Source organism: Cyprinodon variegatus, unplaced genomic scaffold, assembly GCF_000732505.1.
Source record: "Cyprinodon variegatus isolate N-32 unplaced genomic scaffold, C_variegatus-1.0 Scaffold469, whole genome shotgun sequence".
Classification (NCBI taxonomy): Eukaryota; Metazoa; Chordata; class Actinopteri; order Cyprinodontiformes; family Cyprinodontidae; genus Cyprinodon; species Cyprinodon variegatus.
In genome coordinates, this window is record NW_015150922.1 from 159,941 (window position 1) to 223,447 (window position 63,507).

Here is a 63,507-nt window from a genome sequence, read left to right on the forward strand (position 1 = left end):
CTCTCCACTGTCGCTACAAGTATGCTTAGTGTGAGGGATTGCCTTCGAGTCAAGAAGTCGATGCAATCAACTTTTTTGCCTTAGAGAGAAAGCTTTGAATCAATTTGACTGTATGATCTGGTGTATTGTGTTTAACATGCATGGAGCAGAGTGTGCAACGACTATGAACTATCAGCAACATCATGACACGTAGTGGTGGAAGCATCATGCTGTGGCCACAATTTGTTCAAAATCTGAGGTTCATAGAAAAATAAGTCCAAAATAAGTCTGTTCCACTGGAACCCTGGTGGAACCCAAAAGCGCTGGCTTTGAAAGAGGGGTTGAAATCTTGCAAGATGTCTTTAATGTATGAAATGATCTTATTACTGGTCAGAAATGAACTACGTAAGCAACTTCTTTGGGTGATCAGAAATCCCTTCAGTCTGTTCCCAGGATGACAACTAAACAAGTGAAGGCTGTGTTTAGTTTCTATCTTTCTCAGTTTCAGAACAAAACGATTGAAAACTTGAGATGTGTGGAAACTGTCAACCCTTCTAAAACAGAACTGAAATCATCAAGAATCGCTGCTGCCGATCCATTGAAATCTAAGTCCTTTCTTCATGCATTTAGTTTCTATTTGCTTAGATATTCTCTTTTCAACGTCTTCTGCGAGTCATGGCTTTTCCCAATGAATGATGCAAGCATGTTTTTTTCTTTACAGAAACCAAATTTAAAGGCATGTTGAAGAAGTAATGGAAATTTAGCACAATACACCAGTAATTATGGTTATAGGATGATGTCCTTTTTTAAACTAATGGACAAGGATATGCTTACCTGTCACACTTTTCTTTATCGGTACACCCATCTTCCACTGCTGCACAGAACAAAAAGATGAATCAGTAGGGATGACACCAACAATGACCAACGTTGGTCACAAATCAACGAAAGGGAGTTATAAGGGGGTTTTTCCTCTCCACTGTCGCTACAAGCGCGCTTGGTCTGAGGGATTGCCTTCGAGTCAACGAGTATATACAATCAGCTGGTTTCATTAGATGGAAAATATGCGCCTGCATCTAAGATCTCTGATATAAGCAGGCAGATAGAAATTCTTCGCTTCGGTTTAAAGTTTTTATAACTGCTTCACAAGCAGTGGGTCAGTTGTTCTCATACATACTGTAATTGACTGTTCCTCTGTTTGAGTAATATCATTAGATCAAGACTTTTCTAACGTTCCACACTACAAAATCAATAATAAAAGTATGTATGATTCATATTGATATCAAATTGGATATAAAAAAGCTGTATCAGGACTCCCCATGATTTAGACCCATTTGTTTGAAAGATCATTACACCGGAGTTTTGTTCGTGGTATAAATGTGCTCAAATAATTCTAAAATGGTAGAGATTAACTGATACATTTTATTTTTTAAGGGCGAGGCCAAATGCTGATCAGTCTAACTGATCCCCGATATCTGCTGCAGATTTTTAGGGGCGGCTGTCTCTTCAAAGAGATGTCGTTTTTTTCTTCCCTCGTTTACAATTTAAAAATGAAACTGTGATAAAAAGTCTTTAGGCTGAAACAATCTCATTAATCCAGATAAATCCATTATTGAAATGATCGTCAACTAATTAAATAATCCATTAATCGTTAAATGGAGTATAAAGAATGTAAAACATGCCTTTAGCTAATAGAGTGACCCAGTTAGAGAATTATATCAAAATATGTACATATTTTGCATTTAAGATTTAATAAAAACTTTTTCGACTGTCAATATGGTCTTTTAAGATCTACTCAAGTGAAAAGTTTTAGTTACACCTAGTTTAATTTCATAACAAAAACTTCTTTGAGGAACCTTTTGCTATCCGATTAATAATCAATTGATCAAAAAAAATAATCGACAGATTAATCAATTTGCAAAATAATCCTTAGTTTCAGCCCCACAATTTTACACAAGTCTGAATTTAAGATAAAAAGAAACCACACATTAGATCTTACAAAACAGGTTACTCACCGGCTGGAGCCTCCATTTCAGGTTCGGTCTTACACACAGCCTTTGTGGCACTGCGGGCAGCCCTGCCAGCTGGAGACCTGGCATTATTCTGGGCTGGGGGTTGCTTGGGGAGGGGCGCTGGGGGGAAATTCAAAAGCCATGAAATATTGGTGCAGAACTGTGGCATAGACACAAAGACATCCATTCTGCTGGAAACCCATGGTACATGCATAGAGTGGCGTTAATTCAACAGCTTGTTGCCTTTAAAAAAAGCATTTATGCTGCTATAGGCTTAGACTGTTGGAGGACATAGGGACTTGTTTTCAAGCTTTTTATCTATATTCTCCCATTCTGCGGTATTTGTTAGTTCAATCTCTAACGTTATGTTCTGGTTTTTCCTCATCACAGAAGCTTCATTCGGTCTGTTCCTGTTTGGCAGTGACACCATCCTGGTGAGAAATATCAACAGTGCTTCTGCCATCAACACCTTTGTTTATAGATGTTGGAGCTTTGCCTGTTTTACAGTGTAGTTTTGTTTCTCTGACTGTGACTAACTGTATGTGATCTCTTTCATACTCTGACATTGGAGCGGGCTTGGAAGCTGTCTAGTTGCTGGCAGTGTGTTTCCTGGAGGGGAAGCCTGTGGAGCTGGTTGACAGTTGTCTTTTGCATCTCTGCTTCTTTTTCTATATCTGCGTCTTTCTCTTTGAACCCCAGTTGGCCCAATGTGAACCAGGTTCACACTAAGCCTGGTTGTGCAGGGGGTTTCCTCCTGTTAAAAGGGAGTTTTTCCTCTCCACTGTCACTACAAGCACGCTTGGTGTGAGGGATTACCTTCAAGTCAATGAGTATATACAATCAGCTGGTTTTCATTAGATAGAAAACTTTGAACCAATCAGACGATATGATCTGGTTGAATCTACTCTGTAAAGTGCCTTGAGATGACATGTGTGGCGAAGCAGTGCTTTAAAAATAAATTTAATTTAATTGAACTTCTAAAGCATCTTTGCTTTTTGTCACATTAAAAACTAAGATCTTAATATGAACCAAGATATGCGACAGGAAATAAAAGTAGTATACAACGGAAAAGAGATTTTTGAAAATAAATTTCCCCACAGCATCATGCTGCCACCACCTTCCGCATTTTTTTTTTTTACACAACTTTTTTGCTACAAATACATTTTTATTCTATTTGTTCATTTCTATTCATCCCACTTTCCTCTGAATCACCCTAAATTTTTATATACCTTTATCATACTCATCATGTTGCAGAGATTTATGGGCTAAAAATTCAGTCTTGAAGTGTGATTGAGTGGCTATAATATTGTGATTTTTATTTTCTTCTCTAATAAACTTGTAAATATGAAGAATGGTCTTAAGGTCAGAAATGTGCCACCTTTTGGAAAACACTAAATGGGTTTGGAGGAGTTATTACCTTGAACATGTGAGGCAGCTCTCTTTGGGTCTTCACAACTAAAGAAAGGAGGAGAAAAAAACTCTGATCTTGCATGTTTTTACCTGCAGAGCATCATAACATCCCACATGGCATCACTCAGCATCTTTAAACACAGGTAAGTTTTACTCCACCCATGCAGGGGATGAGCCCTGCTGAAGGCGTGATTTGATGCTCGCCTCCTCTTTACAGCCTCATTAGAAACAAATGTGCATCCTGTTTTGACTGACTCTATGGCTGTTAATTTGTTAAACTTACTCTGTGCCTTGAAGGCTGTCTCCTGTCAGTCCCTCTCCTGCTTCCACCTGACCCGCAGCATCTGCTCCTTTCCTCCGCCTGGAGCTGGAAACTTTCCTCCGCTTGGCCGCGCTGCTGTCCGGACTCGGTTCGTCTTCCTCCTCGTCGCTTTTCGAGTCCTTCAGCCAGGCTGGTACCGCCCTGGTGGACCGGTCCCTTAGAACCCGCCCGGAGGCGCTCGAAGCAGCTCCGTTAACCTCCGCCGCAGAAGAGGAAACACCGGACCTAGGTCGACCTGCTCCCCGATCTCTGAGCGCCCTTCTCTGGGTACCGATCGTACTGGAGGCCGGGGTCTCCTTCGCGGCCCTGTCCTCTTTCGGCTCTTCGTCTTTATTTACATCCCCGGTTCTGTTGCCAGCTGGTTCCATCACCGCAACGGGAATATATCCTACCTTCAATTCCCCCTGAAGTCAAGCAGGTTTACACGCAAAGTGATAAATAACTAAGGACGTCTGCTATAAAGACGTTTTGACTGCAAGCGGCCCTTATCCAACACCGATGCATTTTCAATTGGATTCCCCGCAAATTAAATACATACATTTATTCATTAGAAACTAAAACTTTTGTTAATTATCTATTCAGCTATAAACCAATACAGTTTTAAAGAAGCAGACACTATTTTCTTATTCTTAAAGCTATAGTAAACCTACTTATTCGCACAGGCCCAGAGCACAGCCATTTTGTGCGCTTTGATGCGTCTCCTTTAAGCCAAATATAAACTGAAGCTGTGTTCAAGAACGACAGCGCGTTTTAGCAGCTCTCAAACTCATCTGGATTCGCTCATAGGCCTTATGACTCCACAGCGGAGTTTAGCTGGTTTGTTTACAAATCTACAAACGCGACAGTAAGCTAAGGAAAAGCTGCGCGCGCGCATTGATAGCTGTTTCTAGGGAATCACGGGAACTGTAGTTAAACGTAAAACCAATCCGCATACATATTGCATTTTCTGTTTTGTGCTTTTAGAGTTCTTGTTTACCAAATGCATTTTATTCAATCATAATTTCATACAATAACAAGATATACCATGGATGTTGAGGATTTTTTTTTCTCCTATTTTTCAAAAAAAAAATATTATTTTAGCCTAATTGGAATATATACTTTATTTTTTTTTTGGTTTCACAATAGATTTTTCAAAAGACTGCCTAATAATATATGACATGCTTTTAAGTGCAAGTAGCATGCTGAATTTATGTTTACATAAAGCTAAGAGGTATTTCATGTGTATTTGTTATCTGCAGTGCTTAATAGCACTAACATGGCTGCCACTGAAAACCTGCACTGGCTGGTCTGAACCATGGCTTTTATGATGAGTATTTACCACCAGGTGGCAGCATTATAAAATATTAATGTACTGTATTAGTTATGAAAAAATAATATCTACTTTTGTGGTTTAAGTTCCTCATTAATTTGTCATATAAAGCTTTTTATAATTACTTTGCTATTGCTTGGATAACACTGAAATAACACCTCAGATATTTTAGTTTTATTTTAAACAAAATAAGATGAAGATAGAAGCTTAAATGCTCAAACTAAGAAATTCTTATTTCAATTCAGTTTCAGTTCAGTTTATTTCTATAGTGCCAATTCACAACACATGCCATCTGAAGGCCCTTTACAATTTACCAGATCATACAGTCAAATTGGTTCAAAGTTTTCTATCTAAGGAAAACCAGTTGATTGCATCGACTCATTGACTCAAATGCAATCCCTCACACTAAGCATGCTTTCAGCGGAGGTGGAGAGGAAAAACTCCCTTTTTCTAACCAGCAACATGCGATCTTTGAAAGTGGTTATTCTTTCGTCTTCCACTACATATAAGCCTGTTTGGGGGTTATATAAGAATGTTATTCTCTCTGCTTCTTTTCATTCAGGAGTTAAGAAGGTTTTGTTTATATGCACCCACCTATAAGATAGTTTTAAAGGCTAGTAAACGATTAACCCAGACAGTGACTGTATGGTCTAAAGACCGTATAGAGACACTGAAAGGCTCATTTCTCTGTACAGACTTGAACATTTTTCATGATTTGGGTATTGATAAAGCCGCTGACACTGTCACAGAGAATATTTAGTTCTGTGTGGATTTTATGGCCATCAAAAGATTATAACAATCTATCCTAACAATAAGCCATACATCACCAGATAGTTAAAGGATTGTATAAAAAAGGCTTTTAGTAATCATTATAGGGTTTAAATCAGTTCAAAGGGAGCTTGATCAGTCATTAAAGGAGGCAATAAGGAAACAAAGGGATGTCATAGAACAGAATTTAGCTTCTATGAATCATAAAAAACTCTGGGCTTCCATGAGAGCTGTTACAAACATGACAACAAATAGATAAAACCTCATGACATATGATGAGCTGAGTAAAGCAAACAAACTTAATGATTTTTTTCTCAGGTTTGATACACAGGATTATTCTTTGGATTGCAATAAGCTTTTACTGTCAATTACAACTGACCCCTGTTCAAGGTTAGTAAGGTTAGTAGTTAATCCCCTTACAATGCAGTCACTTTTCAGCCATGTATGTAAAAAATCTGCAGGCCGGAATGACATCCCCGGTTTTCTCCTGAAGACCTTTGCTGCAGAGCTAACCCCAGCATGATGCCCTGTGTTTCAGAGGTCGGTAGATTTCCATCTGGATCCTTCCCCTTTGGAAAAAAAATCTACCAATATTCCCATTCCCAAGAAACCACGTCCTATAGAAAACAACGATTATAGACCATGGCTTTAACTTCTGTTGTTACGAAATGGTATCCATATTGGAATCTGAAGTCGACCCCAAACTGGACCCAGTCCAGTTTGCTGATAGGCAGGAGAAGAGTACAGACGATGCAATTCATAGCATCACCCACCTGACACTTAAGCATCTGGAAGAACCCAAGGCCTATGCATTCCTTTTGTTTATTGATTTTAGTTGAACTCATTACAGCCTCATCTGCTCTTACAAGTGCAATAATCAAAGTCAACTACTGTGTAGTCTGTATAATTTTCACTTATTTATATGGTTAGTACATCTCTGCAGTGCAAGTGCAATAACCCAAGTCAACTACATTGTAGTCTTCCCTTAGCTCTCTACTGTGCAGATATTTTGATATCTAAGGGAAACATATTCCAGGACAGTAAAACTTTTTTCTTTTTAATTTTATACTTTTTTGTACTATTGCACTTGTTTTATATTGTCTGTTGTATTTTTATCTTTAATGGCATCTTGCTTTAACTCTATGTCCCCTTAATAAGCTCCTGGAACCAGAATTTCCCTGAAGGAGTAATACCAAGAGATAAATAAAGTTGAGTCTAAGTTTAAGCAGTGCTGCACGGTTAGATACAAGAAACTACAGAGGAATCCGACTATCATCCAGACGCACCTCTGGTTGAACCAAGCAGATTTATTTTTTAAACATTTCAGTTTTGCTGCTTTGCTTTTTAAGATGTAATAATTTTTGTTATGGGCTGACAGTTTCACCATTGGACCAGAGTGCTTTTAGACAAACTGAAGAGGGCTATTTTTTCTGCACTTCACAACCCAAAAGGGATTCACTGAACAATACAGCAGAAGTCTGTAATGTTTTCTTTCCCCTATGCTTTTATTGTGAAGCCCAATCGCGAGATTCTGACGGGAAATGCTATGGCTTTGTCAGGGATAACAACGGATCAAAATTGAAGGATCTGTGAGGCTGATGAACTACTAAATATTGGGAAACAATCATTCCACCCACTAATTAAGATAATACACCCTCTGTTATATTTATTGCCAGCACATGAATACCATATTGTTATGTAATACGTCTATATTTGGAAACAAGCACATCACTAACGTTTGTTGGGATGCTGACATCATTAGCCAAAAATTAAAAAACGATTTTATCTTAAAAACCAAATAAACACGAGCAATAGTTTTACCTGCACAAATCTGCACCAAAGTAGCACAAAAAAATGGGGGAATGGTTGACATCTGAATGACCTAAAAAATTATCTTCATTATCTAAAAAATTAAATTATCTATATTTAATTATAAATTATATATAGAATTATATATAATTCTATATATAATTATAAACAATAATTTATATATATTATTTCTTTAGATAATGAATAAAAATTATCTAAAACATAAGTAGTACAAATTTTTTTGTTCTTTTTGTAACAAAAGATGATTTTAACTGCACAAACATGTACTCACAAAGTACTAACAATTCAGTCTATTTGCAGAGTTTTGTTTAAGTGGATGGGTTATCGGCTTCATGCAGCTCAAGCTCTTCCTATTTGATGATTCGGTCTGATTTGTAAACACCTTGCATCTGAAATGCACAGTGGTGAACTCTAAGAACTGCTTCCTGAAATTACAGCAGAAACCACATTCGGTCTAATTGCAACTTTAGATTTGCAAGCTTCCTCCTTTCTCTTCCAAATGTAAAGATGGTCCTTATGAGTCAAACATTTCGATGATTTTACCATTTAAGGCTTTATATGTGATAAGGAGGATTTTAAATTCTATTCTTGATTTAACAGGAGGCCAATGTCGAGAAGCCAGGATAGGAGAGATATGATCTCTCTTTAATTTTCATCAGAACATTTTGGATCAGCTGAAGGCATTTTAACTACAGTTTGTGGACTTCCTGATACTAAAGAATTACAATAGTCCAGCATTGAAGTAACAAATGCATGGACTAATTTCTCTGCATCACCCCTGGTCAGTATATTTCTCCTTTTTGCAATATTCTGCAGATAAAAGTAGGAAATTCTAGAAACTCTTTTGTATGGGATTTAGATGACAGGTCCTGATCAAAAATAGCACCAAGATTTTTTTTACTTTATTATCTGAAATGAGTTTAATCCCATTTAAATGAAGTGACTGACTAATCAGCTTCTTTTTTATAGACTCTGGTCCAAAGATGATAATAAGTAGAAAGTTTATAGACTCTGGTCCAAAGATGATAATAAGTAGAAAGTTAAGAGTCATCCAGGTTTTTATGTCTTCAGACATGCCTGGAATCTACGTGACGGGTTAGCTTCATCTGGATTTATAGACAGGTATAGTTGGGTATCATTAGCATAACAATATAAATTAATCCCATGCTGTCTAATAATTCTACCGATTGGGAGCATATATATAGTAAAGAGAATTGGTCCAAGTAGTGATCCCTGTGGTACTCCACAGGTAACCTTTGAGCATGAGGAAGATTTTTCATTACATGAACAAACGGAAATTGATCAGATGAATAAGATTCAAACCAGTCTAGTGCTGTGCCTTTAATTCCTACAAAATATTCATAACTGTATCAAATGCAGCACTGAGATCTAGTAAAGATATAAGTCCATTATCTGAGGCCATGAGAATATCTTGGGCGACCTTTACCAGAGCTGTTTCAGTGCTATGATAAGCTCTAAAGCCAGACTGAAACTCTACAATTGTTAGGTTCAAATTAATTTTAATTTGGATATAAGATCCTTAGGAGTTTCATCTATCATTTTCAGCATTTTTTTTTATTTAAACATATTCCCTTGGCATGTTTGGGAGGTCTGGGAATTGTACAAGAGATGATTTTTTTTCCCATTGATTTTATCATCATGTTACACAAGGAAAAGGTTATTTTGAGACAATTCCTTGAATTAATCTATGGTTTCATCTTGATTTTATTAGTTTTTTGATGTAGCGCCAATTCACCACACATGTCATCTCAAGACACTTTACATAGACAATTCAGACAGATCATATCGTCTTATTGGTTTTCTATCTAAGGAAAACCAGCTGATTGCATCGACTCATTGACTCAAAAGTCCCTCACACCAAGCATGCTTGTAGCGACAGTGGAGAGGAAAACTACTTAATTCAAGTGTAAATGAATGTATCAGAGGCTAACAGAGCCAAATTAGTATCTGGGCCTCCAAAGATTGTTTGATGTCTGTGAAGAAAATATAATCAGTCCTCAAGAGCCAGTGGCCCAAATGATTTAATTGTTCAACGCACCTGAACCCAATGTATGGGTCATTAGCAGATGACAGATAGCACATACTGTCAATTTGAATAATCTGCCTTGGAGCAGGAAGCACTTATAAGATAATAATCATGCATGATGTACGCCCTTGGGGAATGAAGTTGTTTTAAGGCAGAACACTCCAAGTCTAAATCTCTCTTTCTCTATATATATGGCAATAAACACGTTTGTTCGTCTTTACTGTTACTATACATTCAAGTGTTTTTGTGTGTGCTTTACTTTAAAAATTAGATACCTTGTGAATCAAAGTAAATTAGCTGGAGACTGTCTTTATGGTGAGTGAGTGAGGTGATGGACGGACGGACGGATGGATCATGAACAAAAAAGGTTGGTTGGTTTGACATGCGAAGACGGTGCAGAAATATGAACTCCTTGAACTTCCCATGCCATTGTCCCACACCATAGACTCAGATCCTCCCACAAACTCTCACTGGTAAAGAACATGTAACTGGAGTAAAGTTAACATGCCGCACTTGAGTTTATGAAACATTATCCAAACCTCGTGTTTTTTTCCCCACTTGGCCATGACATTTCTCAACAATCGCTGATATATGAGGTCAGAGATGGGTTACTAGCTCCTAAGCTTTCCGGAGACTTGGACTCTCCGATTGCACGCTTTGCTTTTCTTCTGTCTAATTTAAAACCAAGGCAGCTGGGAGATATTTTACTTTGCGAGCACAAGGCACAGAGAAGTACGGCACACAATCAAAATAATTGTCAAAGACCCCGAATTCTTTCAAAAACACTTTATTTGTTGTTTATCTCTATAAATATAACAATGCAGAACAAGGTCTTAGTTCTTTTTAACAAACTTCTAGATAGAAAAATAGTCTGCATGAGTCTACAAAGCTTTAACAAAGACATTTTTGCAATAAGGCACACTAGAAGGAGTTAAAAGGTTACACCTATGTTAAGGTCGGCTGCCCTCCACTGACACTTTATTTATTTATGTATTTATTTAGTTTTTTGTCTTTTCGTGAATTCCAAATGCAGTTAAATCATTGTTGGACTCTCAGGACAAGGCTCACATGCACAGTTGCAACATGACCAGCCTCAAAGTGCCAGGGCTATAACACTTTCACGAGCCAGCTTTTAATCCTTGCTGAGACTGCTAAAATGTAGCTGAACTTCAAGGTTCTTTGTGTTCCCACTCATAACACCAAGTACGTTTTGTTACAGATTAGAAAGATACAATAAATGTTAAAAGCAAACACTACTACTTATTTTGGCAAAAAAGTAATACAAAGACAGAGAAAAAAATATTTCTTCTACTATTGTTACTCTGACTTATCCCTACTCAAGTTGTAAATAAGTAAAGAAATATGTTTTTTTAATATATTATACCTTTTCTTTTTACTTCATACATAACAAATGTAATGCATATATTAAATATATATCCAGACTTTCTGTCTTCATCATTAAAGCAGTTAACAGCAGTTAGTTCTCTACGCGTAGTCCAGTTCACTTGTAGCAAAAAAAAGGACAACATGAAGTGAGTTTAAAAGCTCATAACAATGTGGGTCCTTTTTTTATTATAACTCTTTGAGCAAATAAATTATTTCACCAATGCTATAAAAATCCATATTCAGGTTTTGTGGCTGGTTATCAAAATGTGAGAAAGTGATAAAAAAAAAAGAATATTCCAAATGGAAAATTGCAAAAGAAAAAAAAAAGGAATTGATACTGGACCAAATATATAAGCCTGTATTAAAAAAAAACAACTTGATATACAGTTGGGAAAATAAGAATTGAACATGTCAAAATAATTTCAGCTGGCCTTTTAATACAAATTCACAACATTAACCGTAAGCAACCCAAGTTGTGCAAAGACAGCAGACTGATTCTAGGGGAATTAATATTGAACATATTACAGTTCAAAATGGCCCTTCCCAGTCAAAAGCCAGCCGAATGGCAGCAAAATCCCCTCCAGCTTCCAGCCACTGGCTGTCTCATGGGCGTGCATTTTTCTTTTTCTTACTCTGACTCCACCCTTTTACTGAATTATAGGGTCCTACTAGAACATAATGTTTCTCTTTAGATTTTATTGTCCACAAATCATGACAGAAAGAATATTTCTGAATATTTATTAATAAGGAAAGTGAAGAAATTTTGAATGGCGACTACTGTGATATAATTTAAATAAAGATAAAAAATTATATAGCTAGCCAAGAAAACAGTGGTAATCAGTAAGTAATTTTAAAGCAACATTGCTCTTTATTGTTGAAAAAATGGCGATGGGTGGTTTGCCCGATTGTTGTCTTAAAAGGTTTCTCTTAAGAAGATAATGCCAAAAGAAGCATTTCATGATGGGTAAGCACAAAACACTCCTCCAAAAGCTCTGGAGCGTTACTGCTACCAAAAATACTGATGGCATTGGTAGCAGACATGTTGCTAAATCTCTACAGTGTCCAGAGAGCACTGTTGGGGCCTTAATTCAGGAATTATGTTCTACATCTGCTGCTTGTATGATTTTTGACACAAACAAATAATAAGAATATATAAAAAATAAATCAAAGACAGCTTCTTAAATTTAATGATTTAGCAAATTCAGTAATATAATATTAATTTAGCCTGGTCAAACGAAATTAGGAACGGTTGCACAAGGAATGGCAATGGAAACTAACAAAGCCAAAAAAAGACATATCTAAGTGAGGAGTAATCTCTACAAGGATTGTACAATATTTATTCCCAGAGGCGTTTCGTTGTAGTTTACATTACTAAACTTGTTTGAAGTCTTATTTAATTGTTGGTTACATGGGTCGTACCTGCTGACACAGTTTTAACATGTTCAGTACTTATTTTCTCTGCTGTTCATGTAATGTCACTGGGAGTGACTTTCTGAGTAGCAGCTGCTTATCGTAGTTTAGAAGTTTGACTACAACCAGCACATTGCATGCCTACTTGCATATTTAAGAGTGAGGTATTGCTCCAGTTTTGTACTTCTTGCAAATAGACCTTGAAGTTTTACAAGTGCCCAAATACAGATCTCAAAGGCTTCTTTTGTGTCGGCAAAGTAAAACTCACACATTAATAAAAACACTGGAAAACAAATAACCAAAGTAGTCGTGTCCGCTCGTGACTTCACGCTTTGTATTTAATATCTCTTCATTTCATGCTGGCTTTACCATGCCAGTTATAAATATGTTTAAGTGCACCTTGGTCTAGCATGGTTTGGAGGAGGAGAAACAAAGAGGGAGACAGGAGTGTTACTGCAGAGGCATTCAGACATCTGACCCCAGAGACTCCAATCCACTCACCTCACTATGATACCGTAATAATAAAAATACAGTTCGCTAGAAATACAAATAGAAAAAAGACTCAGGTACCGTGCAAAGAATGTGTGTCTGTTACTTCTGGTGTCAGCTTTACAGCCCTGTTTTGATACTAAAGGCACGTTTTGTACGGAGATGTAAGGCACTGTAGTCAAGTGCAAAGAGTCTCTCTGAAGTCATCAGACTGGAGTGTGTTAGGATTTGGTTGGCAACAATGGGAACTGGTTAAGCAATTAAGAAAAAAAAAAACATTTGTTCACCTTTTAAGATTCAAGCATAAAAAAACAACAATAAAATATACTTAAATGAAGAAAAACAACATCTATTCAGTCTTAGTCCCCTATTGATACAGTTTATAATGATGAGGAACATCTAAAGGCACATGTGTTCCAGTTTTCTCTTCATTTCCATGCTTTTCAGGTTCTCATCTCTAAAAGCTTCACACACCATAAAAAAACTGCAGGGTTATTTTATTTACTCCAAACATTGTTGCGTTTTTTTGTTGTTGTTTTTTTTGTTTTTGGGACAGTGCTAGTTTCAGCCAAACAGCCCCTGGTCAAGAAATGTGACTCAGTTTGAAGAAAACCATTTTAAACTATCAAACAAATAAATCCGATTTCACCAAACCTCTTCCACAAAGTCAAACATAAATAATTAGATAGTAAATTTATGTTGGGTTTTGGTAATAACTATTATGAGAATAAAAGAGTATTTATTTCCAGATAAATTTGATAGCCTGCTATGTACGTACGTTAGTGCTAACTGTTGTTTTGACCAACGAATGGGTTACAAAGGTAATATAAACGGGCTAAAAAATTTTTTTTTTACTTTTGCTGTTATGTTTCTTAATAGTTTTATTAAAAATATTTAAATGTAATCATTATATACATTTTTTTATTTTAATCAAAGATGCACTGAAATAATATTTTTCATTTATTTCATAGTGCCCAATTAGTAGGACTAAAATAGATTATTTGTTGCTACGATTCTAATAATATACGATAAACCTTTTGTCTTTTTTTATTCACTTGAATTTTTTAACCATTTTAAATTAATTTTATGTGGAACTAAACAAAAAAAAAAATCCTCAGTTTGGTAGAAACATTACAGTATATGTTTTACCTGGATTGGTTTATGTATAACTAAACCATAGCTTGGTCAGCAATGCACCTCTCAGATTTTTTTAACCCAGCAGTTTTTATAGTGTGTCAGCATTAAGACACATGTTTCACAATAGCATAACTAGGGATAAAAAGAATCGATGAACTAAAAAAAAAAAAAACTAAAATCTTCACTTAAAACAACTAAAACACACAAAAACAACTACACCAAAAAGTACCAAGTGGGCACATCTAAAGCAATGCACATTCAACCAGCATGGACAGACAGCATCACCTACAGCATGTAAAATTGGCTAGAATACTATAATATTAATAGAAAAAAAAAAACAGCTTCAAAAATAACTACACCCAAAGGCGGTGGTACTCTCTTATCAGTAGCTCCTGGTTACATTTTCCTTCTTTCCATATTCTTTTTTTCTTTGTTTTATAAAATGTGAAAATCTTTTCTAGATGAAAAAAAAGAAAAAGATAAAATATAAAGAGAGAGATAAGGAATAAAGCATGAATAAGGTGTTTTTTCTTCATAAATACTTTAAAAGTACCATAGATGTTCCTGCTGCAACATCTACAAAGTGTTCAGAGGAAACCAAGAAGACTGAACATTACTGGTTACTGTTGCAGAGGAAGCTGGGTTTGTTTAAAATATTTCAGGGAGGGAAAAAATGTGATGCTGGCCCCCTTTCTAGCCATAAGATATACAGAGGATGAGAGGGACTAATAGAAGATACCAGGCCGCCATTCTGTCCCTATCTGCAGTCATCATATTTGCTACGAATTCCATTAGAGCTCAAGTTCAAGTGATGGTTTTTTTGAATTGCAGGCAAACGCTGTAGAGATTCAGTCACCAGATGACTCGATCTGAGCCTAAACATCAGTACGACTGGTAGATGTCGTGGATGGGCAGTGGGAAGGCAGCAGCAGGAAAGGCTTGGGGTACAGCGTAGCTGGCGTAACCTCCATACGCCGTGGCTGCCATGGCGGCATTTTTCTGCAGGGCGGCCAGAGCGGCTGTGTTGGCAGCGTAGTTGGCAATGGGAACATACCCTCCATATAGACTGGTGGCTGCTGGGATGCGCTGGACGTTGTGGGGCATGGCATAGACGGGAGTGATTGGACGGCCCTGAAAGGGTAAATTTGATTTAGATTTGGAAAAGTGCATAAATAAATAGATTATCAAAAATCATTGTTTTGACTTTAATTTTATAACCTTAATTGAAACAAAAGATAAAAAAACTCAAAGGTCTTGAAATTTTACATTATGTATTTGGGATGAGGGGGTTTTAAAGGCAGTTTAACAGTAACACTAATTAATTTGGATGCTATAAAATAAGACGCACCTGGAAGGGTGGAGGAGTGGACACTGCAGGCAGGACGGTGGCAGCAGCAGCAGTGGGAGCGCTGTGTTCAGGGTGCTGCATGGTCAGAGGGTTCATAAGATGCTCCACTGTGTGCACTTTTCCCTCCTCCATCACTTTGGCTGTAGGAGCAGCGCTGAACACTTGGTACTGGGCACCCAGACCTGGCAATGCCACTGTGCACAAAGAAATGCAAAAATAAAAGCCTGGATAACAGACCTGGCCCCGACAGAGTAGGCCACATACATTTACCCATGCTTAACCATGCATGCAATCATGCTTAGAATGGCAGGGGATATGAAGAACGTGAAAACAGGGGAAAACGAGGGGGAGAAGGATAAGAGTGAAGCAAGAGGGAAAATTAAGTTACACAAACTGCCATCAGGGTGTGATTTGGATTATGACGTGGTTCAGCTATGTATTAAGCCCCTTACTGCCCACACACATACCTGCACCTCTTTAAAAACACAACATCAGTCATTGTTTTTAAATACAAAAAAGACTTAATCTGATGCTAACTCTATAAGTCCACATCCAAAGAGGCTAAAGGGCTGACCTTCACATCTCACTCAGTTATGTCTACTTTAGAGACCTGATATGCATTAGTCAAATACATGACATTAAAAGCAATAAGTAAAGTAAAATCTAATGAGAAAAGAGCTTAGTTTTGGAGAACATAAAAATAGTACCAGTGTTTGTTTTTCTGATCATTATTCAAAATTCTTCTTTGTGCCATTCAAAAAGAAAGGCAACAATTTACTAGGAGCAGCAGAAAACTCTTAATAATTGTTTGGACTCTCACTTAAAACAATTATAGTAACTCTGTTAAAATCTTTCAAATCTATTATTACCAACGTCCACCTCTTAAAAAATTGGCAAAAACATGATGATGTGCAGCAGTAATATTGCTGCACTATAAGTGGAATAAAAGCTTTAATTTTGAGGAATGTACCTTTTTTTGTTAAAACACTGTAATTTAATTTTTGCCTTTAAAATAACATTCAGCTTAAACTTAAGTTAAAATACACTCTATAAAAAGCCATAATCCTTTTTTTTTCTCCCCCATTTTGTAATTTAGTTGGACCAAACTACCGGTATTTATGTTTAAGGTCACCGAGGATTAACATAATCGATTTTCTTAATTTTTAAGTAGTAAATATTGAATATATTTTTTTAATGCTTTACCCCATTTACCTTTTTTATTTTGGTTTGCTATAATTTTGGCCTATTCCTCTTGACAGAACCGCTGTAACTGAATCATGTTTGAGTGCCACCTTGCTCACACACATCTTTTTAGCTCCAGACGGAGATCAGGGCTTTAGGTCAGCACCAAAACAGAATATTCACTGTTTTCAAGCCACTGACAATAGTCAGTGACGATATTTTATATTTTTTTTTTTACATTTTTATAAACACAAATAACTCACTTTGGTTCCATACAACGTTTTTATGATAAATGTGGGTGTCTTGCTGGTATAGTATTTGTTCTTTTTGTCTTTTAAGCTTCTTTTTTGCTCAATTTTTGTAAAAATAAAAAACTTGTAAATATAGCCTTTCTGTGTATAATTACGGTAATATAACCTCATAGGACTGGGATTATGTCACTACGCATGTGTAAAATTACTCAGCAAGCCAAAGTAATGCAGGCAGTAAGTGTGAAACTCCCAACATGGTTGTGAACAAAAGAAAACTCCAAGATCAAATGTAAAAAGGTGCAAGATGTTTGATTCCAAGAGGGATAAAACTCAAGCTGTGCTGGGAATACAGAATGACCATTGGAGTACCCTAAAGCTGGAGCTAAAGCTCAGGAAGGATTCTGATGTCACTGCAAAGGTTATAGCCACATGAGTACAGGTCTTTGCTCATAGTGGTAGTATTAGCCTTCGCCTTATTCTGAAGATTTAGTATTATTTAGGGACCACATGTTATTTGTGATAATTACCTTGAATGTTTGTGTTGCAAATCTAGTCTGTATAAGAGATTTTATTAATATGTAAAGTAAATAATCGACTATACTTCGCTGAAGTCCAAGTTCCTGTAACAGCACTTCTACTCCTAGAGAACAGGCAAGGGAGGACTCACTTGAACTTGAAATAGGAGTCGGTTGGGTTGGTCTATGACCAAGCAGAGCTGTTTTTTTTTTTTTTTTAAAGAGGCAGTCTGCTTGGTCAAGTCTTAGTTATTAGCTACTACAATGGTCACGATCTGGCTTTGTGGTAGTTCAGAGGCACTACCAGTAGATGGGGTCATGTATTTTTTGTCAGCTTATCGCACCCGGGGATGAGATTCTATTTAGGCTCTAACGGTCTATCAGAACACATTATCAGGACAGACGCTTGGAGTAGATAGCCTTATTTTATCATGAGCAGCTGGATTTTTGTCTTTTTTTAAGTATAGTCATATAAGGTGACTCTGTACTGATTTGGTCCTCCTAACGTTCAGTGTTGCCCGTACTTTAACAATCTGGTTATTGTTTTGAGATGTTGCTTGAAGTCATGATATCTATTTTGTAAATCACACCAGTACCACAAAATGTCACAGAAGAAAAAAAAAGGTAGGTTAAAATACGTGCAACCCCTGGTCAGCCTCCATTTAACTCACTGATGTGAAGCCAATGAACCAGGACATGCTACTCTGGGCTTTCCTAATACTGTATGTCTAAAGATAAGCTGCTCTTACTGTATAGGAGCATCTGATTTAAATAATAAAACAAAAAGTATCTCATTATCATATCATGTGATGTTTTAGCAAATTAAAAAAATAATACATTTTGTAATCCTCAATGACATAAATACAAGGAGAAAAAATATCTAATTTAGTCATAAATTAAAAAGTAAAGTATTTTTAAACAGTGGTGTAAATATCTTGTTTTAACTTATTTATTTTATTTTGGTTTTAGACAAACAGTCTCAAATCTCACATGATCTAATTTGTTATTGCAGGCAAGGTAATTATAATATGTAGAGTCAAAATTGAAAAGATTAGTATACCGTGAACATCCTTCATGTTTAAATACACTGATGCAGCAAACCAATAATTAACCACTATCCCACTACTTAACAAAAAGCTGCCTTCATGGCTTTAGCTCTGGCTCCTTCAGATTAGCTTTGGTTGTTTATTAAACGGATTACTGGATAAATATGTTTACTCCACTTGTACTAAAGAGCAGTAAAATGCTTACATTCTTAAGTTCACAAAAGTGGTTATATCTAAAAGTATGACAAATGCCCGACTGGTTGTATATACTGGAAACCTGGTTAAGCTGTTTCTCAGGACTAAATCAAACAAAAATAAATTATTCTACAATGTCTGATTTTTTTATGCAACTATATTTTGTAATGTGGACCAACAGAGCTATTGTTTTTTTTCCATTGTGATTTTATGTTCCTTTATGAGTTGAATTTCTTCAGATCTTTACCATCGTTGCACTTCCTTCTTCTTACTAGCAGGAAACAAAGTAGAAAAACTCTCCCACAAACAATAACTCTGTGCAAACAAGTTTTTCACATCTTGGCTAGCATGCCATTCATATCTTGATCAGAGCTTATTATTAATGATGATCAACTTTTCCAAACACTGGCATTGTCTTTATGTTGATTAGTTGGAACCTTTAATTTGAATATTAGTTTTGCATTTCAGCTCCATTTTGACTTTAAGTATTGAAATAGCAAAAAAACAAAACAAAAAAAAATCGGAAAGTGATCAAATTTGTGAAGCTTTTTTTTTTAATCATCCGTTTTATTCATTTCAATTCTTCTGGGTTTAAAAAAAGTCAAAATCGGAACTGAGTGAATGCATGGATTATAATTGTGGAAGAATATTCAGTGAGTACAACCCTGTTCAAACAGATAAAAGTGCTGTGAGGAAAATACAGGCTATTCAAAAAGTTAATAACAAAATAAATATTAGTTTCAATACTGGCTATGATGCCATTTGGTAAAACTAATTCAATAAACCTTGAGTTGAAAAGCTAGTTGTGATTGCCCTGATTAGGGTATTCTTTCTGATCCAGTAAACCGATGAATGCATCACTGATTTGCATTGATGGAATTCCCTAAATGATTAAAACAACTGCTGACTATTGAATCCTATTGTTTTCCCTTAGCACAGCACTGTTATCGGTCTGAACACCACACAACACAATTTTCTGATGAAGGATAGAAAGAGAACTGAAGTAAAGCAGCTACTATCTGGTCATGCTCAGAAGGGTGGATGATATGTGTTATCGTTCAAGATTTTTTATACATGACCATCCAGTAACGGCTATCATGCTGATTTGGGAAAGGTTCTTTAAACCAAACAGGAAAGAGGTTTGGTAAAGGGTTGGAAAAGGGGCGAGGACAGGAATGAGAACGTCTGTCTCACTGACTTGTGCCTGGTTTGATGCCAACTGGGTTGACGGAGGCAGCAAGCTCCAGACTGGACATCAGTTCATAGGGCTTTTCGGACTGCTTGGTCTTGCCCTCATGGTAGCGACTGTAGATGCCACGACCGGCAGAATAACCCCCTAGGTAAGACCCTCGAGGTCCAGGGGTACGATTACCTGCAGCAGCACGACCACGCCCTCGCACAGTACCTGCTTAAAATACAGTTACAGTATAATATGATGACAGGGGTTTTAGGCTTCAATTTAGAGAACTTTAGTAGGGCAGGAAGATTTTACGTTGGGTTCAGAACGTCTTTGGAAGCTCCACTTAAGAGATTTAGCATTTGTGTAGAAGACTCTTAAAAATGTTGCAGGCAGTCAGTATCTTAAATGTGGTAGATAACTCATAATTTATTAGCCAAATACTCGCTCCTTGAGGCTAAAGCCAAGGACTAATCTGAGTGGGGCCGTTACCAAAAAAAGGGAAAAAAAACTGTTTGAAAAGTTTTGCAACAGTTTACGCAAATGTTATTTTATTTATCTTTAAACCATTGTTGTATATGCATTGTAAAGGTAATTTACCTTAAATATAAGACTTATTTACAAAGAAAAGTTTGACAGTAGATGGCGTTCCACCAAGGATCTGCCTGTGTGAAACATTACCACTCAAGGGGACTGTCGGAAAAAAATGTCGGTATCAGTAAACGCTAGTAATTGAAATACACATTTTGCTGTATTTTATCTACAGTTCCTCTTATTTAAACAATTAAATATAAATTTTTTAGTGCCTGTTTTACACACTCATTTACACACACTGATAGGGCACCACCTTCTGACTCTATTTCTTGAGCAAATAATTAGAAGTTTATGTTTATTACAATACAACACCAATTTAGGGTTATTGAAGGCTTAACATAAGTCACTATGAGATTGGGGATTTTTAAGAGATTGGTTTCGGTCCCTCTCAGGCTAATCATTAGCTTTAGCCAGGAACAAAATTGTCAGACTTCATACCAAAAAAGATATCCACATGATAAAACAATAACTGCCTTTAACCTTTTCAAGGAATCTCACTTAAAAAACAGCAGATAAATCCAATTACGACCATTCCAATAGCAACTGCTTTCTATCATATGATATTTTCTTTCAGAAGTGACCGGGCGATCTGGCTTAGGAAATGGTTGACAAGCATTAAAGTTGAATTTGGCTGTTTTCCTGAAACACAAAGAAATTGTATTCTGAGGTGTTCGGAGCTTTGGCGGGAACCCTATAATAATCCAGCATGAAATGGGAGTAGACAGGAAAGCAGGAAAAGAATGGTGTTAGAAAATGTAATGGCAGGAAAACTAATGTTCATTTGAGTTGTAAGTAGGAATATGGATGTAAGGGATTACCATTGTTCTGTATCATTGTGGATCCTTTGGAGAGAAAACCAAAACACAATGATTGTTGATAGTCAAAAAGATTGTCCTGCTTTCACCCAAGACCACACTCAGTCAATCATTTCAGGTAATGGGATTAGCATTAATTGGTCCATCAACTTGTTTTGTTTTTGCCTTGAACAAAAGGTCTCAGATTTTGAGCAACAAACAATTAGCCAAACGTTTTTCAAAATAGTGATCAATGATTAATTAATAACAATTTTAGTTGTTTTGAACATTTAAAAAAGCATTGAAAATAACCAACCTTTAACAAAGTATTCCCTGTTCGGTCCAATTAGGGTGCTGTAAGGGTAACCGTAGTAAGCCAGCGTGTAGGGGTCACACTGGTAGACGTAGTTTTGCTGGGTAGCCTCTGGTGTGGCAGACGCGCCTCCTTTAGAGGCTTTCTGACGCGAGTACTGCTCTTTATCTACTGGCTTGGCAAGCGTCACTTCGATGCAGGACCCTTCAATCTCTGTGCCATTGAGGTGGTCCATGGCCAGAACAGCATCATCTCGGGATGTAAAGTGGACAAAAGCATAGTCACGGATTTTCTTTACACGTTCCACACATCCAGGGTTCCACTGGCTGAAAATCTAGTAAATTAAAGAAAGAAAGGGTGATTTTTTGTCATTGACTCCCCATCCCCCTAAAGAAAGATTACTTATGACAAAAAATGTATTGCCTACCTTTCTGATTGCCTCCTCACTGGTCTCCATCATTAGATTCCTAACGTAGAGTATCTTTACTGTCTCCATCACATCTTCATCTACATCAATCTCTGGCTCAGCCCAGTCTACTGCGATCTGGTGGCCCCACAGCTGAATTCTTCCTGGCATCAACTTCCTGCGAGCCATGGCGGCTGCTCGATGTGATTCATACTCAACAAAGGCAAAGCCACGGTTCTTCATCTTGTCAGCAGCACTGGCATAAACTATCACGTCTAATACACCCTCTGTTACTTTGGAGACTTCCTCTAGGATCTCTTCACGCTTCTTTGTTTTGGGAATCCCACCAATGAAGAGACGGCAGTTGTCCACTGAGGAGCAGACCCCCAGCAGCCGGCCAGGCCGCACTTCATAGTTATTGAGCTCCCGCACTGCCCTCTTGGCTTCATGTTTTTCTGTGTACATAACAAATGCGTACCCTCTGTTTTTCCCATCAAAGTCCATCATCAAACGCATCTCATAGATGCGGCCCACGGACTCAAATACTGGAACCAATTCGTCCTCATAAACATCTCGTGGGATTTTGCCAACAAAGATTTCACATCCTCGAGGAGGAGACGGACCACTCCAACCTGGAGGGGGCCCGTATTTGCGCTGACCGTTTTCTTGGACCATGCTGTAGCCAGTGCGTTCCATCAAAGACAGCAGAGCGGCCTCATTGGGAGCTCCTGCAACTCCCTCTGGGAGTGTGATCTGTCCTTGGAGTGCATGGTGAGAGGCACCAGACGGTTTGGAGGGTTTGGAGGGGGCAGAGTTGTTGCTCATGTTTGATGAGGAAATGGGATCTTCCGCTGTCATTCTGAGAAAACCATCCAATCAGATTTTTGGCCTGGAGACAGATAGAAAGAACAAGCATTTAGATTTTATTTAAAGTGGGGTGAAAGCAAATAGGAAAAAGAGACGAGGCAAAACAAGAACAAGAATACAGATGCATATTAATACATTTATTTTGCAGAATTTGTGAATGATCACTAGCAGATAGTATGGCTCCACAAACCATCACTAACTTGAATAACTAAGTTTTTGGGGTACTGAGCAACATTTCGATCCCTTTCTCCTTAGCCCAGCTAGCATGTGCCTGATACTTCTGGATCAAATATTTCTAAATACAAGACATTGAACAGCTGTAGTACATGTCCTGAAAACATCTGTGTTATGCTCTTAAATGGGTCATAGAATTATTATATCTGGTATTTCTGCTGATCCTTAAAGTCTCTAAATAGGGTGTGTAACATTGGTTGGGCTGAAATTGGCGCACTTAGCCCTAATGCAAGCCTGGTTAAAAGCCCTAGAATGAAATGACAGCTTTTCTTCTTTTTATGGTATGCTCATGAATATTTAGATGTGAGCTGATTTGTTGGTTTACAACAAGCAAAGCTGCTGAACAAAGACCCATCATAGAAACAAGCACTCACTCACTGAAACATCAAATTGTTGATATGGTAGGGTGACAAGACGTCCTTTTTCCTGGACATGTCCTACTTCTCATACCTAAAAAAATGTCCGAGGGGAACTTCAAAGTCGTCCAGGATTTTGGTCGACTACAGTGCAACCCCCACTAAACTATCGTTATTCATCTATGATGATGTAAACTCGGTTGTGCATTCTATGACCCCCTTTAAAGCTCTTCACCCGTTAAACCAAAAACCAAAGGCTGTGCTAATGTTGGTCCCTTTTGTTTCTTTGCTTGCCAATTTCTTTTTTCCTTCCACTCAACTTTCAATTCATTTGCTTTATACAAATAAAACAACCTACTGTAGACGGTTGGAATATATCGCCCTTTGCGCAATGACACTATGAGTTTCAGAAAACAATTACCTATTGATGTGTATGAACAGTCATCAAAGAGGCGGAGACACGTTATGTGACTTGAGCACGAGTAAAAACACAGCACCTATAAATCCTAAGGGCTCCTTCCCCTATCAGTGGTTTTACAGCCTTGTTTTGTTGAGTCCCTCTGATGACCTATGACCCCTATCAGAGAGAACGAAGGGCTGTAAACCATGAAAACAGCAGTTCAAGGTTCACCGAGTATGACTTGGTCACATGCTCGGTGTGTGGATGGGTTTGGGTGTGTGTGGGACACATATGTGCCTGTATTAGAAATAACTGGAAAGGCTACAGTAAAGAAAGGTATTATGGATGAAATGCAACGCCATACGGTTCCACAAAACTCTAATATTACATATTAACTTGTTGCACACAAGAAAACACTACATGATGCTGCTGGACTTTTAACCCTCTTATCAATATGAATGCGGCACACATGTGGGTGCAGTTTCACTGTGTGTATTTCTCTGTGTGTGTCCTTTCATTAAGAGGCACAGCCCTAAAAGAGCAACTGAGAACAATCAGAAATCGGCTTCCCAAGCGTAAACCTCTTACTTTCTTATTTTCCAACACTGCCAGCATTGAGAACGGAAAAATCCACAGCTTGTTAAATCCCCAAATCTCCTTGCAGCACACATATCTGAAACAGCCAATCAAAGCATCCAAACTCCTGTGTGATAGTTACTGCAGGAGTACTAGGAGAGCGTTAAAAGAGTTGAGTTTCTCAGTCAGGCAGGTGAAATGCCCTTGACTTTGATGGAGACGAGTGAATCTATCAACAGTGGTAAAAACTCAAAGCCAAGGAGCCATGGTAACATGCTCACTCATTTGACCTGACCCAACATCCAGCTCTTCTACTCATCCACCTGTTCATTTGGCCGTTCCTCCAAGGCAGGAGGGCTTAGAGTTACTGCAGAGTAACTCCCAGGAGGAATCAGTTTACAAAACATTAGTTTGAATTAAAAATCTACCATCTGTAAACCCCATGTGAAGCAAAAACTTCAACTGTTGCTAGCATAAACCCTTTTAATTTTATTCAAGATTATTGAAAAAGGAAAGATATGGTGCAAATATGTGTATAAAGTTTGTTGTGGCCATTTATGCAATTTTTTTGTAGTTTTTTGTAATTTAGTTTTCTTTCCTGGGTAGTTTTAATATATTTAAGTTAATTTAGAACCCAAATTTGTGATTATGTTTTTATATTTGAAGTAGTTTAGATTACATTGTTAATTAGTAGATCCTCCCAGTAATTTGACTGATTAAGAACACACTGGGTGCTGGGTGGGGGTCAGTTGTTTGGTAAAAGTCTGGCATGGACGGGAGATTTTGTAAATTATTTTTTACCACTTTTTTAGACCTTCAAACATTAAATTGACACGATTTTTCATTTCGACTATGTTGCAAGACATTTTTTAGTAATTATTTTGTCTCTGCTTTTGCAATAAAGAAATCAAGTCTAAAGTGTGTACAGATGCAAAAACCACCTATTACCACCCACGGCCTTTGTTGGAAATTTTGATTTTTTTTTTGGAACAGAAGGCTGCGACAAAGTTACTTTCTCACAAATAACTTTCAAGGCTGACTCAAAATAGCGCCTTTCAAAAAGCTTGCTACATATCAATATCTCAGTAATTTTCTCTTTAACAGTCACTATTCATCTGCCACCCCAGTACACTTTACAAGATGTGAGTTGCTAACACGACACAACCGTCTTTTCCACACTTTTCTCTCTATTTCATCACAAAGGGAGTTCTGCTCAACAAGAAAACAAACGTATGTGACACTGAAAAGCTGGGCATCTGTGGAACACACTAATCAGTTGTTTTTTTCTGTACAACTGTTTTGTTGGTAGAAATGTAGTGCTTCCTGTTTAAGCTTATCTCAAAGCTTCCTAATTATCGCGATTGAGTGGAAAATATAATAATAGTGAGAAGTCAGATTTAGATAAAAGTTGTTTGCACACATTTCTAGTTTTTGAGAGGACAGATAGTCATAGTAAGGAAACTAAATCTTAGACACAAATGAATCATTGCAAGAACTGGCTATCTAATCAAATTTTAAAACTCAAAAACTAACTCATGGTGCAGCTTTATTCATGCAAGATTTCTTTAAATCACAGCTAACAAATCCAAATACTGATAAGTATATTATATAGAATACATTCGTATTACTGTGGTAATAAATTCTTTTAGGAGCAGTTTGTATATTTACTATTTTAAAACAAGTAAAGACATCCAGGCATAATGTAAAATAAAAAGGGAAATTAAGAGAAAAATATCCCACTTGGTATCCGTTATATCAAATTGTCCTTGTGAGTGAAAGAGCCAAGGAGGAAACCCAAGGCCAGAACCGAGTAGATAATTAACCCCAGTGAACGCAAATCACAGCCTTTTATCCAGAGGATATAAAGATTTACAGATGATGACTCTCATGGAAAGTTATGATCAACTGAGTGTGATTTCTCAGCTCTGATCCTCATCTTGGAGGTGGAACTGGTCAGGTTAAACATAATCAGAGCCCAGTCTCAGAGTTCACCTGGTCAAAGGTTGTGAACTTAAATGTGAAGGAAGTTAGTGTTCTAGTTATTGCTAAGGAGATTGACCATTACCTCATGTGTATGATTGATAGAAGCACCTGATTCTCTGCATATTAACAATGTTACTGAAGACTGATTTTTTTATGAGAGGACGGGGAGATTTTATGGGCTTTAAGGTAAATAATTTTAAAAATGTAGATTGGTAACAGATGAAAATACACATTTCCTGTTTATAGACTACCACTGAAAAGTTTCAGCTCATTCAAAGATGCTTTATTACTCCTAAAAGGAAGTAATAAAGTATTAATTGGTGAAAGGTATTGAACACACCTTAAATATCTTTACTTTTTATTAGTTCTCTACTGTACCACTCTATCTGTTATATGTTAGATTCTTTAAAAATGCCCCTATTTGTTTCAAATTCTGCTGATAACACGTGAGTTCTAAGCAGCTGTCTCCTGAAATGGCTTTCCACCAGTGCCTTAAACCTTTCCATAAGAAATAATACAAATGAAGCCAAACTATTTAATGACAAGATGTGTCCAAACTTTTGACTGGTAATGTAAAAACATTTGTGGTATGATTAAAACTCTGATAACTGATTAATTTTTAACATAATCGTACAAAAGAACAAATCACTCACTTGTTCATGGTGTGCAGGAGAATGTTGGAGGGATTAATGTACACCAAGCTTTTTAAAATTAAGGCCGTTAAAATAGCTAAACTGCTGACCAGAGTTATCGCCAAGTGTATGGAGCTTAGTAACAGAGCGCCCACCCCTCCCCCACCTGTTTCTACATGCTGCCCAGTTGTTTGACAAAATGTTACTAAACATTTATCCTAAAATAGCCATTTGGAAATAATTCTGGTTTTTAAAAGAGATACTCATGCTTTGGAAACTAATGTAACAACACCCAGCCACTGTCATTAAGGCAAAGCTCTGTTGGACTCAACATTTAAACAGATAACCTAATTAATGAATTAGCTCATATCTTTTTGTTGGAGTTCTGTTGATTAATATTAAAAAGAAAACATGAGAATAAACAATACCACATATTGATTCAACATATGTAAGAGAAGGAAACCCTACAAATCTTTAGCTGGCTGTTATTCTGAGATATCCTAAACTGGTGTACTATGAGAAACAGGCCAAAGGAAGGCGCTATCTTTACTTTGTGCACACTTGGACACGTGGAGACAATCGATTAGCAGTGTGGACAGACGCTTGCACATATCAGCAGAACAGGATCAACGACAACACTAATGCTTAAAAATCTAAGTGTCTGAAAGTGACCCAACAACGGCACAATAGATACTTAACGAGTCAAGCAAACAAAGCTTAAGGCAATCCTTTAAATGTCAAACACATTCAGAGATATAATTAATGATATCCTCAAATATCCTCATTCCATCTGAAGCCACAGAAAGTTGCAGCTCAGGGACTTTAGATCTCCACGTAGCAAACACAAAGAAAGCAGAAGAGGGAAGTGAGAGTGGAATAGAGAAAAAAAAAATCTTGAGAAAGATGTGACCCAGCAGAGGGATGGTGGTGGGAAAGAGAAGAGGAAGCAGAAGCAGAGAGTGGTCAGATATGAGGATATCTACCCCTGCTGCTCCACAGCGCTCCGCTGCCTGGCTGCCTGCTTAGGGAGTGTTAGTCCACCTCCATGAGAGACAGGTACAGCAGGGCACTGAACACAGAGTCCAGCCTCCTTTGCACCAACACACACCCACACACACTGAACCAAAACTGCAACCATTAGAGCTGATGAGGGTGGAGCTAAAACAGGTACTATTGTGTGCAGTAAGTGTGACTGGTAGAAATCAGTCTATATTTAAATTATCTTTTTAAAGTACATAAAAAATAGATTAACAGTTGTGTTGAAAATGAATAATTAGATTAATCATATTAAGGGATTTACTGTGCTTTTAATATATATTCACTTGATATCTGTAATTTATTTGGGTCACTGGCATCACAACAGGCAACACTTAATCAAAAATGTGAACAGAAATAAACATTTAAATGAAAATATCATAAAAAACTCAACGTTTCCCTTTTTTAAGGTTATCAGAGGTGTATGAGTGTGGAAGGTATTTTGGGGGATAACAAGAGAAAAGTCTAAAATTCAATTTAAAGTTTGTATTTTTTAAATTATTTTGTTTCTTTTCTCCAGCTCATCATAAACTCTTAATAAGTGACATAAAATTACATAAAAAAATACCCCCCCGAAAAAAAAAATCTATTTGTGGCCACATTATTTGCCATTTGTTGCTGTATCCTTTTTTATTCTATCAGAAATCATGAAAATATATTGTCGAACATATAAAAAATCCAATACGATGTAGTTATCATTAGTTTAACTGTGTATTATGTCCTGCAAAGTTTGCATAAGAACCCAATTTACATTTATTTTGACTCTAACCCCTATTTGACCCTGTTGACTTTTTGAAACATGACATTACAACCATTGGTAAAATCAAAATAACTATAGAACTTCCTGTGAGTATATATATATTTTTTCATCTTTATCATAAAACATAATTTTCGCATAAATTAGTAATTGATGTAAAGTTACTTTAAATTGTCAAGTACAAGCAGCTGCATGGTTGGTGACTAGAAACCCTGATACTTTGCTCTATGCATATTATGTCAACTTTATCAAGTACAACTGTGAGATTCCTAAAGTTAGTAGGTATTTGTTGCTTTTTCCTTTTACTAAAAACCATCTGCTCCTTTTATCTACAGATTATCAGCCATACCAACATGTCATGGTTAACTTTTTTTTTTTTTATCTGTAAATGTTTTTCAGTGAAAATTTGCCTTAATAAAGAAAAACTGAGTCACAATTACAATTGTATACACTCAAAAGAAAAGGTGTAAAATGGGAAATATAGTTTCAACAATCCTCAAGAGTTTTCTGCTTAGATATGCAGAAATTTGGGGAAAGTGGCCGGAAATCTTCAAACCGGGATTTAAAAACTTCCTCATGTTTGTGTCACAGCAAGAGGACGTTTGGAAATTCTGTATCAGACTAACCAACAGATTTACTGCCAAGTCAGCACCATAATGCAACTGTGTGTAAGTGGGTTTTCAGGCATTGCTCTGCTTTTTTCTTCACAACAGCAGTGGATGTTTTCTTAGTCCAGCTTAGCTTAAACAAATAGCACACACCTTCCTGAGCAGCCAAGAGAGCAGATAGAGAGTGAAAAAACACACAACCCTGAAGGGTCCATGTTTGAAAACTCCCCCCAAAAACTGTATGCTTAAGGGAAAACGAAAGAACGATAACGTGCGGTGAGCCGTGTGCTCAGTTTCAGCTGCCATTGAAACCAAACGACTCCTAAAAGACTGAGTCAATACACAAGAAGAAAGAGTTTATTAGCATAAAGGTCAGTGATTAACGAGTGGACAATGAAAGAAATGTATTAGCATAACACCCAAAGGAGTGTTCCTGGCATCTAGAAATAAAGCTTGGTAGTAATGAATCACATGCAACCCCGATTATATAACTGGATTATAAGACATACACATATGAATGCTGTGAACTGAATGTCAGTTTGAATTGGAGTAGATGGAGGATTAAAATATACAGGTAACCTCAACCAAAACGACTGCAGCTGAGAACAAAAGAGAAGATTTTCAAGGAGACAATGCTTTTGCTGAACTTATAAAAGTAAATATTCTGCTTCTGTCTCCTTGAACCCGCAGATGGCCGCTCACACTGAGCCTGGTACTCCTGTTAAAAGGGAGTTTTTCCTCTCCACTGTCGCTACGTGCATGCTTAGTGTGAGGGATTGTATTTGAGTCAATGAGTCAATGCAATCAACTGGTTTTCCTTAAACTTTGAATAAATTTGACTGTATGATCTGGTTGAACTTTAAAGTGCCTTGAGATGACGTGTGTTGTGAATTGGCGCTATATAAATAAACTGAATTGAATTAAATATATATATGTCTGTGAAATAACATTATAATTAAAAAATAAAAATAAATGTAACTGAGCTGTTTATGTATGTAAGCTTTTGTATAAAACTCTTATAAAAAAATAAGTGACAAAGTTCAGAAAATCAAACTTAGAGCCTTTTTTTTTATAAACCAACAAAGTCACTTTAAAATCAAAGATTAACTGTCAGTCATTATTGGGAGCCAATCAGGAGACGGGCCCACTCAGAGGGTTTCAGATGTTCCAGTGGTCGCACAGTAGGACCATCATCCCATCAGGTCAACAATTAACCTTTTAACCCATCAGCCCGTTGGGAAAGTTGGACTAAAGAAAAACATTTTTAGTCACTTAATCATTGAAAGTGTGTAATAAATATTTACGGTAAGTTGAAATTAACAACTCATTAGGAGGTGGATTTTTTTCTTTACCAAATGCAAACAGTTGAGAAATCCATATTTTGTGTGTATATTTTAACATAAAGACAGGCTAAAAAAAAATAAATAAATAAAAAAATTGAACCATCATGAGTTCAGGGTCTAGATTAGTGAATATTTGTACTAATGGTATCAGAAACCGGCTGCATTGCTCTTATGTATTCTTGTCTGTGGTTTATCTAATTAAATGTGAAAGGAATGGTTAAAAAATTTACTTAAGCAAGAGCAGCAATTACTTTGAAACATATTTTCACTTTAGTAAAAGTTAAAAGTAGCCATCGAAGAAATAACTCGATTAAAAGTTCAAATGTGTTTGGTAAAAAAGGCTACAAAACAATAAGTGACTGATTATAATATTTTATTTATCATCTAAAAATATCTTTTCAGAGTAAAAATTGACTTTCTGTGCAATGTCCTGCATTTTAAATCTAAAACAGAAAGAGTTGGACAAATAAATAATACAACCAAACAACCATTTTTCCAGATCAAATTAATTCAATATAAACCTTTTGATAAAACCAATATTTACAGCAGATGATGTAGTATATAATGCATAAGACAGAGCTATATCTACTGTTAACTATATATGGGCATCCCTCAACTTGCCTCAGAGGAATAAAAGTGAGATATAATAATAAAGCTTGTATAAACTAGAATACTGATTTTAAAAAACTTTCTTTCAGTTTAATGCATTTTTATTTTGAAAATAAGTCTGTTTTTCTTTTGGTGAAGTTAAGGTTGGAAAGCCAAAATAAATTTACAGTTAGCTTGATGATAGCGTGACACGATACTCCTAAATATACATTTTACACTTTGTGCACATGATTTTTTATGGAAAAGTTTATTTGTGTGTTTATTGTTCATGTACGCCTAATAAGTGCAACTTTTTTGTTGCCAGGTTGTAATGTTTGAGCTCAGGAAGAAGTGTATGAAGAAGCCTTGATATGGGTGGCACCTTTTTAAGCAGGGTTGTTTTTACGCATGTTCATGTAGTCAAGTTTAAAGAAAAACAAAGAATATATTTTTTTACAAAAAAAGATTTAATGAGTTTTATTGAGGCCTTATGCTACAAATAATATAAGCAAGCAGCTGAGAAGACGCTGATAAAGTGGGAAACTACAAAAAAGGCTGTTTAGAACATTTTACTTGCCAATGTGAGACATTCTGTAAAAGCAAGGATGAAGAGCAGCCACTGCTCTTCGTGGGAGCAGAAGTTACAATATTTTTTTTAATTTTAATTCACTTTATATATCTACAATCACATCATTTCTACTTATTGTCTGCTAAATGAAATAACAGAAAAAGTGCCCTTCCTCTACCTGTTGCTGCTTACTACTAGGTCAGCTGGCTGAAAAAAAAGCTTCCACACTACACTGTGTATAATTATTTTTTCTTGGTTTTGTAGTTTATTTTTTGTTCCTTCTATATTATTCACCGAATCTATATGCTTACATTTATTTCTACATATGCTGGACAGTGTTTAGTACCAAGGTATGGATACAGTTGGTGATTTTAGGCTGTTCTCATCCTGGTGGAGCTCATCTGTTTTCAAAAGTTATTTGTGTGCAAAGCTGTATTGTAAAGGAAAAAAGCATCATAATAGTACTATCAGGAGATATTTAATGAACTATCAAACTGATCTGAACCTAAAGGAAAATCTGAATCAGTACACTGGGTATTAGAAACTAAAAATAGCTAATACCACAGAACACGGGGGCTTTCTCATGAGTCCACAGCTGCATTAGTACAATGGAGGATTTCGTCACAAAGGAATAGAGGAATCATTGTTGAATCTAGTTTTCTGTTCACGGGATTGGTTGACAAGATAGAAGGAATGCCATTAGATTTATCCTTTAAACCAATTATCTGAGGATAGTTTCTGTTATGGCCTAGAGGGAGCACCATTTCTGATGGCCTTTAATCTGAAGAGCAGATTGAGAGTCACGATTAGCGATGTTTTGCACCGTGCACTGGTGCACAGTTACTCAGAACTACATTGAGAGTAATCACACAAAGACAAGAAAAGAAGATATTCTGCTGATACCAAGAGACCAGGGTCAGTCAGATATATACATATGTAGATGAAAGATTACCGACACTGGAAGCTGCAGCATAGGCAAACCAATGAATCATTGGGGAATAAATTACATGGCGTTACAGTATTTATAGTACACAGAGGTGTCAAAAGTATTCATGTTTATTTCTCAAGTAGAAGTATAAATTGATACTGTTTAAAAACCCTTTTATAGAAGTTAACGTATCAACTTAAGCTTTTTAATCGAGTAAAAGTATAAAAGTACTACTACTAAAGTATAAAAGTAAAAGTAATGCAGGAAAAAAATAACAGATGCTTTAAACCTCCTACTAGGTTACTGTACTACCCTATTAAGGAACATTTTTCAACAATTTTCTTAGTTATATAACTAATGGTAACAGTGTCAAATTTAACTTCCATCATCTTGAAAAGTTATTTTTGTATTTGGCAAACAACAAGTTGGTGTAGTACTGGTGAGTCCAACCACAAAGAAATTAATCGTCTAGATGAGACAAATTATTTTCATGGTTTTTATTTAAATTTTTTTATACCAACAGGCCAAAACGAAAATGAGCTTAAATTAAACAAAACTAATGAGTCTGTTTTTAAAATGTAAGAAGTAGAAAGTAGAGATAATTGTAAAAAAAATTTAACAATTAGAAGTAAAAAGAAGTTTAAAAAATAATTATTCCTGTAAAGTATAGATAGCCAAAATTTCTACTTATGTAAAAAGCACCACACGCTGTATAAAGTAGCTGTCGAAGGTTGAAAAAGCTTCTTGAAATGTCAGGTTTAAGTGATGTAAATGGGAACAATAAATCATTTCAGTTTTTTTTTTGTTTTTTTTTTTACATATAAAATTAAACATTAACTAGTAAAGTTTAACTGAAAAAACTAAAACATATTGAAGCAACCTTTGATCTGACATCAGCATTAAAAAGAAAATGTTTCATATTTGGCAGAAGTCTTTCAGCATCCAACATTTTAATTAGAAAAATATCTCCAAATGTACCAAACTGTGAGTAATCCTTCAATGAAGCAAAGCTTATTCCTTAATTCACTTCAGTCAAACCATGAAAAAAATTATTATTATTTTTTATTTCTAGAATCCTAATCTGATTAAGACCTTTGACCACCTTTAGATCCACTGTAACCTCCCTGCAAACTGTGTATACAGTCATAGGATGGAAGTGAGCAAGTATGGAGAAAATCCTGCATGGACAACTGGACTTTTTTTCAGGTTGAACTGATTCAATTCAATATATGGCAGGCGTTAAAACAAATGCTAAAAATGACTCAAATGCTCCTTCAATAAAGTAGTATATCAAGGGTCAGCAATCTCAGTAAATGAATGGCAAATCACAAGACCAAGTTACTCCTACTGTTTATTTACTGCAGAACAGTATGACCTCCTCATCTTGCCCAGGTTACATTTCGGTTTCCTGGAAACCTTTCCCTCCCAGTCAGATGTAGAAACTCCCCCAAGAATGCAAAATAGACTTCTAGTATTTCTAACTTCTTAACAGTGTCAACCAGCCCTTAAAACTAGATGTAATTAACATTAAGAGAACGTAGAAATTCTGTCTGTTTTGCAGTTTTCCTAACATGGTAGACTACAATATAAAAGTGAGCTGCAGGGGAATAATCCGTACAACTTGACAAGAGAGAAGTGATCCCTGTGGCTTCACTTTTAGGACACATGATGTCCACGTGCAGAGGATCTCAGCTGTCAGCGCCTACACTGCAGTGGGATCAATGGAGAAGTTAGTTGTAGTGCTGACTGAAAAGAAGGAATTCTCATTATCTGAGGAATTTTAGTTCGCATTATTAGCTCAACTACAGCCCATTTTCTAAAACATGAACCCCTCCATATTTCTCTCCTGTTACTTTATCCAATTTGCCCTCTTTTCTTCACTTTTCCTCTTTGTTTTTGCTTTCCTCCATTCCATGTAACTGTCACCATCATAACTAAGACCCAACGAACCTCAAAGGCAAGCAGGCAGGAAGTAGGAGGAGATAAGAATGTTGAATGGAGATGGAGAAGAAGTTGGGGAAAAGAGAGAAGGATGGAAACAAGAAACAACTTTTAATCGGGGCTAGAAAGCCCTTCATAGGGAAGAATTTTAGGTCAGACTGTATAGGTGACTGACTCCAGGTCACTCTAACTTCAGCTCAGAGGGATGATTCCACTTCATTTAACCTGGGCCTCAGCCTCCTCCTTCAACCTGCATCCAAGACCTTCATAGTTATATCAAATGTCACAGAATAGACCACGATCTGATTCAAGAACAAAAATCGGAGGAGTCAGAAAGTTATATTTGTCATACTGATGGCAAACATTACAAACAGAGGAGCCTCTCACTCAGCTACACAGTCATCACTAATCAGAAGAGCTGCTTTGGCTTTAGGGGCTTTGCTTCCTAAGACAAACACATTCCTCAGGGTAATCAGCTAGCCCGCTCAAGGCCAAAGCTGACATTGTTTCAAACAATTAGTTCTGATGCTGACCATGTCACACTCCTGATAAAGGCTGCGGTGACGCTCCACGGAGTGCCGCCCGCACGGGTGGCACAAGCACAAATCCTTCTAAGAAGCCAAACTTCTTAGGATGCTTTTCAAAGATTATATGGTAGATTTCAAAAGTTCCCATACTAATTTTTCATTGATTAGTTTTTTTTCTAAAAACAGAAGCAAGACAATTTTAAACAAAAATTGTCTTGCAGAGCTGTCGTCCAAGTTACATAAAAGTTACTTTTTGGTAAATGTTAGAATTTAATTGTATTATATTGTTAGAGCTCAGATAAATTAACTGACATGAAAATCGTAACAGTACTTCTATGCGTTAAAATGCTTCTCTTATCAAAATGTTGATGGTGGTATCTGCTGGCAGTTAGCATGTAAACTTTTTTCACAGAGACCTCTATTATAAAGTTAGGATATAAAGTTATCTTTCTTCAGCCTTTTTTTTTATAAGAAAGGTAGCAGGTGTAGAGCAGAGAGAAGTACCATAATAAACTAACTATTAACTAAAGCCAGGGGTACACTGTGCGACTTTTTCAATCATTGCGTGCAGCTACTGCTCACACTGTACGACTAAACCCTGCAGTTTAGTCGTACAGTCTGAGCTCTCAGCTCACGATTTATGCTCGGCCCGACGCTGTCATGCGATCTGCCTGCTCACACTGTACGACTAAAAACCACGTCGAACTCAGCTCCGCAGTGAGATGGGGCTACTCTGACTCGTCTATCTGGAAGCCAAACAAATAGAAGGGGAATATGAAGCTAACTATAGTGAAACGCGCTGCATTGGCAATTTGTGCAAATTTGTGCTGAAAGTCCTAAAAAGAAAAGGCAACGACGTATTTGGACAAAGACATGGCTTAGCAAACGTGGCTACTATGGTTCGTCAGTTTAACAGACAGAACTCCATTTCACGCATGCATCCCCGCCATGCTGCTGTGTTTACATCTGAGAGGAAGAAGAAAAAGAAGAATCCTTGTTTGTGCATGCGCACTGAGCGGTTTGCCCATGACGGTCGGGAGAAAATCAAACATGTTTGATATTCTCACCGATCTCACGATTCCTGATCGGGAGGTGGTCATGAGAGGCTGATCTCCCCTCGTTACCCCCTCTAGGCTACACGACTCGCGATGCACGATCAGGCTGAAAGTCAGCCCGAACGAAAAATTCTTGCACGACTGGAAAATCGCCCAGAAAATTGCACAGTGTAAGCCTGGCTTAACAGTTGTTGCTTCAGAGCTTTCTAATGGTAGTCCATTGGTACCTTCCGAAGTCAGATGTTTTTCAAGTTTATAGTAAGAAATTCAACAACAGCACAAATTAAGTTGTTATTCTAACGGTTGATGTCAGAACACACGGAGTTAGTGAGCAGAATCCATAATGGCTGCTGCACATAGAATTTAGTGAAATTTTCTGATGTATGCTATCAACACTTTAGTTGATTCCTATCTATTTTCTATTAATGGCATAAGATGAGAGGTTAGACAACTCCTTGAAAAGGTGTTTTTTATTTTGTTTTTTAACAAATAGGCACTTTTGGTGTAAAAGGACAGTAATTAGGACTGGACTGATCTTTAATAGAATACTCATTTGATTTGTGAAAACATAACTCTGTTAAAAATGAATTATGTGGTTAATGTGTTTTCTTCAGTTTATGAAAAAGTTTTATTTTTACTCTTTTGAGCTTGATCCACTGAAATAAAGCCCAGACTTTAACTGAAGTTTAAAATTTTGAACTATTTTCAGAAATCTTTTTCTTAAGTTAAATACACACTGTCCACAAATCCTCATTGTGTTAACAAGGGTTGAGAGATTTTAACATGCATAAAACAGATCCAATGGAGTGCCTGTAATCTTTTTTCGAGCATTTCCACCACTTTGTTAGGCTGGTAAATGAGCTAACCTTTGTACATATTGGGGCCCACCCTGTTGACAAACAGAGCAAACCGAGTAAGACTCCAGGACGCCTATTTTTATCCTCTTAGTATCTGCTTGAAAAAAGGTAACCAAATCATGAAACAAACTGTGTAACATTGTTTTTTTAGTAGAAAATACTTCTACAGATAATGAACAGAGACTAAGATCACATGCACTCACACTGAACAAACACCTCACCTCACCAGGGCAAAAGTCCACATGTTATACGAACAAGAACCCGGAAGAATAAAGGTGACATTAGAAGCCTCTCTGTGTAGTTCCTGAAACATTTATTTTTATCCCCCACCCTAAACACACATGCCATGCCACTCCACTGGTTCTACTGGTTACATTGCCTCCTTGATCACCCTTCCCATCACTGATTGCTGTTTGTTGGCAATCAACGTAGTTACATCAAAGTGGTAGAACAGGCAAGTCCGGTAGACATCTCTTGTTAATTTGCTGATTTTCTCTTTCCTAACAATGGATGTCAGATTACAGATGAGTAAAGCATCATCAGCATCATGGATCCAACTAACAACCTCCAGTGAAATGTTGTTTCTATTGATAAAAAATGAAAAACAATGCTTTAAATTAAACTAAAGGCAGATCTCTTTGGATTTGGATAAAACACAACCAACCAGAAGCAGCAGTTTGAAAGAGACAGAGCATATCAAGTGATGTGAAGGAGTTAAAAAGCTAAAAACACATTTTAAGAGTGGCTTTAACACTTTACCTGTATCCTAGTTGAGATGGGGACAACAGAACAAGGAAAAGCAGCTTGTTTGTTTTTGATTTCACTTGCAATCCACACACTTTTGTTAAAGACTCCCTCTATCTCTATCCATTCACCCGGTTTTGGTGTTGACAGGCAGAGTGCAGAAGTAAGTGAAGGTGGTTCAGTGTTTACTCCTTCTCAATGGTCAGAAGAGGAGAGGTGGGGCCATGCAACACAGGTAACCCCCACACCTTTTTTTCCTCCCTCCTTTATTACCTCTATCACTCGGCTGATAAGGAGTCGGACCAAAGGGAAGGTAAAGGGATGAAAGGGCACAGGGTGTGACAAGCAGAAATAAGTAATCATAATCAAGACAAATGAGAGCAACATTTAACCCTTTTCCAACTAGCAATAAAATTAGCTACGAAAGTGCTTTAATATGTTTAACATGACATTTAAAAACCAGAAGTCATTTATGACAAACCCTACCAGCTTTATAGTTGCTCTGTACAGCTGTTATGTACTATGTGCTGCATACTGTTACATGTCTCAATCTGGTAATTCCCACCAATAGGTATTTTCAAAGGTATGTTTGAAGTTATGGATGGTGAATCTTAGCAATGTTCAGCAACACATATGAAATCTGCTGTTGTTTCATGGGTTGAATTTTCTGTTCATTGATGAGAAGGTGAATATGTTTCTTCTCCTATGTCTTGTGTTTTCTAAGTTTGTCAGGTGAACATCACAAACTGCCTAGATCATAAATAAGTTTAAAAAAAATAAGAGACAATCTTGACCGTATGCAGTGAAACAAATCTGTGGTCTTTAAGAAGTATCAATAGTTCTCTTGATTGCTCATGGCACAGCTCTATCTATATTTAGTCCTATCTGCATGTAGTGAGTAAGTGTGATCTGATCAGTCGGGATTCATTTTAGTGCTTGATGACAATGGTAATTGTTAAAGTCATCTGCTTTCAGTTTGATCAGGCAGAACATTATGGTAAAATACCAGAAGTGAGTAGAGAAAGAAAAAAAGGTTAGAAAAACATTAATATAAAAATGGTCATGGGTTTGTCATAAATGTTGCTCTTCAAATATGCATAGTAAAGTGATTTAATTTCATGTTCTTCCATATGTTTTGAATTAAGTTAATTCATCAATTCATACATTTATTTTTTAATTAATCTGTTTCTCAAAACGTCTTTACATTAACAACTTTTTAAGATAAATTTATAAAGTAGGACTGTAGGACATCTTCTCCACAAATAGTGAAAAGCAACTGCAGTGAAATATTTCCCTAGCAGAATTAAATAAAACAGAGGGCTAACATTACTGTAACTGGTTACCCAATGAGGAAGACTGTATAGTTTATATAGTCCAACTTTAAACTGTTTATTTTTTGTTATTTTAATAGAAGCATACATCATTTGTTTATTTTACATCATTCTCATAGCTAATTAAACATGTGATAAATCAATATCCAAATTCAAAATTTTAAACTTGAAAATGTAAGAACAGCAAGAAAATTTACTTGTGGTATAAAATGATAGTAACATGTTTATTTCCTATTCATTTTTCTAAGAAATAAAACATAATTAAGAGAATCTAAGAGAATCTTTAATATAAGTGTTGATAGATTTTCGATTGATATTAAGATTCATTGTTCCTATTGAAGCATATTGCATTCCCCAGAAAAAAAACCCCAATGAAATAGTTTCTTTTTCTCAATTAAGGAGTTAAACTTTGAAGAGAAGTGGGGGGGGGAACCAAGTATTTTTTGATATAATTGTGGTGCATCAGATGTTTGTAAAGTGAGCTTCTCAGGAGTGACAGCGGTGATGGCCAATAACACAATGAAAGAGCTGCCTTTTTCTGCTTGGTCCTAGTGTTCGACATATGTCTGTGTACGGTGGCGTAACATTGTTTTTGGACAGTAAAATTGTAGGGGATCAAAACAGATGTTTCGTCCCCTGCACAATTACATCCATGGGGGGTAACAACTGTGCCATCAATAGCCCCCAGTGAGCAGGAGTCTTTGCAAAGTTGACAAACTAATAGGCATTGCATCCATCTATATAACTAAGAGACAAGAACATTTAAGAGATTCTCAATCCCAAAAAAGGAAAAATGAATTTCACTCAACAAATGGGACCTGTTGAAGCTTCTCTGAAGGAAAGCAATCTTTGCATGGAAATCTTTAATGCAAACATCAACAGAACATCCACTATGAAATCACAGCTGCATTATCTTTTTAATTCAGAAAAACAGAGAATTATTTCTTTTGTTTCTTTTTTTGAACAAAGGCATATTGGGGCTTTAAAAAATGTTTTGTAAAAAAATGTCATCAGTGACACTAGGTGTGTGCGCTGTTGGATGTTTGTGTTGGGTAGTCTCTTTAGAGTTTTTATGGTTTATTCCCTTTATGTCCAAAACAAAGACTTAAATTATCCAGAGACATAACCAATAGTCTGAGACTGAAAAAAAAAACCTGAACAAAACAGAATTGAAACCATTAATAAGTGCACATAATTTTTTATATGTCATGGTAAATCTGAAAGCTTGAATTGTGCTGCTGTGTTAATAGAATAGAATAGAATAGAATAGAATAGAATAGAATAGAATAGAATAGAATAGAATAGAATACAATAGACGGCACAATTTTTCCATTGTGGGACTATAAAGGGATTTTCTATTCTAAAAAAAAAAAAAAAAAAACGAAACTGGAAAGTCTTTTGGTGGACGTGTATCGGTGAATAGAGCAATTAGAGCAATAATGCAAACCAGACACCAGCTGTCACTTTGCTGTTATATTGACCAGAAACACAGTGAGTGTCGGAGAGAATAGGAAGGACTGACAATGCGTGGAAGTGTACATAACCTCAAACAAACCTGAAGAGAACAGGAGTCTAAATGACTATCAAACTGCACCAATGTAAGAGTGTTTTCTGATCTTTAGTAATACATTAACTAAAAACTCTGTTAATGAAGGACAAGCAATCAGCGACTGGCACTTTTTTTCTTTTTTTTTGCTCCACACTTCCATAAACCATGGAGATAGTCCGTCCAAAGTTTTAAAATGGGGAAATCTATCTATTGCACTGCCTTAGGTGCGTGAAGTGAAGATCATAGAGGATCATAAACCTAAGTTAAAGGTTGTCAGTGATAGATATAAATACCAGGATAACTTTAAGGTCAGCACAATAAAAAACAAGAAGGATTACATATATATGGGCTTTCAGCAAGGACCAGCTTCTTAGGAACAGTTGAAGTTCGGTAACAAAAAATTGAAGCATTTCAAGTTAAATAAATCTATTTCTTTTAGTAACATTATCACTAAGCTACACAATGTGAAAAATTGCTAACACTGTTAGAGTATTTCTGTTCTCCTCTCTGCATGTCTAGGCTGTTTCTGCGTAATTTAGGTTCCTCCCATAGTAGCAAATCATAAATTGTCTTTACTTGTTTGTGTTTATGATTACGTAGTTCTGTTTTTCCCTATGATGGACTGGTAAACCTGTCTAGGAGGCCAATGGGGCTAGAAACAAGTTTCCATCTGGACATGAGCACCAACCTCGTTCCTCTAATTTAACACAACAGATTCGGATCATTACAGAATGGAAAAAAAAACTGAAATCCAATGTGCTGAAGCAGGGAAGCAACTAAAACCTGTGTTGCAGTGTGTCTTAAGGACCAGGGTTGAAAAACATTGGGATAAAGGTAAATAAAGGGATATGCTTTTGGAAAAGTAAAGCTCACTGGTTAGAGGCATAGAGCTTATCTGGGGAATTACTGATTTGATTTAGTTATAAGCAGCAAAACCAAAATCCATTTCTGTTTTTTTATCAGTTCTTGTTTTGAAACAACATCTAAGTTGTGTGCTAATAAATGTGATTAGTGAAACACTCATGCAACATTTGCTTCTGGAGATTCACTGGCCAAGATCATAATCCATAAAGTTTTGTTGTGTGGACGTATGTTGTCAACACTACCTCTAATCTACTGTCTCCTCTGTGTAGCTTTTCTAAATTAAAACTTCCTCTTTACAATCTAAACAAATGTCATTGCTATTTTTTTTCCCAAAACTCTAACTGCAGCTTATCCCTGCACAAACCATCCCTGCACAAACCAGCACCAGCAACTGGGCAGGAGGTGCATATATGGGAGAGAGACAAACAAAACAAAGACCAGGCTAATCAGCAGATTGGGAGCAGGTGTGAACAGAGGAGTCTAGAAGGGAGCTAGGGAAAAGGAGACTGACACAAGAGGGCAAACAAGAAATACCTAAGAACTCAAATACAATCAAAAATAAGTAGAATAACACAAAATGGAAATAAAACCAATGAAAACTCAAAGATAAAACTTAAACAGAACCAAAACCATGACAACACCAAGCATGCTTGTAGCGACAGTGGAGAGGAAAAACTCCCTTTTAACAGGAAGAAACCTTCAGTAGAACCAGGCTATAAGAAAATTAAGAATGGAAGAAATTTGATGAATTTAGATTTGATTATACATAAAGTGACATAAATCAGTAGATGTAGGAAAAGAATTTAACTAAAATGAAGCAGATCAAAAGCCATCGGCTTAGTTTTAACAGAAGCAAGAAGGAACTGGCCCTGTAGGTCACCTATGAACCATGAAAAGCTGTAAACAAACAAAGCAGAGACTGTGACAGGTGGCAGCCTATTGTTTATCATCAAAACTCTTCTAATATTGCAGTAATGGAAAAAATATTCTTCAACAGAAACATGATTTCTGTACAGCTTTGAAAGTGGGCTAAAATTGATCGCAGAAATGGTTCAGGATCAAAATATTCTATTAGTCCAAGAGGGAGATTTTTCATGGAAGTCCTCAGACTTAATGCATGAATAACATAAAACATAAGCTTTAATAACCCGTAAAAAGAAACATGAACGGAAGAAGTATTATTAGGGTGTAGTAACAATTCAAAGAAAACGGTTCTCAAAATAAGTCGCACAATCCAGGAAAAAGCTCCGGGTCAGCTCTTCCCTTCCAATTTGTACCGATAACCAAAGCAGTGCATATCGGTTTATCATCCTGTTAACTAGGTATACTGATTAACTCTGAAGACAAACACACATCTTGAATATAACTGTTTGTTTTTATATATGCTTCCCTGAACATCTCAAGTTCAGATTCTATTATTAGTGTTTGTTGTGCTGACCCCTGCTGGGGTCGGTTGACCCTCACCTCCTCTGACAGCTAAAATTTGTCTCAGACACACAACCACATTTCCTTACTGTTGACTGTCACATGATTAACGACAATTACTCTAAATCTCTGATTGCCAAAGGCATAAAACATATCTCTGTGCTAACCCCTCCTTCTGAAGCCTCTAAACTAATTAAAAAGAACGAATTCATCTACATATTCTGGGTTGCAGTACATAGTTCTCAGCAGCAAGTAGGGGGCACTAATTCCTACTATACAGATAAATAACGGGTGTGGAAAAGTCTGTAAAGGTGCAACTGACAGACAATTTAGCAGCAACCTGCCCATGTGACATATCAAAAACCACCATCTGTGATCCGTTTGAAATGTTCTTGCCTTAGAACCAAGAAACCAAATGATGATTTTCAAAGCATAAACAAACACAGCAAATAATGGAATTTCCACTAGATGTGTTTATGTGTGAATATGTATGGGCTGTAGTATGCATACTATCAAACATGGCGTTTAGAATTCAACTCATTTCACTTTTTAAACCACAAAAAGAATTGTAACAAGTGCAAACGATGTCCCATTGATTTTATATTTGAATAATGTGTTTGATCTTTGATTTTCCTGGAGCAACACTTTTCCCGTCAGTATTTATATGTTTTATTACTAAATAAGAGCCTAAAAAAATAAAAATAAACTAAGGACTTTCTAGCTTTTTGTGGCCTTTAGGTTGCAAAAAAAAGTTGAACGATATCCCTTTACCACCAAACTAAATAAAACCACAACGTTAGCCTTTGTCTAATTATGATCTGTGCAACAAACACATAGTAAATCTTCTCTAACATTTTCAAGTCTAGGTCTCCAAACAATCAGACCATGAAAAACACTGTGAAAAGGAATATTTGGAATCCTATATTTAGGCCTGAGTGGAGCTACAAATTTTAGAAACAGCTCATAACCCTGTTACACTTATGGTATATTTCTGTTTAAAGATGCTACTCCTTGTTCTGAACTAAACTTAGCCTTCAGTGGACATTATGACACATTGTATACTTTAAGGCAGTTCTCCTCACCATTAATGAAGTGTAACATCATCATTAGATAAGCAAATTTAAAAACAAAGTAAGGAAACAGTAACTGTATTGTCTGTAAACAGCATACTCTGCACTCCCTTTTCTGGAAACATAAACAGTAAGAAAATGTCCTGTGTCTGTTAACTCTGCAGGACACCAAAGACTGGGGTACAGCCTGAGTGGGACAAGGTGTCTATTTTATTTTTTTTTTTAAGGCAACTATTTTAGTCTAATTTGCTCAATGAGAGCCTGATACCAAAATGTTTCATCCATCATTTGATAGTGACAAACATTTTGAGTTCATGTGACACAGGAGGGGGGAATCGGATGCAGTGTGTTTAGATAAAAGGCTCCAACGTGTCACGTTCAGTGTTCTGTTTAATCATTTTTAGAAAAGCAGGAAAATCTTCAACTCTGTTCTGTTTTAGCACTTCCTTAGCAAAACAAGCACCTGAAATCCTGTAAATCCTGTCAGTCAATCCCAGCCTTACCCCTCTAATTAGCACCAATGACTCAGCATAAAAACAAAAATCTTTCTGCCATGCTGCGACATACACACAAATGCAGCACCATGAGCTCTAATCTCTTTCTTCCTTCATTCTGATGAAAGACATTTCCCCTTTCAGCGAGAAGTTGGTCAGCTGATGCTCTACATGCAGTCATGTGGCCTGTCGCTAACCAGCAGAGGACGAGGCGCAGCATTTCTGTGCTACAGTCACTGCCAAGGTCAAGGAGACAAGGAAGGAGGAAGGCAGGGCTGCCGAGATAGGAGGAAAATCACTGAAGCAGCTCAAAAAGTTGAAGACTAAAGAAAAGCTGTCATGCTGATGACATGCAAACCACAGTGCAGCTGCTTATTTTCTGCCCGATAAACGGTGACCACCTTTACGTCAACATGGATGACGGCCCTAACTCCCTGTACTGGGAAATAATCCTAACTATCATGTGACAAATGAAGGCATCATGAATCTGCACTAAAGGAGATTAATGTTTTGCAGAAAAAAAAGGTCTAATTTGAAAATTATTGGAATTGATTTGCAGCTAAATGCCTGTTTTTATTGCTTGGATTTTGCTGAACCTTCCTTATCTTTTCTGAATCTATAAGAGACATTTTTTTTTATTATTTTACATGAGGGGTTGACCGAGGCTAAAATAAAACACAGACATACCATACTTAAAGATTATGAGAAAAATGTGTTTAAACCTTTAATTCCTGTACAACCAACATATGTTGACGATAGCATCATGCTGTGGGGGATTTACTTAAAGTGACCTGATCCAGATCTAAATGCAAATGAAACCCTTCCCAAGCATTATTAAGGTGCACTGTTGCATTGGCTCTGTTGGAAGAAACTGTAATTTGAATCTTGTGGGTTCAGGTCTAACTCCTTCTTCTATCAATCTCCCGTTTTTTAAGCCAATTAACCTCAAATTAATAAGAGTGTGATTCTGTGCATGTGGTTGTATTGTGAAAATACTTGGCGCTGTCAGTGAGATTAAAGTCTACGTAAGCTAAGCACATTTACTAAATCTAAGAATTAATGTAACTAGCTCAGACTGACTGAGTTTGAGCTATTTTGCAATGAAGAACAATTTCTTCGCTTTCTAGATGAGAAAAGCTGGAGGAGAAATCCCCCAGCTGTTGATGCAGAGAAAAGCTGCTCTACCAAGTGTTGACCTAGTGAGGAATGAATAAACATGCATACAATGGCCAGATGTGCAAATCTTTGGAAAGCATATATCCATTTTTCTTTATGTATCGCTGCAGTGAGCTAACAACAATATTTGCCACACGATCAGTTATAAATGTTACTTTTCCGCTCACATTCAGTTCCAACTTTGTGTAATATGAAACAAACTGGGTCTTATCAAACTTAGTGACATTGTAGATACGATTTTAACTATGAGTATAGTTTTGCTTAATGAAGGTTTTGGCAACTTTTGATTTTGATTTATTAACAGTAACTGAAAGATGTTTATCAAAAAATTGCCACAGATGTGACAGCGACTTGCTGCAGGTTCAAGAAAAACATGACAGAGCTCAAGGCAGTGCAAAGAAAACATGTCAATAGCAGTTTTAAAAAAAGTGCTGACAGAAGCACATGGAGCAGTAAAAATCAGAGAGAGCTCAACTGATTCCTTTGGGTGTCTGTGTGTATGTGTGTGGTAGGCTACATAGTTGTTTTTATTAAGTGTCACTTTGTTGGCTTGTGCTGATCTGGTGACCTGTCCAGGATGTAACCCCCACCCATCAACCTCTGACTGCTGGAGGCAGTCACAAGTCACTGACTTAGAAGATCAGACCCACAAGGGAACTAGTTTGTGGACACGCTACAGTGTGACCTTAAATAAGATCTTTAAGAGTCCATTTTAATTGCATTACAATAGCACTAAAGAGGTGTAGCAGGAGGCCTTAGCTGTAATGTAAAAACGTGTGACGCTGAGAAGCATTGTTTAGGGGGCATTGTCTTTAGCTTTGGTTCCTTCTAGACAAAAGGCTGGTCAAAATCCTTTGGTTTAGGGAATAGGATAGAAGTGGAAAAGGGGGGAAAGAAATGATTTTGAAACACCATGAGGCCCCATAACTCCTGCACTGAACAGTTTTAAAAATAGAAACTCACTTTAAATGGTTGCTATATCTACGGTAGTTTCTTCTTATGCCCATAGTTCATTGAACATCCACTATCACACCATTTTAAATACACTGAGCTATGAGACTTTAACCATGACTGTAATAAATTATTATCTTTTTTAAAAGACTGCATAAAAAAACCAATACAACCAAATGCTTTGGGCAACGTAATTACCGGTAACTCTTTCTACCCAGAGATGTTATGTGTCAATGTTTGCATTCATCTGGAAAATTAACTCTACACCTTTAATATGAGACCCAGATGCACAAATAAATACCTGAAGATTACCTTAGGGTAAGACTCAAATGCCTTAAAAGTCTTGATTAATTATGCTCCATGGACAGAATCAGCTAAAGTGAGCTTATTGTTGCCTTGTGGATGTTTGATTTCAAAAGCACAAGCCTTTTTTTAAAGAGTCTGTCTTGTAGCATCTTAAGATACGTAGTAGGAAAACTCAACAAGAAAGTCGATAATGCTAAACCTAGCAGCTATTTAAAAAAAACACATTATTCCAAATCTAAAAACCTGTTCTGGGGATGACTTCTAGTAACAGCCTCCTATATTTGTCCAGCTCATGTACATTTTTAAACTATAAATGATGCGATGGAGGATCCATTCGATTCCTGTCAAATGCTTTGATCTGGGCTTTAGTATCTTTCTGTCGTTTCTCTAATAAAAGCCATTACTAAAGCTAACCTGCAATTAGATTTCACTGCTGAGTGACAGAAAATGCCACTTCTGTTAATTAACAATAGTTATAAGGAAGGAAGACAAGACAACACATTCATTAGAGGGGAAAAAAGGGATGTCCTCATTCAAAGGTGTGTCCTTTGAATGATGGATGAGTCACATACACAACTATTTTCTTGTAAACTACAAATGCCATCACGCAACAATCCACTGGCTTCTACTGAGTCCTAAAGGAGTGTATAGTTAGCCAGGTGTAACCTACTCGTACCCAGATGTGCCATCTTCCACTAATAGTACTAGCAGAAAGAACTAGTTTCCATCTCCCCAGACTCCTCCTCAAGCTCCCCTGATGGAGATCTGTGGTATTCTGAAGCACCTGAGAGACATAGACCCTCCAGGACTTCATGGGCCGCCAATGGGCCTCAACTCGCAAGGAAAGCATCCAGGGGTCGTCCAAAAAAGATGCCAGAGCCGCATCACCTGACTCCCCTTGTGAAGGAGCATTGGCTCTACTCTGAGCTAATTAGAGCCGCTTGAATCTGGGAATCATGGAATTCAGTCTCCAACAATATCTGCATACTCCTTTTTAAAATATAAGGAAGTAATCTTTTAGCGAATCTGCAATTTTCTCCATTCTTCTTTTTTTGGAGAGATAAAATGTTCGCCAACACTGTTCACCTAAAAGCCTCTCCCACCCACATTCAGTAAGGTGAGAAGGAAAAAGTATAAAAAGGCAGATAAGAGCTGAATGAAAAGCTGCTAGAATTCACTGCCCAGGAACTCAGGCTAACGCCCCAACAGGGACGCACAAAGACAGAACTGCTCAACAATGTCACGCAAACCTCACAGACAGGTGCTCTAAGAAATGAAGAAAAAAAATCATCCTGAGAAACCGAAGCTGTGTGTATAATATAGCCTTTCACCTGCCTGCGCACAGACACCGCAAAACCAACAAAAAAGAGGAGTGTGGGAATGGACCAGAGGAAAATAGGTAAAGTTCTGATGGGAGCGTAAATTAATGAGAATCCATGGATAAAATGAGTGTGTTTGGGTTGGGAAAAAAAACAGCCAAAAATTTCCTCTGTGTGACTACTTTGTGTCAGTTTTGTGAATGGCTTTATAGTCAAATACAGCATGTGGAACATTCCATTCTGTTCAGCTCAGGGAGGCAAACGTGACTGGGTTGGATTGTGGCTGAAACTTTATCATGAAACACAGAGTTGTACCATGTGTAGTTTCTTCTCCCTTAAAGCTACTCAGGTTCACACACACACACACAAAGACACCATCCATATCGTCTTCTATTCCTCTCCAGAATCACATCTCACACACTCACACAACACCTCGCCACGGCCTGCTGTCCTCACAACTGGTCCATTGTGTTGAGCAGCAGGTATGCAGAGAGGAGGATCTTTGAGAACAACCAGCAGAAATCTGACAATTTGGGCTCATTGTGGGTCTGAGGTTAACATACAGTAAAACCCCCAAATTATTCATACCTTTCGAAGACTTAGATCAAAATTTAATTGCATTTACCAACACTTTCTGATAGCAAAAGAGACAGTCAAAAGGTACTTAAAAAAAAGTCAAATGAATATCTCTTTAGAACATTTAAAACATTTACTTTTACGTACCTCTCACTGTAATCAATTAAAACAAAAAACATTTTGGGATTATTGCTGATTCCCTATTTAAGTGTTTCCACTGACATTTTGACAATTTATCATAGGTGACTAGCTTTAGTCTCTTTTAAACATTACACTAACATGACCTTCAAATTGTAGAATCATGTTGGTAATAAAACCAAAATTTTCTAAATCCAAACCTGCAGGATGCATGAATAAATTAAACTTTATGACACATCCTATGTAACATCTTGACAGTTATCACCTTTTAAAAAAGCATTTTGTCTCTTATAAGCTACCTGAAGTAAATATCTTTTTTTTTTAACCTTTTTGAAGCTGAAATCATTATTGTCATTGATTTCCACTAATTTTTTTGTGCAAAAAAAAAAACTTTTAACAGCATATGTTTGACATTTTTTGCATCTCATTCTAAATATGTTAGTTGCTTTAAGTTTTGTCTTTGACTCCTGTCACTGTTTTCTTTTTTTATCTTTGTATTTTAGATCTTTATTAATACCAACAACAACAACAAAAAAAATACTTTGTTTACCATACTTTGAAAATGTAAATATATGGTAAAGCAATGAATGTAACTTCAGCATAAAAAGTTTTTCTGGGGGAAATGTTAATGCATAACATTACAGGAAGAGATCATCTCTCAGTGAAACAATTTAAGTCCTGCAACAGAGGATCATAAGTATAGGTATTTAGAGAAACTCCTATTCTGTGATACACCATTTTTTTCTCTCATTTTCTCCTGCAGAGGTGGCTTGTAAAACATACGGTGAAATGAAGCATAATAAGAGCATTAGCGTTTGAGCAGACTGCAGGAGAGAGGAGGGAAGGAGGGAGGGACGTAGGATGAGAGGAGAGGATGGAGAGTTCACCGGTGTCACCGCACCGGGGGGTGCAGGGGTTACACAGGGGTCGAAGGTTGAACAGCGGAAAGGGCACTGAGGAAAAACAGGGGAGCGGGAGTGTTGATCCAGCCTGTGCAGAGAGTGGATGTCACCTGTTTACACACTCAACAGTGCCGCTACATTAACACAAATAAAAGTTACACAATGTTTTTATCACTCAACGTTTCAGCGCATAGTTTGAGCTGGCCTTGGTTAAGGTCTGGTACAGTAACTCACGCAGGACAGACTTCTACCGCAAGTTCTAGGCTGGTTATGGAAACCAGAACAATGTCGACTAGAGCTAGTGAAAAGAAGCCCTCCATTAGCAAAAAGTCGTTCATTCAAGTATACTAAAAGAGCACTAATTTCATACTTAAAATAAGGCAGTGCACTTAGAGTTAACTTGTTCTAAACTATATTTCATATACTTAACAATAGTATAGTCAGGTGTACTTGACTATACTATTGTTTACTTTATTGTTTACCAAAGTATACTTTAAGTATACTTTGGTAAACTTAAAAATGTACCAATTTAGTTTGAAGAAGTATTACTTTAGTAATACTTCAAGTACACTAAAAGTACATTGTTTGGCTTACTTTCTAAACTTATACTTATATATTCTTAATAGAATTTACTTCAAGTATACTACTTTTTGCTAAGGGCTGTTTATTTACACTTGTGGATAAATTCTCAAAACACAGACAAAAAATTAAAAGCTATTTTGTTTGTTAAAACAAAACTCAAAGAATAACTTTTTCGCTGCTCTGTATGGGTACTTCAGACCCGTAATGTCTGAAGTACCCATAAAGCGGAATATGATGTTTGCTTTAATAAGAAAACTAACTGACCCAGCTTCTCACTACATTCTGCAAAAAACTGTCTTTTGTAAAGATTGTAAAGTGTAATTTAAGTGCTATGGATTGGTCAACAGAACATATAACATGGGAGACAGCTATTATGATTAACGCTTCCAGATTTAGCAAAGGCAGTTTTTCCTGTAGTCTTTCTTACTCCAACTAAGCAGTTTATTACAATCACTATTACAAACACTATTTCATATATATATATATATATATATATCGTTACGAATGAGCACAGTGTAAATAGTTTTCTTTTTTCGAAATACACCATGCAACAGTAGTTTTTACCGGTTTTACTTCCTTCTTGTCCCACTGCCAGACTGTGTTAGGCCTGGTCAGATGGGAGCTAAAGAGGAAGGTGAGGGGGGTGGACAGAGGGGAAGAATGTGACCATTGTCCTCTCCAGGTATGTGTGTGTTTGTGACAAACAGAAAGAATCGGAAAGAGAGAGAGAGGGAGAAAGAAAGAGGGCACATCAGATCTGGTTACAGGTGTTTTATAAACAGCACAATAGTGCTAACAGGTTCCCTTCTCTCCTCGAGCTGCATCGCTTTCTGTACGCTGTAGCTTTGGATTTCTGCCTCACTGTTTCCGAGGTTTATGGCTTTGTCACATACAGAGCACACTGGGCTTGATCATGTGATGAGGTGATCATGTGGCACGGTCGTATACTATAGGTCTGTCTGTGTCTTAATTCATGCAGTTTAGGCTGTTTCTCTTCCTTATGTTTGAGGTTTGTTAAACAATACTCTACGAGCCGCTTCTAAAAAGCAAAAGAAATTGCTTATTTGTCTTCCTGTTTAAGTCTGTTTCAATCACTGGTCTCATGTTCCTGAAACCAGTAACGGCCCCAACATGATATACCAGTAGAGTCATGCTAAGGAAACTGCTTAAACATAAGAGCCTTCTCTAAAGAGTGTTTAGGAGTCTTAGGAATACAAGGATAAATTTTGAAAAGTGACAAATATTGTAGATCTCCTGGCACTATTAGCCAAGACTTAAACAAGAACAGGCCCATTTGAGTAAAGAGTGTCAAATACCCACCTTTTGTCCCTGCATCTATTTTTAGTTTGGTTTGCTTGAGAGCAAAGAAACCACGTGTGACTACCTCATCAGGTTTGACCAGCACTTCAACAGACGCTGACGTTTCAGAAACCAATGAAAGCATTTACAGTAAGCAACAATCATCCTCATGTCTGTGGTCTTAGAGGACAAAAGACTGACTTTTTACCAAATCTGCAATTGTAATTCAAATATAGGCTTGAAAACATAAAAAATAAACTAAGTTAAAATAGTTTAAACTTATCAAATGTCAAACAGGAGTGAGATAGCTTGTTAAAGTCTCAGAAATTCCTCTGGAGATGAGATATGGAAACAGACGTGCCTTTAACTTTTAGAATGAGAAAAGTGAATATTCAAATAATCTGTCTGACAAATCAGAAAAGAAATGATGCACATAAGGTCAATCAGAAATGTTCACAGCTATTAAAGCTGGAACATGGATCACTGTTCTTTAAAAACAATCAAGGCTGCAGTCTACAGATATTACTTAGAGACCCTCAAAGTTCCCTAATCAACCAGCAGCTAGAACACAAACACCTGAAACTATATGTTCAATCATTTATACCAGGGAAGTCCAAGTCCACTCCAGGTAGAGATGCATCAACACTACAGCTGGAAGTTAGTTGCTGTAGGCTACGCTCACAATGCAGCCAAATCCGATTTTTTTTTGCCCATATGCGACCTTGTATCTGATCTTTTCATGGCAGTCACACAGATCCGATTTTTCCAATGCGACCCAGGCCATTTGGATATATGGTCCTGAATCCGATACAACTCTGATCTTCTCAAATGCGAACTGTGTCTGAACGGCCAGGTCGCATTTATCCGACCTGAACGTCAATAACACTCAACAGAGATCACTATTCTGTATCTTGCTACGCAGAAGTGGGAACAAAAACAATAACCATGGAGGATGATAATGCCGAGAGCAGTCTTTTTTTTTAACCATCTTGAAAAGATTGAGTTTTTAAGGCTGGGAAGGAATGCTAGATGCTTTCCAGCACTACCATCCATGTTTACTTCCATAAACACAGAGCAAGCTTGCTTGTGACGTCATTGCGACCTCTACTGCGCATGTGCGACACTTGAGTTCACATAGGAATTTACATACCGGTACAAGTCGCATATATTTGGAAATGTGAATGGCAAAAAAATAAAAAAATAAAAAAAAATCTGAATTGAGCATTAAGGCCTGCAGTTGGAATGTAGCCTCATAGTACTACACCTCTGATTTTAAATTCTAGGTGCCAAGGTAGATTATCAAAATGCAGTGCCTCATATTTGGCCTAGCAGCTCAAGTAAGGCAAGGATCTATGCATCCACTGTATTTCAGAAACTACCATTGGTATACTCTAGTCTTTATTCTACACGTGAAGCTCTCAGAATCATCACTTCTGGATTTAACTCTCTCCTATATAGCATCAACTGATGTTGCTCCTTTTGCTATTAACTTTTTGTACTCTTGTGTACTTAACCATGTGTACTTTTTTGTGTTTCTTTGGCATAAAAATAACCTGTGTCCCACCACTTCAGCTGGGTCTCTCTACTGGATAGAGCCATAATGGATCTATCATTGCTATTACCTTTTTGTTCTCTGTTTTTTCTTAATTAAAGTACGTGTGGTTAATGAGGTTGTCTTCCCTAAACGACATATTTGATGAAACCATGTATACGGCTAGATAATGTAATTAGATTTAACTGGACAGATTTGAACTGAATATAGTTCAAAACCCATCAACTATCTCTGAAAATCATTTTACAAAGCCAAATATTCCTTTGAGTTTCTCTTCCAGTTTTTTTTTTTTTTTTTGGTCTCACTTTTGGTTGTGTCTTACATGTTTAGAAAGAAATGAAAAGATTTTATAGGTTATAAAGGAACATCATCCTATGTAGAAACACAATACATCTGTTCTTGAAAATATCAGCTGGATATAACCCGTCCAACACAGGCACACTACAGACATGGTGTGTGTATACCCGCACACACACACACCAACAAAACTAAATCCCGTTTGTACAACAACAGGACACCCAAGGCTGACTGGCGCCCTGCTTAACCAGTTTTTCAAAAACACACACACACACACACAAATGGCTAGAGAAGACATTAGTTAAAAACGCAGACCCATACACACACACACACACACAAATAAACATCCAGACCTCGTCCCGTAACCTTGCCGTGAAGGTTACAGCAGTCAGCTGGGTCAGTGTGATCACTGGACCAGCTGAAAAAATGTCCTTCCAGATACCCACTGTGTGTCTGTGTGCTATTGTGCGTAGGGTATGAGCCATCCAGGTGAGAAAACACACAATGTCCCCACAGATATGCTTAAGGATATCAGGAGGGAAAAGACAAGCAGAACGCAAAGAAACTTGTGTGAGGAAGACTCATGTGATGAGTTTCCAGCCAACCTTTAGGGTGATGGGACGTATAGTCACTGTGTCGCTGTTGAGTCTTCTTCCACCACTCAGAAAGGAACGATCCAACTTGTCACTTTTTCATCTTCTCCTTCTCTTAACCTCCTCCTGTGCACCGTCTTCAGGTCTGTCTCTCACCTTGTGCTTTGCTGTCAAGGAAACTCCTGTCTTCAGTGACAGGGAGCCACAAAAAGCACAATGAGAACAAATCTCAGGCACTTGTAACCGACTTCAAGCACTCAGACAATCAGAGAGGACAAGTCAGAGTTTCTCTTCTCCTTTTGGAGTTTTTTCAGATCCTGACTCAGATCCTCTCTGTTTGTCCTCTCCTCTGCTCCAGTCACGACAACACATGTAGACGTAACAGCGGGTGACAGGAGAGCAGGGGGGGTGGCACAAGGTCTCAAAGTGGAGGGGAGCGCAGGAGGTGACAGAGAAGAAGGAGTGAAAACAGAGAGAGGGAGGGATGGAGGGAGGGAGGAAGGGCAGCGGTAATTAGTGAGTCTGTACCTGACTCTCACTGACATAAGCCCCACATTCCTCAGAGCTGGGAGGGGGGGACCAAAGGAGGTAGAAGAAATGAAAAAGTTCAGAACACACACTGACACTCTAATACCTTCTTGATCCTATGAGACACCGGAATCTATCTTCCTTCACAGTAAACCTTATGCGTTGTTCCAATCAGGGCTTCATGAGAGTAAACTCAACCTTGACGCTCCTGGATCGTCACCGTCAAAAACTCTTTGAGGGTTTCTTGCTTGCCTCCCCTTTTGTTTCACCAGAAATCTTCCAATGGTTCCTTCTCTTTGCCTCCTGCCTCTGCTGCTGTGTGTAAGGTGTACACACTATACCTGCCCCTGAAACTCACCAAACCAGAATCAGAACTGCCCAAACTCCCTGCACACCTCCTCCCTCCAATCATTCCGGATGGGAAATGCTATCCTCCTGTGCCCCTGCTCAACCTCCCTGAATGGATGTGTGTGTCTGTGTGCCTTAATAGCTAGAGCAGCATTCCTTCAAAGGGGTTTCCTTCACACCTGATCCCAAACCTCTCACCACATCACCGCACTCAGCACCACCTGCTTATTACTGCTCATCACTCTCTGCTGCCTCATGAATATATGAGGTCATGATGACGCGCTGTCTTTAGACTGCAGTTCCTTGATGTCAGTGAAACGGATCCCTCCATAATGACAACCCTCTCAGACAACCAATTCTTGTAGTATACTACCTATTCAAAGTTGATTGCAAAGAAATCTGAAGCCCTTTATGTCTAACATGAACATGTTCTCACTTTAAATGAGACTACTGCTTTACAGCTGAAATGAAAGTAAACAGGGTTAGAGTTTCTCCCTCTCCTTCTTCACATGCAGCTTCTTTTTTACTCTTTATATCGTCTCTTTGCTTAAAGATACTTGTTTGATCCTGTTGCTCTGTTTCAACACTACTGAAAAGAGCGACGTTCATCTTTCATTCAACATTTTGCAACAGTCTGTCTCCCCATGTGCGTGTCTGCCTACCTGGATTCCTTAGAGAGTTGGGCGTGGGTGGGACCAGGCGTGTCCTTCTTCCTGATCTAAGGTGCTCAATTTCTTTCCGAGGTCTTTATGACAGGGAGTTGTCATGGAGATATAGAGTCGGCATGGAAGATGTGTTGAATAGCTACGGCCACAGCAAGCAAGCCAGCCACCGGAGTTAGACAGAAGAGAGAAGTGAGGAAGCAGGATCCCTGTTTAGAGTAACAACACACACACAGACACACATGCATACATTCAGATAAAGTCCCTCAACCACATGCACACAACCTCACACAGTAGGGAACTTGCTCTAGCGTGTATGTGTGTGTATAGGAAACTGAGATTGAGTCAGAAGTGCTCACACAGAGAAATAACGTTTCAACACAGTGCCTGAACTCGGGTAGGGAGGAGCTGGGCCGTTGGATTAGTTGCTCAATGGCTTTGACTTTAATGCTTACTTAACAAATCTCACAAGCCTTAAATTTAAATGCCATATAAAAGAGGAAAAATATTATATTAAATATTTTCACATTTTTTCACATTACAACCAAAAACATCCAACTATTTAATTGAGATATATAAGCTAGACAAATATTATGAAATCTTTTTTAAAGTAACGTACTTTCCTGTACCTCATAAGAAGATCAACTTCATTAATATAGCATCTGTGAACAGCTATTTTGCAGTAATGCTGTAGTTTCCAACATGGATTAGCTGGGCTCGATTTCCTTACACATTCTCATACAGTACCTTTAAAAAAAAAAAGAACATTAAAAGCAATCCACTGGACTTTGTTTCGAAGTTTGAAGACGTTTCGCTTCCGATCCATGAAACTTTTTCAATTAAAAATGTGAGGAAAAGAGTTGAGTTCGAGGTTTTATACAGTAGCTCAACAAAGCATTGTTTTTGCTTTGTTTAATTTAATTTTTTGTTTTTTTCTTTGGAATGACTATGACCTGGATGACTGAGAATCTTCACCAGCATATTCTCATAGCAGGATGCTACCCGAAGCATGTTTTACCGTGGGGATGATGTGTTAGGCGACTTTACCTTTAAATACTTCTGCAAGACAATGTCTAACACTTGGGTTCTTAAATTGTGTTTGTTCTTTAAAAACATTTGAAGCAGTTAGAGAATTATTGCATTTATATGATAATTGTCTCCAAAGCACATACTTTAATTTATTGTCTTTTGGCTTTTGATATATATGAAATTTTAATAACATTTTAAAACTATTAACAGGAATGTTCTACTTTTTAGCTAAAAATCACACAATTACCTACTGAAATAATGTTAGCCTACTTGCCAAGTAAGCCTGAACATGCCAGCATTAGCAACGCAGTTTGGCCAACTTGTCTGCCTTAGAAGTTCTCGATATGAACTCTAATGGAACAATATTTAGGAAGTAAAGACTTTCTGTTTCTGTATGTCTCAAGTCAGTCTATGTTGAGGAAAATGGAAATAATCCTTGTTTTTAACATTCATTTTGGTCATATCCTAATAGTAGCCCATGTTGCATGAGTATGCTGACAGATGGGTTTACCTGGTCAAGACAGTAATTTAAACTGACTACCAAAAAAATAAATCAGAAGAAAATACATCACACTGTCCAATAATGCTCTACATTTGTTTTTGAAAAAGAGAGCTACATTTCCAGTGGTAATAGAGCAGTCCTTTCTAACACTATCTTTTTTTTTTTTTTTCCTCCAGTATAACATTGCAAAGACTAAGACTACATCCAGACATCCAAATGCTCATAATTTCACAAACTTTCTCTGTAAGCATGAAGCCACCTGTGCCTCCAGATGAATCTACTTAATATGCCTAAAAACATGAAATTATTCCACACCTGTTGGTGGCGCTGTGACGCTCTAACAGAAACAAGCCAGGGGAGATTTGGGCATGTACATAACACTGTATGGAGCCATTGCTGTGGCACATGTATTTTTGTAACTATCGAACCTATTTAAAAGAAGAGAAAATTTAGTTTAAAGACCCCTAGAAAGGACGCTGAGTGAGACACGGGCTTGACAAAGCCTGTCTCATTGTGGATGGAGCCTTAACTGTATATTATCACAACATCAACAATAACTACTTTTGTGTAAATAAAGTTTAGGATTACTTAAGACTTGTTAACAAATACGCAGCCAAATTTTAAATGCCATTTTTCTCTTAAAAGACAGATAGAAGCAAAAATAAAGGATAGAGGATATGAAATAAAATTTTGATCTTAGACCCTTTGCAATAGCCTACAGTTCAGAAAAATGGGCAACTTGAAACCTGTTTGAAAAATCTTTATTGACAAGTCCTTGGCTAAAGATGTAATTCAATTTTTGAAAGTTAAACACAGCACAATGCATAAGCAGTTCTTTAAAGGAGATAGTCCATTAGTAGGAGTATCTCACCTGTGGTCAATCATTAGTCAACAGGACTCCACCCATGAATGTCTATCGTCTGAGTGCCTTTGATAAGCATAAAGAGTAGAAGGCTTTTTCCACAGTCCACAATTGTTGCCAAATCCAGGCCAAAGAGTGAACACAATGACCAGCTGAAGGAAGATATAAGATAAAAGCAAATACATTTTCTTTGCCCCAGTAAATACTACTATTTCCTGAGAATACCTTGGAGTTTTGTGTTATTCATCTTATAAAACATACCCTTTAAAAAAAACAAAAACTAGTCATCTAAACAAACACTGACTCCGCGGAACACACCACCTGCACAAATATTAGTTGAATTTTTCCAAATGTAATTTTTCTGTTGACTTTGACAGTACAGCTATCATAATACATCTAAACTTTGAAAGACTTAAACAGAAGAAAAGCAACAATTAGAGTTTTATTGACATGAGAGATATAACCTTTGGCGCTCAGCTAGTTATGATGTCATAACTGATTTCGAAAAGATCCCGTCTTCCAAATACTGCCGTAGGAATATAGTAAGATAGACTTTTGTGAAATGCTGCCAATATTTTTATTTTTTACATGATCGTAAATAATTGGAAAGTGTTTTCTTTAAGAACATCTAACACCTATATTGATAACATAGGTTTACCAAAGCTACCAGAGACCTGTCTACTAATTGGTGAACCAGGTAAATCAATTGTTATCAATTTGCCTTTATAGAGGTAAGACCTGTCATGACCTCAGCACTGATGTCTGGTCTGATTACCCATTTCACACACCTGCTTAGCTCTGCCAGTTCTCATTACCCACTCATCCGATCCACCTGAATTAGTTACGATATAACCAGTCTTCAGACCAGTCATCAGTGCCAGGTGAGAATTATTCTAGCTCTCTTGTGATCTGACTACCTGATCCTGACCTGTTCTGCCTCCTGAACTCTGAGCCTGCCTGTTTCCCTCTTATCTGTTAACCTGACCTGTGTTCTGACTCCTGCCTGATCTATGCCTGCTTATGTCCCGACCGGAAGCGTTTCCTGCCCTCATCCAGCCCGTCAGCCGCACTGTGTACTATACCTAGAACTGTGACCCGACTCTGTGTTGGATTCTCGGCGCCATACCAGATCTCTGACCCCCAGGCTAGGACAACGTTCCACCGAAATCGGCTTTGGCTTCGCCTCTGGATTATCCTGATACATCCTTCTGCTCGGTTATGATCTCCATCCTGTCATCCGGCACTGATACATCAGCATTTGGGACTATCTGTGCTGCGACCGCCGCGCCGCGTTGGCAGTCTGCAGGCCGGAACCATCCTGGATTCAGACTGAACTATAAGACAAGGTTAGGGACTCACTCGTTTGCGATCATCCACATCCAGCAAAACATAGTCACTAACCTGCTGTCTATACCTGCAGAGGTGCAGATGCTGCTCTTTCCAATTAAGTTTTCAATAAACTTTCTGAGAAATTTGTTTGTCCACCTTGAATACTGGATCTTTTAGTTCTGAGCTTCACAGACCTCAACTATATTTTTTTTCAGCTATTTTTTTTATTCCCATTACACTGTCACAAGTACAGAGCAACAAAATGAACTCTTTACATTTAACCCATTCCCTTAGGGAGCAGTGGGCTGCTGTTGTGTGGTACCCGATAAGCAGTGTGGGGTTAAGGGCCTTGCTCAGTAACCCAGAGTCTCAGTCTGAGGGAGTTGGGCTTGAACTCAGAACCTCTGGATTCCAAGCACTATGCCCTAACCACTAGGCCACACTCCCCTAATAACGTATTTCTTTCTTTCTTCCAGATTTATTGTAGAAAAACATCTATGCTAGAAAATATATGTATCTGGATTTAATGTATGTCAAGGTGTTCAAAGAATCATCTGCATAATTTTATTCTTTTCATGCATGTCAATAAATCCAACAAGGCATTTTGTCAACAATACCTTCTTTACTGGATTCTTTGATTGGGTCTCAACAAAACCAATGTTTTGTTGTATTTTTCTTTTTTTTTTTTGTTATCCTTTAATAACAGCTTTTAAGTCGTACATAATACAGTACAAGCAAGTCATGTACAAATCCCCTCCTTTCTCACAAGGTGTAAACAAAGTAAACTTTCCCCACAATAGGCAGCTCAACCTCTGCCCTCATTGCTGCACAATAGAGAGATGTGAGACACGGAGAGCCTAGATTCCCAGGAAAATACTCCACTGATATTCTCATGATTCAAAACAAAGTAACACAAAGGGATGGGGTACTGTAGCTATTCACCCCAAACAAGTGGATCAAATCAAGCAGGTTAAGGAAAACATATATCATGTTACGAATGTATGTTATGGTTTGCTGGATGCATGAAGTCGAATCACAAAAAGCAATATGTGAAGAGAGTCAAAGAGTAATAATTTTAGGCACTCATTGGAAAAAAAGCAAAGAAACTCACATGTATCATCTTTACAGCTCTTAGGAAACTTTATGCTTACAAATGCTCAGTTTTATGCTGCTTTTCCTTTCAGATTATTGAGTGATTTTTCATGGTCTTTACAGATATGGCTGAAGGTTTACCGTTTCTTTCATTTTACGTGCTACTGTTTGACTGTTATTGTTTTTAATGCCGGCCTGCTCAGTTGCTCATTTGGACTCTCTTTGCTTTTTTAGAAAAACTAATGATCATTTTAAATTAGCATATTTTTAAAATGCTCTGGAATGACAAACCTTAAGATATTTCTTTAAAAAGAAAAACAAAAAACAAAATGGAGATGTCAGGTTTAGGATAAAAAAAAACTGATACAAATGTATGAATTTGCAGTGAGACTTGGCTGAATGATTGCCCTAGTGCAAATAGCAGACAACCTTCATAACCTTTTGTGAGGTTACTTTGCATGCACATATAACCTTGAACTAAGAAAAATAAGAGCAAACAAAGATTCAGAAGTATACGAACAGAATAACGTGAGACGTTTTAAACTCAAAAGGTTGAAATGGAAAATCTTACATTTCTTAGAAACAGAACATCTCCAAGTCTGTAAAGCATGCTCTTATCAGTTATGTTTTGGACCTTGTGATGCAGCTTGCAGCTTCAGGAACATATCTTCTAGTGATGGAAGGATAAAAGGTGCAAGTTGAAGGTTTTACCCTGATCCCAGCACTTTGATATAAATTGCATCTAAAATTTGCAGAAAGAAGCAAAAACAGTGAAACATGGATCCTGTCGGTTATTCAGAAGAATGGTTTCAAGTGAAGTTATATCCTGGCCTGAACAGTAACATTAGTATGCAATCAAATGCTTAAGTTAAAGCTCAATAGTAAACTGCTACACCGGATGTCATAACCATCCATCCATCCATCCATCCATCCATCCATCCATCCATCCATCCATCCATCCATCCATTTTCCGTCACACTTATCCCTGCTGGGGTTGTGAGGGTTGCTGGTGCCTATGTCCAGCTGTCTACGGCGAGAGAGGCGTGGTACACCTTGGACAGGTCGCCAGTCAATTGCAGAGCAATGCAGAGACAAACATGAAAAAACAACCATTCACACACACACTCACATCTAAGGAGAATTTAGAGAAACCAATTGACCTAACAGTGATGTTTTTGGACTATGGGAGAAAGCTGGAGAATCCAAACAGGAAGAACATGCAAACTCCAGAAAGCCCCCGGGCCGGGAACCCCTTGGCTGTAGTGCTACCCACTGTGCCACTGAGCAGCCCATGTCATATGCATATAGTGTAAAAGCACATATATATGTATATATATATATATATGTAGTCTAAACGCATATATATATATATATATATATATATATATATATATATATATATACACACACACACATATATATATTTCATACGTTTCTTTACTTTTTTCAAAATGCATATAGTCTAAACGCATCTGTGAAGTGATCTTAAGATTCATCTCATCAGAAAAAGATGATTAATCAGAATATGAGTGGAAGCATGGAGATAGGTGAGAAGTTTTGCATCAACTTAACTTTTTTAGTCACATAACATAATTGTTTCATATTAGCATGGTAGGGCATGAAACATCCATTTCAAAGAAACTAAATATTTTTTTGTAGATGCAGAAAATGCATTAATTAGTGTTTACAGTGTAGATCAGTATGAATCCTTTTCAACATGCCCCTATTTAATGAAGTGAGATCATTTGCTCCCATTTAGAATAATACTGCATTTACATTTTTATTTTTTTACTGTTAGACTTTTCAAGAAAGTTTGTTAAATGAAAGCACATTTTAAAAGTTACATTCTGCACTGGGCAAATACTGTAAGTTTGGGCTAAACTATATGTCAACCAAACACAGATCTAATGAGATAATATAGATTTTGATAACTGTGTTTAACCTTTATTCACCCACTAAAAACAAAAATGAACTGAAATATCCTGAAAATGTTTTAGTGAACATATAGACATCTGTTGAATAAAGATTTTTAAACCTCTAAAGCCTATGTGTATTTCTTTTTTGCTTATTAATATATCCAGCTGGGAGCTAAGTGAAGTCATAAAAACTTGTCTAAAAAATGTTCTTTTCCAATTAATTTGTCAGTTTAACCTTCAAATAATTGTTTATGTTACAGTTTTCCTAAAAGACCTCTGATTCTTAGACATAGATGTCAGTTTTTAGTCTTTCAGCTTAGCCTATAAACTCCTGGCTTATTTGTCATTACAAAGGCAAAAAATAGACACGATTCTTCATGGCTTAGAACTGAGTTTTGAATGAAACATACTAATAAAGCCAAAGAAATGAATGCTAGCCTACATGTTACCATCTGAAGGTCTCACTTAAATGCATCACAATGCAAATATTGTGACTAAGTAACATTCATGTGAGAGGTTGTCTGAAGTACTCATGCAGATAAATTGGTTTAAGAAGCAAAACAAGAAAGAAAAAAAAAAACTCTCCGGCATCACACTGCCTCTTGTTAAAGATTAAACCTTTTATTGAAAAAAAAATTCCAGTTCGGCTTATGGCTGCACAACCCCGTTGTCTCCAACAGGGCCGATTATTGAAGCTGACGCACACACAAACACTCACACAAAAACACAGCAGATCCAGAGCAACTGGAGCCCTGTTGTGAGGCGACACTGATGACGCGTGTTGGATGGGATAATCTCTCCAGCTGTACTCTCACCCACAGAGAAGTGAGGCTCTTTGGCCCTAAGAGCTCACTCTGATTTTTCCACACACTCTGATAAAACTCATCCTTTTTATTCTG

At 37.3% G+C, this 63,507-nt stretch overlaps 2 protein-coding genes across 12 annotated transcripts in view; both read right to left on the reverse strand.

Moving 5' to 3' along the window:
* LOC107094197 (E3 ubiquitin-protein ligase ZFP91-like) overlaps positions 1 to 4,538 on the reverse strand; it is a 10,660-nt gene extending 6,122 nt beyond the window's left edge. The window contains exons 1-4 of one of the 3 annotated variants that reach the window (XM_015389681.1): positions 3,682 to 4,538; positions 3,406 to 3,443; positions 1,992 to 2,108; positions 814 to 850 (exon numbers count right to left, since the gene is read on the reverse strand). In XM_015389681.1, the coding sequence (XP_015245167.1) occupies positions 814 to 850; positions 1,992 to 2,108; positions 3,406 to 3,443; positions 3,682 to 4,088 (599 nt within the window). In that variant the 5' untranslated portion in view covers positions 4,089 to 4,538. Of the gene's footprint in view, positions 1 to 813; positions 854 to 1,991; positions 2,109 to 3,405; positions 3,444 to 3,681 lie in introns of all 3 variants that reach the window. The other 2 variants (XM_015389683.1, XM_015389680.1) reach the window with 2 other exon arrangements.
* Positions 4,539 to 14,920: 10,382 nt separating this feature from the next.
* rbm47 (RNA binding motif protein 47) lies at positions 14,921 to 56,143 on the reverse strand. Of its 9 annotated transcripts, none has more exons than XM_015389660.1 (8): positions 55,879 to 56,139; positions 54,353 to 54,526; positions 21,939 to 22,806; positions 21,515 to 21,845; positions 21,223 to 21,246; positions 19,832 to 20,041; positions 15,445 to 15,638; positions 14,921 to 15,227 (listed from the first exon to the last, which is right to left on the reverse strand). In XM_015389660.1, exons 3-8 carry the CDS (start codon positions 22,773 to 22,775, stop codon positions 14,979 to 14,981), a joined length of 1,845 nt encoding a protein of 614 aa, XP_015245146.1. In that variant the 5' UTR covers positions 22,776 to 22,806; positions 54,353 to 54,526; positions 55,879 to 56,139; the 3' UTR covers positions 14,921 to 14,978. The 9 variants fall into 9 exon arrangements, with proteins under 9 accessions (XP_015245146.1, XP_015245150.1, XP_015245145.1 ...); XM_015389664.1 differs by lacking the exon at positions 55,879 to 56,139 and adding an exon at positions 54,975 to 55,357 and having other exon boundaries at positions 19,832 to 20,038; XM_015389659.1 differs by lacking the exon at positions 55,879 to 56,139 and adding an exon at positions 54,975 to 55,355.
* Positions 56,144 to 63,507: the final 7,364 nt, after the last annotated feature.

What these genes read in the sequence shown, in the direction of transcription:
- rbm47 (XM_015389662.1), bottom strand. Translation starts at nt 22,775, where the DNA reads ATGACAGCGGAAGATCCCATTTCCTCATCAAACATGAGCAACAACTCT. An exon ending in TGGCATCAAACCAGGCACAA is followed by an intron (nt 15,639 to 19,831) that starts GTCAGTGAGACA and finishes CTTTGTGCACAG; the next exon opens with TGGCATTGCCAGGTCTGGGT. An exon ending in CCACTCCTCCACCCTTCCAG is followed by an intron (nt 15,228 to 15,444) that starts GTGCGTCTTATT and finishes TTACCCTTTCAG; the next exon opens with GGCCGTCCAATCACTCCCGT.